The 72,089-nt window shown below is 40.9% G+C and overlaps 1 protein-coding gene across 1 annotated transcript; it reads left to right on the top strand.

Annotated features, from left to right (window-relative positions):
* The first annotated feature begins 21,889 nt into the window (after positions 1-21,889).
* DCN (decorin) lies at positions 21,890-65,619 on the top strand. Its single transcript, XM_050935755.1, has 8 exons — positions 21,890-22,075; positions 25,632-25,869; positions 44,125-44,237; positions 53,239-53,452; positions 53,688-53,801; positions 55,060-55,153; positions 61,487-61,625; positions 64,048-65,619. Exons 2-8 carry the CDS (start codon positions 25,668-25,670, stop codon positions 64,240-64,242), a joined length of 1,071 nt encoding a protein of 356 aa, XP_050791712.1. The 5' UTR covers positions 21,890-22,075; positions 25,632-25,667; the 3' UTR covers positions 64,243-65,619.
* The last annotated feature ends 6,470 nt before the right edge of the window (positions 65,620-72,089 follow it).

Below are 72,089 nucleotides of genomic sequence, written 5' to 3'. Positions count from 1 at the left end.
TGAGTCTCATACTAAACCCACCAGTCTCACCCACTCTCCAGAGCCTGACACCTTGAAGAGTCCTCCATTTGGCCCCAAGAAGATAAGGGATGGTGCCGTGGAGGCAGCTGACCCCATTTCCCTTCCACTTGAAGTAAAGCTGACCCAGGCTTAGAGTGACCTCTTTGCATGTGGATCTTATCCCATAGCATGACTCTTGACCAAGTATGTATATAAAGTCTCAGTTCAGGAAAGCATCCCTCTTCCTTGAGTCACAGCACATGCTTGAAGTTACACATGTATAAATGCCTTTCAGCAGTATGGGTGGAGATAAGCACACACTTCAGTGTTTTTGGAACTGGAGCCATAGTTAATGTGCCAAATTCTACTCTTAGTTAAATTGTGCAACCCCATTGAAGACAACGGGCTTGCACTGGTGCAATTGAGAATAGAATTTGGCATAGTCCCTTTAAAGCTAGATCAAATTATTGCTGTTGGCCTACCTTTTGTGCTGTCTGGAATCTGTATGTGAGGTTTTTTTCCTCTCTATCCCATATACTACACTAGTTCCATGAATGGAACTTTTGCTAGCATAAATAGAAGCTCCCACACACAGAACATAAGCAATACAGTTCAGCAATAAGGCTCCAAGAAGAGAATTGTGTCCATACTATATAAAATACACATTTATATATACAGATAGATATATATCTACCACTCTCCTATCTCTATTCTCCTACTTTGCCTGTTTAAACTCTTCCAAGATTTCACAAAAGAAACGAGTACCATTATACAAGGCAATAAGCCTAAACTAGTCCAGATGTTATCAGTTCATTACGAAAAGACTGAATGAACTGTAATAATGATTAAAGAGATTTGTATGGCTTATATTAGATACAAAAGATAGGCTTTCCCCTGGATTTCTAACAGGTGTTAGAAATCGAATGCATGGAACTACAAGATAAATGAGTGTTGAGAATGTGTTGCATTTCTATTAGATATGAGCCCAGATTCAAACTGTAGAATCAAGCATTACTAAACTTGTAAGAGTTCCAAATCCAAATCTTGGTCAGAACTTTGCAGGTATCCTCTATTTCTGTAACAGGCCAAATCAAAACCCTGATTATGACCTTTGCTACTCAGGATAACATCTAAGTCTTGTGAAGAAAGGGACATGTCTTAAACTAATGAATGCTCAGTTCCTAATGTGTTCAATACAAGAGTTGTAGAAATCCATTGGCAGGGCATTTCCTTTGTTAATCAGTCTGTACTTCTGATAAATAACTAAATATCAGAAAGGCCTATTACAGTGATGAATTGCAAAATGAAGTCAGTATGGACATCCATGGGAAGAATTAGGGTAAAGTGGGATAGAACTGGAGGCTTCCACAATGAACTCCTTATCTCTGGCTCTCATAACTAATTCAATGCACCTAATGCATCTCTGGTAACAGAATTACATTGGGGATGTATTTGGCTGCGTGTAGGCAACAGGAAAAATGAAAGTCTATGTTGCAATCCCTTTTGTGTACTGGCCACTTAAAGACACATTCATTAGTACTGATAGTTGTAAAACAGGATTCTTGTTTTGAATTGGATTAACCATTATTGACGATGATCACAATTACTTGTGTGATGAATCTGAATCAGAGGCAGTGCAAGTCCAATGGGGAATATTTTTGTCCACCCACACAACACATATTAAAAAGTCGAATAGGGGGCCCCCTTAAGCTACTTGGGGCCCTAAGCAATTGCTTAGTCTGTTTATGCCCAGTGCTGGCACTGACTCTGATAAGCAATGAATGAACATTGCATGAATGAATCATCCCATCGACTCCTGTCCCACTTACCTATGACTTTCTAGGGTGGAAGAGCAGACCCAGTCCCCTTCACCCATCAATACAGGCAGGAAGCAGTAACTCTTTAAAAGGGACAGACCCAGGAAAGGGCCTCTTTCTCTCTCTGGGAGGACAGCAGTGGAGCAGGGTATGCTGTAGTCGAGCCATGTGGCAAGCAGGAAGGTGAGTAGGGAAGATGGAACTGAAGAGCCACAGGAGGGGCCACTTCATGGCAAGCTGGGAGCTGAGAGGGGAAGCTGACATAGATGTGAGGCATGCAGAGCAGGAAGCCAACCAAAGGAGCAGAAGCTGAAAAGTCATGTGCAGAGCAGGCTGTGACCGGCAGACTCTGCAACAGGGTTCAAGCCTCTACAGAACTTGTGGGAAGGAGCAGAGACTGAGCAGGGGCCCAGCAGCCGCATGGCTCCTACAGAGGGAGTGGAAGGGGACTCTCCGGATACTTCTACACTGCATCTGAGACCAAGTCTCAAAGTTTGGGTTCATAGACGTGTTTTAGTGAGGTTTGCACTGGTTCTCTAAAAAGAAGTGATGTAGATGTTGTGACTCTAGCTGAAGCTTGAGCTCTCAAGTCTGGGGGGTGGCGGAAAGGTGAACTGTGAGCATGAGCCGTAACGTCTACACGGCTATTTTTACCTCACTAGTGCAAGCGCCACTAGCCCAAATCTATGGACCCCGGCTGGGAGGCTCATCTCCAGAGGCAGTGCACACATACTATCAGGGACACAGCCCGTGGCTAACCCAGCCTTTAAAGGGGCATGAGATTGAAGACTGCTATTGCAAAGAAAGCACCTGCACTCTGGAGATTAGCCTGGGAAGTGCTCTGACTGGACATTGGACTCAAGAGGAGGGGTTACTGTCCTTGCAGAGATTATTCACAACCAGGGACTGTTGGGTGGCCTTCCAGCCTAGCTGTTACTACAGTAGAAGCAGACTGCAAGCAGGAGCCCTTCAAGAAGGACTGCCCTAACAGTTGAGGAATAACACAGAGGTCAGGTTGGATTGAAGAGTATATCCCAGGCACTAATCAGTAAAGTTGCCAATTTTGGTTGGATGTAATCCTGGAGGTTTTATCACCTGACGTAATCTTTAATTAAAGATTAATCTTTAATTCCTGGGGACTCCAGGACAATCCTGGAATGTTGGCAACCCTACTAATCAGTAGAGGAACTGCTCTGTTTTACCATGAATTGTAACTAGTTAAGCCAGTGGTTCCCAAACTTGTTCTGCAGCTTGTTCGGCCCGTGCCACTCCCAGCATCTCCCATTGGCCTGGACCAGTGAACCATGGCCAGTGGGAGCTGTGATCGGCCGAACCTGTGGACAGGGCAGGTAAACAAACTGGCCCAGCCTGCCAGGGGCTTTCCCTACACAAGCGGTGGAACAAGTTTGGGAACCACTGTCTTAAGCCACTGTACCTGGGGTACTTATAACCTTCCCCTTCTTGATAGACCTAGTGACAATGCCCTCTCTTTGGCCATGTGTCTGAGCACTTCTTGGATACATGAGCACAAAAGCCTCTATGGTGTAGCAGTTGTAGCACCTTCAGCACTTGCCTGCCAACTGTGATCTGCCTGGCACAGTTCTGAGGTCTTTAAAAGTTCTGACTTATCACAGCACTGAGAAACTGTAATAATTACACCTGAAAGAAATATATAGATTACGTCAATTCAGTATTATGGCACACTTCTGTTTGAAAAATAGCAGCTGTGGAAGGTCAAAGTTGCCTAAAGAAGGTTCCAACCTCTTCTGTGAAGGGAACGGAAAAAGTGTCCCTTGAGCAGTGCATCTATCCCAGGGGAAATCATCAGTACAAGTAACAGGAAGACACCCTACTTAGAGTAAAACCAGGATTTCATAATTATTAAAAGTATAGGACACTTTGTCCTTAATTTAGATTCATGATCCAAAAGCCAAAGAATATAAATAAGTGATTAAGTTTCTCTATGTTAGGGAATAACACCAAAGGGATCGATACAACATGGTACTGCAGATGAAATAATAAATTATATTTTAGTTTTATTCTCATTAACTGATGCCAGTAGGAGTTTGCTCATTCTTTGCAGTGGAAGTCCCAGGAGGTACTATTTTCAGCTTTCCCTAGACAAAATGCCTTCAAGAGCTTCCTGTGTAACATTGTAACTACATCCCTGACTACTGGCTGTCCTAAATGGCACAACGGAACTCTAGTTAAAAACTTCAGGATTTGGCCCTGAGACATTATTTAGTAAAAAGGAAAATTAAGAACTGAAGCCAGAGATTGGTCACTGTATCTGACAAAAAGTGTTTTATCGTTGTTTTTTATTTAAAGACGGTCTTTCCTGGATAATATTTATGGTGTATTTAATCTTCAGCTATATCCAGAAGGTGTATCAAGAATTATGAACATATGTGATGACCAGTATGTTGAATAATATTTACAATGTCATAACCAATATGTTGTCTAATATTTATGATCTTCTTATAGTGTGTAATTTAATTCAGAAAAAAGGAAGTAGTAATTTTTCCCCTAAGATTTTAGAGATTGCTTGTTCATGATTCATATCCACAGTCCCTAACAGCTGTAAAAAAAAAATTGAAAATGTAAGGTTCTTTTGAGAATACAACCAGCACCTGTCCATGCTTATGTATGTGAGAAAGTAAGGAGGACTTTACACTCTAAGTAAAAAAATGTTTAAACTGGAAAGAGTTCCAAGTTACCTCTACGGCTGGATGAATACTAGGAAAAAATTATCTGCAAGCAAGAATTGTAAATCATGTTAGTTTTGGTTTTGTTCAACCACCTTGTAACGTTTGTGCATGTGAAGGCTGTTTCCATGTGAACATTTCGGAAATGTGTATATTCGCACTGTTACTTGTCTCCGCAGTTGGAAGCAATTCAAATAATGAATACATAAATAAACCTCACCATTACTTTGGGTACAATTCATGAACAGAAATACAGACTAAACTGACAGAAATTATTTGCTACTAAGAAGTCATTCAGCCCTATTTATTACTATTATTTTCCTGGCAATATTTCCATCAATACCATTTTCCTTTCTTGAGCACAGCCTAAGAGGCCAGTAGAATAATCTTTCATAAAGATCATTTGGATGGAACATAAAACTAAGTATTTTGATCACTTGTGGTCATTAAAACGCCTATGGCATGTTACTTATTATTTGTAGTATTATAATGCCTAGAGGCCCCAACTGACATGGAGCCCTTGTTTTGCTAACACTGAATAAATATATCATAACAGACAGTCCCAGCTTCAAATATGTTACGATCCATAACACCATCGATTTCAGCTAATGGATAATGCTGGCACAAAAAAAAAATGACCATGAATAAACTTAGGGGTGGAAATTTGAAGAAGGTTCCTAACCATCAGAAGAGTGAGATTCTGGAAAAGCCTCCCAATAGAAGTAGTGGGGGCAAACAAAACTAGCTTTAAGATGGAGCTAGATAGGTTATGAACAGGTGTATATGATAGGGTTACCTGTGATATCAGGGGACTTGACTCAATGACCCAAGAGACCTCTTACAGTTTTATGTCCTATCTTCCTATGTCCCTGCTGATTCTAGTTTTAGATTGCCTAAAAGTGTTCTTGAATATATGAACATATTCTGCTTGATTTTAACAAGTATAGCAAGTATATAGTGAAAAAGGAATGTTGCAAAGGAATTAGTGGGTATACTGTTTGGCTAATGCACTATGTGACAAAGTTCCTCCTTTGCCTTGGTGGATCCTGCGCTTATTGGCAGATTTGCTCACCTCAGAGATCTTCCCCTCTGGTGGAACCTGCAGTCTGGGTCAACTCTTCCTGTGTCTGATCAGGAGTTGGGAGGTTTGGGGGAACCTGGGCCCGCCCTCTACTCCAGGTTCCAGCCCAAGGCCCTGTGGATCACAGCTGCCTATAGTGCCTCCTGCAACAGCTGCATGACAGCTACAACTCCCTGGGCTACTTCCTCATGGCCTCCTCCAAACACCTTCTTTATCCTCACCACAGGAGCTTCCTCCTGGTGTCTTATAATGCTTGTACTCCTCAGTCCTCCTGCAGTACACCCTCTTACTCTCACTCTCACTCTCAGCTCCTTGCGCCTCTTGCTCTTGCTCTTGCTCACACACGAATCTCACTGAGTAACTGGGAGGATTTTAACTAGTTCCAGTCAGCCCTTGATTGGCTGCAGGTGTTCTAATCTGATGACACTAAACTGGGAGGAGAGGTAGATACACTGGAGGGTAGCGATAGGATACAGAGGGCCATAGACAAGTTAAAGGATTGGGCCAAAAGAAACCTGATGAGGTTCAACAAGGACAAGTACAGAGTCCTTCACTTAGAACAGAAGAATCTCATTCATTGTTACAGACTAGGGACCGAATGGCTAGGAAGCAGTTCTGCAGAAAAGGACCTAGGGGTTACAGTGGACGAGAAGCTGGATATGAGTCAACAGTGTGCCCTTGTTGCCAAGAAGGCTAACAGCATTTTGCCCTGTATAAATAAGGGCATTGCCAGCAGATTGAGGGATGTGATCATTCCCCTCTATTCAACATTGATGAGGCCTCATCTGAAGTACTGTGTCCAGTTTTGGACCCCACACTACAAGAAGGATGTGGAAAAATTGGAAAGAGTCCAGCAGAAGGCAACAAAAATGATTAGGGAGCTGGAGCACATGACTTATGAGGAGAGACTGAGAGAACTGGGATTATTTAGTCTGCAGAAGAGAAGAATGAGGGCAGATTTAATAGCTGCTTTCAACTACCTGAAGGGGGGTTCCAAACAGGATGGATCTAGACTGTCCTCAGTGGTACCAGATGCAGAACAAGGAGTAATGGTCTCAAGTTGCAGTGGGGGAGGTTTAGGTTGGATATTAGGAAAAACTTTTTCACTAGGAGGGTGGTGAAGCACTGGAACGGGTTACCTAGGGAAATGGTGGGATCTCTTTCCTTAGAGGTTTTTAAGATCAGGCTTGACAAAGCCCTGGCTGGGATGATTTAGTTGGGAACTGGTCCTGCTTTTAGCAAGGAGTTGGACTATATGACCTCCTGAGGTCCCTTCCAACCCTGATATTCTATGATTCTATGATCTCCATAACTCCCCCCAACCATTTATTGGGCCAGTAACCCTGTCAAAGAAGGAAATTGGATTGGTTTGGCATGATTTGTTCTTGACAAATTCCTGTTGCCTATTACCTATAATTTTTGACCCACCAAGCTGTTAACATTACATAGCACATGTGCTTTCGGTACAAGGTCGCATGTTGCCTCTTATATTGAGGGCCTGCAGGTTTGGTGTGAGAGATTACACATGCAGGGCCGGGCAACAGAATTAGCTTGCAGGCAGCCAGGGTAAGCCACAATCTTTCAGTTTCTTCAACCTTCATAAAATGTGGGAATGGTTTCAAACAGCAGCACCCTCCTTTCCCATACCAAGCAGCCATTGAGTTGACCATTTAAAAGGAGGGGCTGTACTGGCCTAGAGCATCCAAAGTCTTCAGGGCAAATTAATCATTAAACACACTTGCTTTTAAATCATGCATTACATTTACAAAGGTACACTCACCAGAGGTGCCTTCTCCGGCTTCATGGTCCATGAGCCAGCCTTGGGAGGACTGGGAGGGTATTGGCTCCACGGTGATAAACAGTTCCTGGCTGTCAAGGAGAATGGTTTCTATGCTTGCATGCTGTGCACTATCCTCCTCCTCCTCCACTTTCTCATCTTCATCATCCTCAAAAGCCTCATCCCTGTTGCATGAGACTCCCCCTTTGCAGGTGTCCATAGACAGGGGTAGCGTAGTAGTAGCCCCTCCCCCCCAGAATTGCATGCAGCTCATTATAGAAGCAGCATGTCTGGGGCTCTGACCTGGAGCAGCCATTTGCCTCTTTGGTTTTTTGGTAGGCTTGCCTGAGATCCTTAATTTTCATGCGGCACTGCTACAAGTCCCTGTTGTAGCCTCTGTCCATCATGCCCTTAGAGATTTTTTCTACTATTTTGGTATTTTGTCTTTTGAAAGGAAGTTCTGATAGTATAGATTTGTCTCACCAAACAGAGATCAGATCCAGTACCTCTCGTTTGGTCCATGATGGACCTCTTTTGCAATTCTAGAAATGCATGGTCTCCTGTGCTGATCAGCTCACCACACTGGTCAAACAGGAAATGAAATTCTAAAGTTTGCGGGGCTTTTCCTGTCTACCTGGCCAGTGCATCTGAATTGAGAGTGCTGTCCAGAGCTGTCACAATGGAGCATTCGGGGATAGCTTTCAGAGACTAATACCATTGAATTGCATCCACACTACCCCAAATTCGACCTGGCAATGTTGATTTCAGCACTAATCTCCTCGTCGGGGAAGAGTACAGAAATGGATTTTAAGAGCCCTTTAAGTCAACAAATTGGCTTCGTCGTGTGGACAGGTGCAGGGTTAAATCGATCTAATGCTGGTAAATTCAACCTAAACTTGTAGTGTAGACCACGGCTAAATGTTCTTTAACCTGTTTTTTCTCTATTTTGGCTTGTGTTTCTTCCCCCTTGTTAATATTAATTGTATTAAACAACCGGTCATGATTAACTTTTTTAGTGAAGACGGAAACAAAATAGATACTAAAAACCCTTGCTTTTTTGATGTCATCTGTTATTAGCTCTCTTCCCTGCTAAGTGTAAGACATACACTTTCATTCTTCTTTTTCTTGCATCTAATGTCTTTATAAAATCTCTTCTTATTTCTTTTTATGCCCCTTGCTAGGTGTAACTCATTTTGGGCCTTAGCCTTTCTGACTTTGTTCCTACATGCTTAAGCTATTCTTTTGTACTCATTATTCACAATTAGTCCATGTTTCCACTTTTTGTAAGATTCCTTTTAGGTTTTCAGGTAGTTAAAGAGATCCTGATGAAGTCATATTGGTCTATTATCATTCTTTCTATCTTTCCTTTGTGTCGGGATAGTTTGTTATTGTGTCTTTAATACCTGAGAAACTGCCTGCTTTCCCCTTACATTTTCTCCACATTGGACCTTACCTATATGTTGTCTGAGTTAGTCAAAGTGTGCTTATTTGAAGTCCTATGTCTTCATTCTGCTGCTCTTACGCCTTCCTTTCCTTAGAGTCATTAAATCTGTCATCTTATGATCACTTTCACCCAAATGGCCCCAGCCTTCAAATTTGCAAATAATTCCTCCAACTTAGTCTAAAATGACTGTCCCCATGTTACTTCCTCCACTTTCTGAATAAGAAAGTTGTCCCCAACACATTCCAAGAACTTACTGGACATTTTGTGGTTTGCTGCATTACTCTTCCAACAGATGTGTGGGTAAAGTTCCTCATTACTATCAGGTCTTGTGTTTTGGATATTTCTCTTATTCATTCTAGAAATGCCCCATCCACCTTGTCCTCTTGATTTGGTGGTCTATAATAGACCCCCCCACCATAACATCACGCCTAATTTTTCCTCCTTTTGTCTATACCCAAAGATTTTCATCTGGTCTGTCTCTCACCTCTTTCTTGATCTCATAACAAGTGCATTTATTCTTGGCTTAAAATGCAACACCTTCTCCCTTTTATCCCCTTGGCTTTTCTTCCTAAACAAGCTATACCCTAATATTGCAATTATTAGATTTATCCCACCAAGTCTCTTTGATGCCAATTAATTTAGTTTATGTATTAATACTTTCAGTTCTTGCTGTTTATTCCTCATAGTCCATGCATTTGTGTATAGGCATCTAAGATGTTGAGCAGATTCCCCCACAGTTACCCTTTTCTTGCTCTGATGATATTATTGTAACTCCCATTCATCATTAAGCTCACCAGCTAGCACCATGTCATGATTTAGCAATGGCATCCCAGTGTGAGAAGATAAGAGACAATTGTTCTAGTTAATGGACATGACATTCAGTTTATATGCCACAAGCATTACCAAACTCATCACATCAAAAATCATGTCAGGTTCAAGGTTGGCCTTGCAACACTTTGTGTCTATATCTTGAACCACATCTTCTCTGAGATCACCCACCTATAAAACACACATGTGCATCAGACTATGTTAGCACTAGCTAGTATGTTGTGTTTATCCTGAGTGCATAAAGAGATTATTATACTGAATGTCTGTCAGCCAGTGCTCACTGGAACAACAATGTATCTTTTGTAAATTGGTGACTAGTTAATAGCCCAGATGTGACTAATAGGGCTGAGGTTCTCCCACATACTGCATTCTCATGGAAAAGTTCTGTAGAATTTAATAAGAATCCAAACTTCTTGGTTTCATAGAAATTACTCTAAAAACCTTGAGAAGATAAAACAATGAATTATATAGTGAAAGTCAATGAGTAACCCAAGCAAGACAGTGTCCAGTGATAACAAAAGACACTACAAATAAAGTATTGTTTTGTTCAGAATCTAATTAACAGTAGGAACTATCATGGAAGATTAGTGAGGTTCAAAGGTCAGGTTTTTTTATTTGACTGAATAACAGCAGCCACTACACTAGCTAGAACAAAAAAACATATAAAGGTATCAGTTCTTGTGCTTCAGGACATAAAGAGATTGTTGCCTATAGTGAAGAAGTAAAGTTCTCCCAATGGTAGAATAATAAATAACGAGTTGCATTATGGAAGGGGTTCAATTTGCCATGGAGTATCTGGCACTGACCATTTTTCAAGAAAGGTAACCAGACTGGAGGACCAAGGGTAAGTTTGATTATAGTAATTCCCAGAATCTAACTCCAGGGAAGATTTTTATGGTCCAGTGACTAATTATAAATTATTTTGTAACTATACCAGTGATCTAATTTTCTCTCATAGTAACTAAAATCCCACAACAATGGAACCCTAAGGCAGACAGATTGAGTTTTTAATTCTCTGATTCTATCCTGAAAGCAAAGCTAAATTTCAAGAATATTGTTATGTCTTGCTATTCTTTCCTGGTTTGCCACTTTCAGTTCCTTGTGTTTGTACTCCTGCATTCTTGAAGCAGCTTAAATTCCTATAGGAGTCAGTACAACTTTTAATTCAGAGAATGATGCTACATAAAGTGGAGAACTGCCAAGACCTCACCAGGGGAAAGGATTGGGCCCAGACTAGGAAGGAATCTAGTCTGTGAAAGAAGCTTATTGGAATGTCTTTGAGGGTGGGATATTATCTGTAATCAGTTTCTTAATATATTAGGCTTAGACTTGTGTGTTTTGTTTGTTCTTGCTGTTATTACTTGAAACCACTTAAATCCTACCTTTTATACTTAATAAAATCACTTTTGTTTATTAATAAACCCAGAGTAAGTGATTAATACCTGGGGAGCAAACAGCTGTGTATATCTCTCTATTAGTGATATAGAGGGTGAACAATTCACGAATTTACCCTGTACAAGCTTTATACAGAGTAAAACAGATATATTTGGGGTTTGGATCCCATTGGGAGCTGGGTGTCTGAGTGCAGGAGACAGGTAACCTCCTGAGCTGTTTTTAGTTAAAGTCTGCAGTTTTGGGGGCGTGGCCCAGACTCTGGGTCTGTGTTGCCGCACTAGCATGTCTGGCTCAACAAGACAGGGCTCTGAAGTCCCAAACTGGCAGGGAAAACAGGCTCATAGATAATTTCAGCACATCAGGTGACAGTCCCAAGGGGGTCTCTGTGACCAGCCTGCCACAAGCCCCTTAACTCCCAATACCAGGGGAGAGCATTAGGTTCCCAGCAATTATCTGGGGACCTATAGTGGACGGCTGGGGGATGGGGTGATGGCAGCCCTGCACCAGGTGGAAATGATTAAGGATGGACTGATGATTTGCACTGTATGAGTTACTACTGGACCATTTTCAGCTGAGTTAAGTTAATAAAAGTTGTGACCTAATTAAACCACATCCCTTGCATCCTGTCTCTCTTTCCATTTGTCCGGAATGATGAGTGCAGACTGCCTCAGAGCTAGTGTAACAACATTTCTAGCTTTGTCTGTGAGATGGACACCTTTCACGTGTTTGGAAGCAAAAACACTAATCTGTGACTTTTCTTTTCTTTTCTTTTCTTTTTTAAATGAAAAACAAAGAAAACCACTGACAATTGGATCTTGAGACTTGGACACATGGCCATGGCCATTTGTCATCGTGTTAAATGTTCTTCACCCTGTTCCTGCTGTCTGTCTCTCCTCCATCCTGTTTGAATCAGCTCCAGTGGGAGATGCTTCTCCCAAGTTCTGCTTTCAGTAGGGCAATTTGCACAGTGCCTGGTGTCTGTTCAAGGCCTGCATAGTGGTTTCAGCAATTGTTAAAACAATTTAAAATGAGAAAAAAATCAGGGGGAGAAGAGATTGATCAGGGTCACAGATGTGAACAGCTGCTTTAAAAAAATTGGAGGAGAGAGGGAGAAGAGTTTAAAATATGTAGAACTTTGGAGTTCTGTAGATATGTTCACAATCACAGAAAAAGTTTTCTAGGTTTTGACTTGTATTTTTGTTTATATTGTAGCCTGGAAGTTAGATGCTATTTAGTTCAGAGATTCCCCGTAATGTCTGCATTGACTGTACCTACAGGATAGATGCTGTTTTATTTGCAGATAGTCCACTGTGCAGACATTAAACTTACTCTGGATCCTAGAGATGTTAAATTGTCCTTTTACCAAGAAATGGCAACCTGTGTCCTACTAAACACTGCACTACAGCAGGTACCATAGGGCCTGACTCTCAGTTATATGAAGGGTCATTTTCACACTCTGGCAATGTAAATGTGCCTTAAATTACATTTATCTGCAAGAGCACTGTAAAGGTTTAAGTGTATAAGGAAAAAAATCCAGCTCTCTTCTATGAGTATGAAATAAAACTCGAGCAGCAGGCCTGTGTCAGCTGACTAGGGTTCACAGGGCTCATGCTGTGAGGCTGTAAAATGGCAGTGTTGACATCCAGGCTCAGGTTAGAGCCTGGGCTCTGGAATCCTCCTGCCTCACAGGGAGCCAGATCTTGGGCTCCAGCCTGAGCCTAGACATCTACACTATAATTTTATAGCCCCAAGCCCCATAAACCTAAGTCAGCAGACACCTGCCAGCCGCAGGTGTTTTATTGCAGTGTAGACCTATCCTAGAAGGCCTTAATCCAGAAAAACAGTTGTGGCCATGCTTAGCTTTAAATAAGTGTGTAATCACATCAAAGTCATCAGGGTTGCTTATACACATATACTTAAATTCATGTTACAGACCATTCTGAGATCAGGACCTATATGTTGTATACTTCCTGGGCCTGATCCAAAGCCCATTGAGTCAATGGATAGAGTCCCATTGATCTCAATGGGCTTTGAATCAGGCTTCATAATCATGAACTGACCATTGTCATGGAGAGAGATGATTAGAGAGTTTTCTTTGACTAGTTCTCAACCCCTTACCCAGAGCAAGTAGCTTCTTTATATTGTTTCTTTTTGAAATAGAAACTCTCAATGTATATGTTTCATTTTAAGAGGAGAATACAACTGGTAGGGCTATCAAAATGTATGAAATGTTTCCATCCAGTTTGTTGGAGACAATGAGATGTTTTATATATATAATTTAAAACTTAGAGGAAAGTTCGATTAGTCTGGGATGATTTGTATGGATTGTTTTGTGAAAGTATATCTGAGCATATTTAATAAAAGAAAATGGAACTACAATATAAACTTAGGTTTGTAATTAATGGCCAGGGGCTGTTAAAAATGAAAATTCACATTCTTGGATTTCAGGTCTAAATATTTTTTTAAAAAAAATTGCAAATATTTTTCAAAGGAAAAATAGGATCATATTACTGCTTTGTTAAAAATAGTTTGTACAATATTTACTGCAGTTTTAGGATAGATTGAATAGTTGTCTTGGAATTGTTTGGCCTACTTTGGAAAAAGAAATGTGAATTTTATTCCCTTTTCTCCAAAAGAAATGACCCTGCCTGGTTAAATATTGTTGTACATACAGAGATCTGCCATCTTACATTTTAAAAATCAGGACTTAGGTTTTGTATGTGAGGAGAGACAAGCAGTGTAGTGGGTGCTAGTCGAGACAACCGGAAATGTTGTGGAAACCTAAAGATCCCTGTGGTTGTAAACTTTGAGTGCTGCCAGCTGGCAATTGTAAAGAAAGGAACCAGCTTACTATAAGATGTAACTTAGTTTAACATGACATTTCAAGTTACTTAGATTTTTTCTTTTTTAGATTACATTTTGTGAACATTAAGCTTTTGGAAGGTACAGAATTGAGAGCCCTGGAGACTGAAGCTTTCTATTTACTCAGAAAGCTGATACAACATGAGCAGCAGCACAGCAAGTTGCTGACCCATTAGTGTGCCTCTGTCTAGACCTGCAGGACTAACATCTCAAGGTAACACGTTAGATTAGTCCCTGTGCTTATTTAATTCTTGGCCTCGCTGATCAGAGTGTCTGTTTTTCCCTATTCAGAAGGGGTTTTTTTTTGCAATGCAGACACATGGCCACTAGAAACTGGGCTGAGACTACTCAACTCATTTTCATGTAGGATACACAACAGCTATCCGATATAAAAAACTTTTGATCTCCATTCTCCACCACCCTGTGATGTATCTCATTGCACAAATTAGAAGCAAAATGTTGTATGTCTATTCCATTCCCAAAGCCCTGAGGCTTTCAGTCCCCCAACTTTTGGAGGTCGGTATGAGTTTACTGATACACAGGCTATGATGCAATTGGCAGGGTTCCTGTGGAGCCCCCAGCCAGAACTTAACTTTCCATGGTGGTAATACTCACCTCAGATGCAATTACTCCTCACATTTGAGAGATGCAAGTTACAAAATCCTAGGCTCAGAAGCCCCTGGTTTTCATTTGAGCCTCAATGCACAATTTTGTTCCAACAAAAATTGCATTTGTGTCATCAGTGTATGATTCAGAATTTTTTTTTTCAATCAGCTCTGGTACCATAAAGAAGTCAAATAACCAGAATGAAAGCAGTAGGTTCAGTGATGGCATTGCTTACACTACCAAAGAACCTGCAGTTCAAAGGACTCGGTATAGGTGGACTCCCGGAAATCATTAATTTCCCCACTAGACTGCAACATGCACACATTACATCCTAATATCTACCCACACAAGAACCCTATTGTAGGGGCACACTAGCTGGGCTCTTTGATTCAAAAGGACAGGGACTTAACTCAAACATAATTAGCTTCTGATGAACCAAGAAGTTTCCTATGACTAAAACTAAGGTCAAGGACTTGACCTATTGGTACAGCAGTTCACAGTTTTCATAATCTTGTACAAAGTTCTTAAGCAATGCGTAGCTGCACAGGATATGTGGCTCATTTTTGGACACTGGTTCATAAACCCTGACTAATAGAGGACATGCAAGGCACATTGCTTCAACAATAGTATGAAATGGTGTAACAGTCTGACAGAAGGTATCTACAAAGCAGAGTTCGGATGATCAGGGATGTTTGGTTCAGGATCTTAATGTCACCAAAATTAAAAATAAAAGCTTTACTTTTAATCTGAACTTCCTTCCCTCCCTCACTCAGCAAGACCTGTTTGCCTCCAAAACCAGACCCTGAAATAAATGGCCAAAATCTCATGAAAACAGAGATTCTCCTGAGATTCTGCTCCTTTTGCCTGACTCTGACCTCTCATTCTCTCTCCAATTCAGGCTTCTCAGACCTTCCTCCCAACCTTTTCTTCCTGGTTCCCATTCACCACCGCTGTTTCCTGATAAGATGTTTCTCAGGCTTCTAGTCACAGTCTGCCTGCTTTTCTCCACCCCACAGTGTCTTTTTGGGACAGAATCTACTATCCCTGACCCCTGCCAATAGGGGTTTTCTGAGGTGTTGACATTCACATGTGAGTCAACTCAGAGCAACCACATTCCCTTTGTCAGTAGCCCAGCTCATGGGAAACAGGGTACTACCTGATCCCATATACAAGCAGCTGTTTGCTTTCACATATGGATTCCTAGCTAACTGGAGAGTAAAGTGCTCTTTTGCTTGTCTCACACATACTTCTGCACCCTCTGTCTCCTGCCACCATATCTAGTAATAAAGAGAAACCTTGCTATTTGTGGATTGCTTGTTAGTCAAGGGTAGTTATACTTATCCACCCATGTTTTTTGAGAATCTGGATAGGTAAGGGTGCTCTTAAAATGTGCAGTTGGGAGTTAAGTTATATTCTGGTAGAGGTATAAGGAGTGCATACTTAAGTTCTCTCCTATGGGCCCAATACTAAAATCAGGGAATTAGCAATCACAATGAGTTGTGAAACTGTAACAGCTTCTCCTCAATCAATGATGGCTGAAAAACAATCTGGCTCAGGCCACATTGGAAAGGGATGTATGTGCCAAATACTCCAGGACCAGATCATGCCCTCTCATGAGAAAGAGCTCCATCTTCTGTCAGGAGCAATTCCAAAAGAGGCTCCTCCCTGAGAAGGCCAGAGATGATTTTTTTACCCCTCTGGCCCATCCAGTCTCCACATGCTCCATCCACTCAGACCCCAGACTTAGGGAGCACATTTTTTTTGTTTGTTTTTTTGATCGGGGGTGAGGTCATAGGGCTAAACGAAGGGAACCTGATGGGGATACCGAGCAGAGAACCCTAGACAGCACCCACTGCTCCTCGAAGGTGTCAACGGAGCCAACGGACACCGCCCAGAGGAACTCTGCCCGGATGCATGAATGGCCGGAGGAGTGGAAATAGGCCCCACAGTCACAGGAAATCCCTTTGGCCAACCTTCTCTCCCTGGTTTTGTAGATGGCTAGTTTGGCCAGGGCCAAGAGGAGGTTGACAAGGAGATCCCGCAACTTTGTGGGGCCACAGATGGGGAGTGCATAGATGAATAGGGAGGGGAAAAGTGCAACCAAAAATGCAAGAAGAGATCCAAGAGGAGCCAGAACAGGGGCTGCAATCTGGTGCACTCTAAATAAATGTGAGCCAGGGTCTCCTTCACGCCGCAAAAGGGGCAGGTGTTGAGGACAGGGGTAAACTGCGCCAAGTAGACGCCCGTGCTCACGCCCCCATGTAGGAGCCGCCAACTGACATTCCCGGCTGGCCTCAGGACCAGGGCAGAGTATAAGCTGGCCCACCGGGGCTTCTCACCCTCGAGAGGTGGCAGAAGATCCCGCCACTTTGTATCGGGCGGGACGCGAGGGTGGGGTAGTGAAGAGTGTGGCGCATGAGCGTGTACAGATGTCTCCTTGGCGCGATCTGGAACAGAACCGGCTGCAGATCATGCAGCCGGCTCGCAGTGAAAGGGCGAGGGGGCCGATTGGGTCCATGGGGCAGGGGCCCAATAAAGAGATCCATGGGGCCTGGGGTGGAGGGTGGACGGGGCGTGCCCTCTCGCAGGACCGGTCCCAAGCAGCAGACAGTAAAGCGGCCTTCATCTCCTGAAGTACGCACCAGGAAGTAGGAGGTCTGGAGAGCCCCATACGCTGAGTGAGCGTCAGAGGATCCAGCCAGTCTCCCCGGTCGTAGTCCAGGAGGTCTCCGACCCTGGTGACTCCCGCCAAGACCAGCCTCTGGTGCACCGCGGGGGACTTCGCCACATCACACGAAGCTGGGGTTGTGCAGCAGGGGCTCTGCGAGGAGATCAGCCCCCACGGTGGCCGCCACGGACCTGGTCATTGAAAAGACCTTCCAGGTCTGGAGGAGGTCTTGGTAGAAGACCGGCAGCCCAGAGAGGTCTCGCAGAAGACCTCTCGGATGGAGGTAAAAGAGTTGCCGGTCGTATCGGAGCCCTCGGAAGCGGTGGAGGAAGGCGTACGCCAATACGCTCCACGCCGGACTACATGCACCATACAGGAGCCTCTGCAGGGCCTGGAGGCGGAAGACACAGACCTGAGTGTGTAGGCACTTCAGGCCCTGCCCCCACCTCCTCCAGGGGCAGGTGAAGGACCCCTGCAGAGACCAAGTGTACTCCTGGCCAAAAGAACTCCAGAATCGCCATCCGGAGGTTGGCCAGGAAACCCGGGGCCGAGACCAAGGTGTTGAGCTGGTACCAGAGCATGGATAGGACTATTTGATGGAGCACCAGTGCCCTCCCTCAAAGGAGAGGCACTGAAGTAGTCCCATCCATTTCCAGAGCCACTCCGTCACCTGCCCTCTAAACCGTGCCAGTTCTCCGGCGGAGACGGATGTGTGGCAGAAAGGTAAATGCTGAGATAGAGCAGTGGACCCGTGCTCCACCGGATGGCCTGAAGCGCAGGTGGGAGGGAGCTCCCTTGCCACCTGTCCCCGACCACCAGGCCAGAGCTCTTGACTCAATTGACCTGGGCGGAGGAGGCTGCCGAGTAGATGGCCTGGCAAGCCTCCACCCGCACCAAGTCGCCCGGGTCCTGGACCACGAGAAGCATATCGTTAGAGTACGGGAGCACATGTTGCAGGGTATGGGGACATGCCTGGAGTTACAGGGAAATACCACAGAGAAGGCAGAGTCCCTGTTCCTCAGAGGAGGAGGAAGTCTCGGTCATAGTTTGGGAGGAACAAGGCATTAATTTCATTCAACTTTATTCAAAGTGCTCTCCATGGCTGCAGACAATACATAACCCTAGTGTTGGCTAATGACAAAATGGGAGACCTCAGCCATATGTGACTTGTACAACTGTCACAGACTTCAGAAATACAACTCTGAGATGACAGAACAGATGAAGAAGGAACCCTTTACATCCAGAATATCTAACAATTGCAATTCTCTGTCTTCAACTACCTTGTCATGCCATGCCTGGACAAATACAGAACCACATTTATTCCATAGATGCTTCATTGACCGTAGTTAAGAGTTAAGTGCTTTTTACACTGTTTGTAAGAAATATTTATAAAAAGTTGTAGAACAGACAAGAGGAATAGGCACATAGCTAAACCAAGAGGCAGAGGGGAAGTGAAGATCTATTCAGAGGTTTGACCACGTACCTTGAAAACCATGGGGCATCCCGCTGGAACTAACTGATAATGGGAGAGAATATGAAATAAGCACCAAAAGACATAATGCCCTGTTGTTCCTGCAATAGATATATAAAAAATATTTCCTTTCTATTGCCTATTCATTCTGAACCCTTCTCTATTACTCATAACCATTTCTTTGTCTTTTTAGATGATGTGAAATAATTTTGTTATAAGAAAAATAACACTAAGGAATATTTGGCTAGAACCTTTTGGAAGTCAGTACTTAATATCTGAAAGTCTAGCCTCACAGCAGAACAAACTTAGCCATCTAGGTCTTTGTTTGGAGCACTGACTCTTGTAAAAAACATTTATTCCAATCATGACAAAAATGCTAAACAGTGATTAACAGATTGGGGGAGCTCACAAATTCTGGTGGCTGTAGGTCACCATGTGTATTGATGTAAGGCAGTGACTTGACATTGTATCAATTTGCGTGATAGGACATGACACGGGGAAGAGAACAGTGATATGGAAAAACAGATATCAGAAAGGAGTCCATGTCCCCAAGTAGGCCCACAGCAAGCCAAGGAAAAGTGTGTGGTTGCACATCAGGGTACATCTACACAGCACATTAGTGAGGTGTGTGCAGGGCATGAGTATCTACATATTGCTGTGGAAATCAGGCTGTGTCAATACACAAGTGAAAGGTTCCAGTTGGAGGAAGGCAGCAGGTAAAGGCTCCAGAAGTAAGGAGCTCCTGGACACTTTTCCTACTGCCTCTCCCCCGCCAGAGCCTTTCCTTACTACTGCAGTCTTTCCCTATCATGGTGAAAGGCTCTGGCAGCAGGGAGGAACCGGGACACTATCCAGCTAAAAATATCACTCTGCTTGGAGATAGAGAGCCGTGTAGGTTCCTACCCTAATGGTTCACATGTGTCTTTCTCTACTTGCATATGCCATGTCACACCATCTACACTGCAGTTTATATCCCTGCTGTGGGAGGTGTTTGTAATCTATACGAAGCCATAAGGAGCGTGCCGAGTAGATGTACTCTTAGTGTGGAGCTGTATAATGGAGTGACTGTTGCATTCCCAACTATCCTCCACACTATGGAGTTCTAGGAGGGGAGAGGAAACTGGCATAGAGTCCAGGGAAAATTGAATGATTGACTAGGAAAGAGGATGCCAGCATCAGGATTTCCATTTATTCCTGGATGGAAGGAGAAACTGGAAGTGGTAAGCTCTCCCATCTTTTCCTCTTTGTGCTTCCTGGAGGGAACCAGCTGGGTCAGATCTTTCTGCAGAAGAAAGGAGGCTGATAGGATACTCCCACCTTGCATAATTGTTTCTTTAACTGTGCCAGTATTACTCCACCTAAGGAGGCTTGGAACCCTACAAACTCTCCAGCCAGATAACAACTGGTCCTGCTACTTCAACTCTAATCTCCATTTCTCCAGCCATGCAGGAGGAGGCAGCATGTTGCAGTGATCTCAGTTCCCCCAAAGCCTGGAGAGGAAAAGAAAGGATGGGACACTGCTCCTTCACATCCCCCACTTTCCAATAACAAGGAGAAAAAGCTATAACTAATTTAGTACCGTTCACCCCTCTTATAGTTATCAGCACAATGGTTTTAGTGGGGGAGGATTTAAGTTCACCCTGGGGCAAAATTTCAAGATGACAAGTTCAATTGTCCCACTGTTGACCTGCTGTCCGTCAAAATTCTGCTTTGAAATGTTGTAACCAGCTGATGCAGGTGGACAGAGATTTGACTAGTTGAAATTATTAAAATGCAGCCAAGATTTTGGTGAATCTAACAGTGACACCTCTGAACAGGATAGGGCTGCTTTATAAAACATAAAAAGTTGAGAGCAAAACTAATCATGCTTATCAAAATGTTACAACTAAATCATTACCAGTTATTGTGCCCTGTGGTTAATACAAAGAAAGAATTTGACTCCCTAAAATTCCTTCACTGACTCAGATTCAGAAAGGGGATAAATGATCCATGCTTTGCGAGTGAAATATGTAAAAGTAGAATATTTTAACATCAAAATATCTGATTACTGCTACTGACTGCAGCAAAAAAAATCTATAAAGGTGAATTGTTCCCCTGTGCTTTTTTCTACCAAGAGAATGCAATGAGAAGATTTTAACATCTTCTTTTTCAATCAGGCCAAGAGACTGATCTTCAAGTGTTTATTGTGATTCTACAAATTCAAACTTCTTTTCAACATCTTTTCACATTTCACAGACTTTGATTTCAGATTTGCACCTGGTCACAGCCTAAGGGAAAACAGAGAGGGTACAAGTCAAAACACAGACATAAACCTGCAGTATTTAGACAGGACAGCCAACAGTATAGTAAATTTACACATGCTTATGTTGCTTTTAGGTTATTAAATAAATATCAGTTATTATATTTGGGCTCCCTTTGGTATATGGAGTTTTAAAAACAGTGCAGAACTGGATTTCAGCAACTGATGATATTTACACCAAATAAAGCTGCAGATTACTAAATCAATTTATAAATCTAAATAGAGAGCTAGACACATCATTAGTCACATTTGCGTTCTATTAAAGCTCCACTGTAGTACCAAAAATGAGTTTAAGCTAATTTCCTTTCTGGTGAAAATGTACTTTTAAATCTGTTTATATGAAACATTTCTGACCACAAATGTTAAAATCATTCCACTAATTAAAACAAAAAGCAACAGGCTTTTCATATACAATCAGGAATACACGGCAATTTTTTTAAAATGTATGGAATTATATTCTTTAGCTAAACTACTTGGTTCATGCAATGGTTTTAACATTTGCAGAGGCAGGTTAGCATTTGTATAACTAGTTTAACTTAAGGCTATTCAAACTTTTTCTCTGTTGCTAATCTACATTTTGACTAACTCCAAGATTAATTTTTCCTTGAGTTATACAGACTATAAACAAGAAAAATAGCCAAACTATTTTTTCCAGTAAAGTCAATGATTCAGATAAGCATGGTTAAAACAGAAGAAAAAAACCCAAAACTCTGGTAAATATATGTTTTAGGGAAGTTAAGAAAATAAGTAAGATGAATTACAATCGAGCTTCTGTGTTGTTCTGTACAAGCAGTTTGGGATCCTTAACAGATGAAAAAGAAATAAAGCAAATGAGAAAAAAAAGGGGGCTGATAAAGATTTTGGCTACAATACAGGAGACATATCATTACCATATGATCTAATGTGGGTGTCAGCCTGGATTGTGTTCATTGAGGGAAACCTTATTTTTTAACTGTGCTGTGGAATAGAAGCAGGAGGGTTTTTCCACCAAGTGACAGTCACTGAGCGGTAACCTACCCCCTCCTCCTTTCCACACCTGCAAGTCCTTTGCCGGGGCTGAATATTTAGTTTAATTACATCTCAGCTTTGAGAGCTCCTCCTGCAAATCCCTGGATTAAAAAGGTATGGTTTTCAATCATTGTCCTGAACTATGCTTCAGACTAATAAAACTTCAGTCAAGTCTAGGGCAAAAATGGTTGCATTTTACTGGGAGAAGCAAGAAAAATCCTCCTAAATGTTTAGCAATGTTAATGTTGTACCCTGAACTTGTGTTGTTTAGAACATGAGAAGCAGAATATGTTCTCAAGGACGGAGTACATTTCCTACTGTTCATTTGATTGTTGCTGTCTTTTGTTTTGATGTGTAGAAGTAAAGCTATATTCCTTTTTTCTTACTGTGAACTTTGGCAGCAGTATATTCTGTGTGTGTAGTCATATATTTAGAGTATATGATATAGTGTGTGGGGGGGGGCAAGTGTATGAGTAGTTACATTTCTGGTTAAAAAGACAGGGTGAAATTTTGCAGTTTCTTTCCATGCATTTTAAATTTTAGTCAGAATATTTTCATCTTCAAAACAATGTGATGTACAGTTATACAGACTTGATGAATGTCCTTATAAAAATAGAAAGTGATATCTTAACATATATAAACAATGGACTACACCTTTTAGAGAAGGTTGCTCTGAAAGAATGAGTTCAAAAACAAAATTCCTACAGAGCTGGAAGTCCTGTTAGTGGACATTCAGGGTCTCTTTAAAATCCCAACTACTGTGTTTTCACACCTATTGTTTAGTATACAGAATATGTAAGACACGTGGTCCAGGGATTTTTTTTTTGATTGTACATTTCATTCAAGTAAAATTTTGTGATATTATAAGGAACTCTTCTGACAGAAAGTGGTCATTTTTCCATTAGTTTTAATGCAGGGTAACAAGACAGCTACTAATACAGTGGTTTCTGGTGACGTGAAATGATGTAGCTTTTGTGGAAAAGTCTTCCTCATTGTGTACATATAATTAATGCAAATGTAAAGAGTTTGTGCTCTAACCCCAAATACCACATCACAAACCATTATGAATTCAATTCAATCTATCTTTCAATCTTCCTTTCTAACGAAGTGTGAACATTTATTAACAGGACAATTTTATTTTATATGATTTTTAAATGGTGGTTGTTTTGTTTTTATATATATGTTCCTATCTTCCGATTATTTTTCATTAATACGATTTTCCCCCACTGAATCCTTAATGCAATATTTATTATCTAAGCCCCATAACATCCATCATGAGCTAACCCTGCAGTTCTCACTCACACAAGACTCCCATTGAACTCATTAGGAGTCTTGGCTGTGTAGTGATTACAGGATAAGGCCCTATGACAGTATTTAGCTGATATATAGGTCATCAGTACGTATTAGTGTGCATGAGTAAAATATGAAACATGCCTCTGTGTTGTTTGTCTCACAATTTATTTCCAGTAGAGGATCCTGACTCTGCTTTCTTTGAAACTAATGGATGTTTTACCTCTGGGATCAATGGGAACAGGATCAAAATATTAATGAGTCAAAAACAGTTTACTTTATACCCAGAAGAACCTCTTTAAAACAGCCATAGAATGTCAGTATCATGGCATTTCTCTTGTGTATCTGATTCTCATGGCATATCAGAATTAATGGAAATGCAGAAAATTTGTTTTTGCTCTGCTAATATTTCTGTTTTTTACAATACAACATGCTATGATAAATGGCAATAAATTAGGACTTTAATTCCTTATGCCAAGGTATAGAATATTTTTGGAAACTGTACTGTCATTTTACTACCCTCCACTCCAAAATTATAAATGTGCTGAATTAGAAGGAGTAGTACTCAGAAAATGGTCATGGATTAATGCCATTTTGTTATATTTTTCTTACTTCTCTCATACTTATAATTGTGCAGGCTCACCACACATAGTACTCCTTATTACTGGAATACCTGCTATGGCGATAAATCGGATTACTAGTGATGGCATGCTACAGAATCTACAGGAAAGGAAAATGCTTCTAATTAAAAGCCGTATTGCAATATACCTAATCACACAGAATAATACCTTTCTCCAGGTGAACCCTAAGTCCCACTGAAGACAAAGGGATTATTTACAGAGTAAAATGTCCTCATTCATATTTGATAGTATCACAATGTGGTCATAGAATGGCTAAATTAGAGAGGCCTTAATTATATTTTTAACATATTAGCATATTTTGTATGGCAGACTTGTCATCTGCTTAAGAAAAAGGGTAAAATGTTTTGTGTTGTTGCATTCTGGGAGTTACTCTATGCAAATTATGTAACAGAGGCATAGAGCTAGATACATTCAAATCCATCTTGCCTTAGACTATCATCAGCTTTCTAATAGTACCGTAATTTTGAAGTTCTAATATTCTGAAGAGAGGCCTCAATATACAGGGCCTGGTTTCTAGTTAATTGATTTCAGAAATGAATTTTTGTATTGCTGAGTTACTGATTTAAACAATTAAATGAACACTTATTTTTGTATATAGTTATAACTGTACCTGGGACTACATTTACTAATGTAAGAAAAGGCTCCTAATGTGTCAACAAAAATTCCCTTCTTCCTCATTAGAAGGCTATCACTAGTAACAGTTGAGTTCTTAGATCCCTAGGTCCCATGAGGGATTTTTCAAGATAACTTTCTCTGTATATTGCATATGATGAAAAGAGAAACTATTCTGGGGTTAACTAATTTGTAATCACCTACCATAAAATATGAAAATTACTCTTAATATATTTCCCTCAACGCTGAACAATGCATGCCATATAGTCTAGAACTTGCAGAAATTAACTTAGGGCCCAGTCCTAAAACACATACTTATGTAGCCTTCCTCATTGACTCCAGTGGGACTACTCACATGAACAAAGTTGCTCCTATGGAAAAAAAAGTTTGCAGGATCAGGCCTCTAAGTCTCATTAGAAAATGTACTGACAAAAAATAAGCATGAGTTCAAATGCTTACACAGTGAAAAGCTAAAGTTTTTTTTACACTATATAGTTATAAAATAACGTACCCTAAGCCAAATAATTGGAAAGGAGGCCAAGAAGAAACCAACATGAAATGAAGCTTCATAATATTCTTTAAACTGGGAAATAAGTACAACTTAAGCAGCTAAAAGTTTTTTGCCCAATCTCTAGATCTTGTTTCATTTCCCAGTCAGCCTCGGTGGGCTATAATTTAAAACACAGGCTGGCTCTTAAAAAAAAATTACGAGACATGAAATATGCATTATGGTGGATTTGAGAATCTCAGGTTCATCCCCAAAGGAACAAACTCATAGCTAACAACTGGTAGTGAAAGAATACATGCAAACTGCTATGGTGGCTAAGTACTGACAAATGGAAAACGTGGCTTATTGTGTTGACTGTTTTGTTTAATAATGTTGACAGTGCTTCCTGTTCCTAATAAATACAAACAGATGTAGTTACAGTTACCCTAATCCTCCTCTGTAAAAAGTGATTTTGACAAGTATTTAACATTCTCCAACCCATGTAATATAAGAGGCCTATCTGTAATGAACAGTCACACATTTATGTAATTGGTAGACATGCTGTGTATCTCCTTAGGAAAGGAGCTTTGCAGAAATGACAGAATGCTACCATTCTTTAAACCTTTGATTTGACTCCTAGGTTCACTGGTTCTGTTCTGAGTAGATGAAGTAAACCATGAAGGTGGCTGTCTTCTTCCTCCTGCTTCTGCCAGTATGCTGGGCCAAACCATTCCACCAAAAAGGCTTATTTGAGTTTATGCTAGAAGATGAAGGATCTGCTGATCTTCCGACAGTCAGTCCTGACATATACCTACCCGGAGCAGTATGTCCATTCCGCTGTCAGTGCCATCTTCGGGTTGTTCAGTGTTCAGATTTAGGTAAGCTGTGAAGCAGCTTCACAGAGAATCTGTCTATGCTTGTTTTATAGCTGTTTGCAGTTACTTTAGATGGATGGCATAACTAGTGAGTCCTGCCACACTATAATTTGGTTGTTGTTGAAGATTTGCTTTATACAAAAAAGCCTTGCTAAGGTTGTTGTTAACTAGAATGAACTGTATGAAGAGATCTATAAAGTCTAGGCAAACTGGGGATTTGTGGTGATTACCAGTGAAAGGTTTGTGTTGTATATATGTTTTCTTGCAAAACCACAACCTCTGCAAGCAAAATCACTTTTCAAGGCTCTATAATTTATGTATCTCACATGAATCCAATGGGGTTAGATGGTAGAGATGGGAACATCTTAAAAGGCTCTAAATTTTATAGGCCAGATTTTGCTATCCTTACTCACACAGAGAAACCATCCTATTTATGTTTATATGCAATAGGTGTAGGTATATTAGAATACTTTTGTCTGTTGGCTTTATTGTGTGGATGGCTGGGTGGTGTTGGTGGCTTGTGACATACAGGAGGTCAGACTAGATGATCTGGTTGTGTGTTCTGGCCTTATACTTAATGATTCTATGATGATTCAATGATTTCAATGGGAACATTTGTGTAGTAAAGATTTTACTCAATATGTCTGAAACCAGACCCTTAATTAGACTGGAGGTAGTTACTTGGACAAAAAAGTTCAAACATTTCAAAATATGAAAAAAATTTTAGAGCCATTTATAAAACATTCAAAATTATTCAGGTCCAGATTGTGATACCTTACTTACAATAAGTGGCACCTTTAATGGCACTATTTATGGAGTAACTTCAATGGGACTACACATAGCTTATTATTCAATGTGAGTAACGGTATCACAATTTGGCCCTCAAAGGAAATGAAAAGTTGTTTTCTCCAAGACAATTGATTAGTCTATTGAGTTGATAATGATTTGATCAAATTCAATAAAGTAATAAGAAACACTTTCAAAACAACCAACAACTCAGCTATTTCAATGCATTGATATGTTTTTATTGCTTTTCTATACTGCAGCTTTGTTCTTTATAATTATCAATCATTTGTAGTATGGCGGTGCACAAAGTCACCACTCAGGATTGGGGCCTCATTGTGTTGGGCATTGCACAAAGGTCAAAGAAAAGACAGTCCCTTCCCTGGAGAGGTTTGTGAATTATTGAGCATGTCACATAATTATGAAACAGTGACAGTTTGGCAAAAAAACAGTAAAGAGAAAAATTCTCCAGCCTAAGTTGCAGATGTGAACATAGACTAACAATCATCAGCATGTGCACCTCTCAGAGTACTGATCCCAGCAGAAAAGTCCTAGCACCAAGACAATAGTATAAGAAGCATTTGCTAATTTGGATGCTTCACGTGCCATGAAGACCTAAGGTTTCTCTACAGTTGTAAAACTGGTTAATATGAAGTTTGAATTTAGGGAATTTTGGGAGCTGTGATCTCCCTCCACCTCTTCCTGCTCCATCTTACAAGGAGCCCAGGGATCTGAAGGAGATTGGAGTCATTCACTCATAGGACCATGTCTGCACTTGTTCTGATTTCTTACTGTCCCCTCAGCTTACTCCCTGGTGATGCGGCTTCAACAGACCTGTGGCACCAGGACTCCCCTGAAACACAGCTGCTCCTGCATCCTGTTTTTCTCCCACTCAATCCTAGCAGATTCCATGCTATTAAGGCGTCTCAGTGGGAAAGGCAATATAGTCTCTGGACACATTTCTTTTCCCAGATAATCTCAGCAGGACTGATGGCAGAAGATGTGCATCCCATCCCAGCTTGCAGCCCACAGTGTAGATCCTGGAAAGGGTGAGACTGTGCTCTTGAGGTGGCTGACCCAAAATACACAGCAACTTAGCTGAGAGGGAGGAGATATGCTCACAGATGGATCCTTCTATGTGCAGAACATGGAGACAAAATCTGTCCCATTTTAGAGTTTAGACATTTAAGGATACACATCTCAAATAACGGAAGCATATCCACATCCAAGGCTGGAAACATACCAGTGTCCAGTAAGTGCTGGCACAGCTGATGGGTAGCTGCAAAGGAGCTGTATGCAGCTCTCCAATCCTATTATTAGATTTCCTCCATCTCTGTCCCAAGTGTATTTTACAGCAGTCTCTCAGCCTCATCTTATAACAGCCCTTTAGGGTAGGGGAATCACTAAGCTTCATGTGCACTGGCCATATCCTCTCCAGCTCCCTATGCTGCGGGAAAGAGTAAGGTGCCACAGTATCTGGGAAGCCTTAGTTAGCATACAACTGGAGTCGCCCATACTGGGAATCTGCCCTCAGCTGCTCATTTATCTGGCCTCTAATCTGTTCTCAGTCAACCAAGCCAATCAGCAGCTGCCAGATGAATTGGGTTCATGCAAACATTGAATGGAATTGAGGTCAGAGAAATAACACATTGAAAAATCCACACTGAAACAATAAAACCCAGCAATGAAAAATCCACCTCCACCCTAATCACTGTCAAAGAGCTTATATAACTCTAGGCTTTTTACCTAGTCAAATAAATTACATTATCATCACATTTAATCATCTTCTCCAAAGGGAGTTTATATAGAATGGCCACAAACAGTAACAGGATCTTTGGAAGAATATATTAAGAATTAACCAGTTCCAACCTTGCCCACAGGGAAAGAGAATGTCTGGATCACATATACAACTAAATATTTGTCATGAAAGGAGAGCCATTAGAGAGCTCCAGACTTGATTCATCCAGAGCTGGTGCAGACCAGTGCACAAGCAGCCCTGCTGAGGAATGTCTGCCCAGTATGGGAGTCACAGAGGGACAAAGCACTCACAATTCTTGCTCCACCAGGAGGTCCAAAATTTGCTGTGGGGAGAGCAGCAGTAGGTGCTTGGGGATGAACTAGTCGAACTGATTTGCTGGACAGCCTCCATTGGAAGGCTCCTGTGGAACCTTGGGCAGAATTTAACTCTTCCCCCTCCCTCCTCACTGACAGAACTTCTGAGGATTAGCAAAGTAAATACTTCTGCAGAGGATGAATCTGCACCTGCTGGGACAAGCCTTACAACTTGCAAACCTCTGCCACAACAGGGGTTAAACAATCCCACCATCTGGATTAGAATATTGTTTTACACCTAAGGAGCATTTATAGGGGAACTATCTGAGCTTGATTTATACCATATGGCATCCAGAGACCAACTCTGTCCTTTTTCCCAGTACACTTTGTGTCTACAGCTGGGCACATTTAAAAGAAAAACATCCAAATTAAATAAATAAATACAACAAAAACAGGCATGGTGTTCCAATAACAGTCATGTCAGCTGTATTGTTGTATTTAAAAAAAAAAAAACCCAGTCATGCCCTCCTAAAGAGATCCCCAGGAACTGATTTGTTCTGCCTCAGAGACAAAAGATGAACTGTAAGCTGTAAGGAAGTAGCTAACTTTCCAAACTCAAAAATGGAGATGAGAAATGGACATCCATTTGTGACAAATGGCACATCAAGAGTGCAGCCCAATTATCAATTACCCAAATGCAACATGCCCCAGGGCTTTGAGCAGACAAGACCATTTTGATATCTCATTATACAGGCTCTATACCTCCAGAACCTGCCTTCTCTTGTCAAATAGCAACCATAGCATTGCATGTTATAATCATCTTTGTCTCAATGTGTTGCATTCTATAAAACCTAGTCAGCCTTTTCCCAGAGAATGGAGTCACCTTTGCAATTAGCATTTAATCAGTGAGAGAGAATTACAATAGGGCCTGCTCTTGACCAGGGCCTGCTCTTTAGGTATCAGTGTGTGTGTGTGTATGTCTCTATAGGTATAGGCAACACATGCCTTCATCTATCCTTCTCTCCACCTGGCCACTGACTAATACAAGATCTGACAAGAGGGCCATTTAGAGTCTCACTCCCCAGAAGCTGCTGCAAGAGGAGTTCCTCCTAGTGCTTTCTAGTAGGCAAAGTGGTGCACATGCTTATATTGCCCTCTCAGCAGGTACAGTATGGTCCACTAGCCCTTTCATAGGAGGACAGGGCCATGGCCCTGCATCATCTCTGCCCATGTCTTGTGCCCAGGTGATACATGGACAGAGCAGTTCTTGCATCCTGAGAAGTACAGGAAATACACTTGTTCCCAGCTGCCGCACAGGGCACAAAGTTGCTCCTTGAGCCCTCTCTCAGGCACACCAATGGAGAAAATCTGGCCCTGAAATGAATAAGATGTACAATGAATGAATGCATAGTCAGTGGTTAAAGCACAGGAACGCCTGCAAATCAGATCTGCATTCTACTTCCAGCTCAGGTTGTAGTGTTTCCTTGTATGCATCACTTAACCTTCCTGGGCCTCAGTTTCCCCATTTGTAAAGTGGAGATAATACCTGCCTCAAAAAGGTTTATGTTGCAAGGCTTAATTCCTCAGTGTGTCAAAGACTCTCTGAGCTCACTGGATGAAAAGCTCACAAAAGTATAATTAGTGTTGTATTTAAACACACACACACACACACACACAACTTGATCCAGTTTCTCTCATAGAAATGTATTAACTCTTTGACCTTCCATTCTGTACCATGGAGCCCTGACACAAATTAATTTGTCTGCTTGTTTCAAGTCTTCCAGCAATACCTAAAAGTCCATTCTATACTCATGTCTCAATGTGGGAATATTTACTCTGCTACAAAGGCTTCCAGCTGCATTGGCATGGATCTTGACTCAAACGTCTGTTTTCACTATACAGTTTGTCATGAGGAATGATATCACCTTCCTCGGTGTTGAGCCGGAATCTGCTGTAATGGGAGAAATATTCAAATACTCTTTAGGTGCCTCAAATCAAACAACTGCCACATTTACAGAATATTTCTAACTTGAAAAAAGTTGTTTCCAAAGTCCAGATTTAGTTTGACTAGTTTAGGAGAAAATAAATAGGGTCATTTTCTGACATGTATATTTAGATTGAAAATCTCTACCTCTGTGCTTGAATTTTGACCTTCATTTCAGTAAAGGACTATTTCAAGACAAATACATAACCTGAATTTTTCACTGGGCTTTTAAATGGCATGCACACAAAAGTATATGCATACATATTCAGATAATGAGATTTTTTAAAAAATTATAGCCATTTTATTTGTCTTCTAGCTTTTGAATCTTTAGCATATGCTTCCTTCCTGTTTTCAAGATTTCTTCTGGCAACAATAAGAGCTAGAAACTTACTCCTATTTTAAAATAAAAGCTGAAATTCTCATGCAATCCCCTGATTCCAGAAGCCAGGGTTTTAAGAAAAATAACAAATATGGAGAGATTCACAATAAGATATACAGCACTCCCAAGTAGTGATTTAATTGCTATCTAAATAGGTCTTTGGAACAGACCACCAATGGTAGTGGTGGATTCCTCATCTCCTGAGGTCTTCCTGTCAAGACTAGATGCCCTTTTGGAAGATATGTTTTTGTCAAACAAAAGTTATTGGGGCTCAATACAGGGATAAATGGATGAAATTTAATGGCCTGTAACATATTGGAGTTCAGACTAGATGAGCTAATGGTCCAGTTTCCTTCCTCTCCACCTGCAACTTTAAACTCTATGGATCTATGAATATGGTCTTGCAGAGATCTGTTGAACAATTGCAGAGAGATTCAGTGGATGATGAGAATTCACTGGAAAAATGTGATCATTTCATGATATTTGTACAGCATGACTGAGGCACCACCAACTTATCAGCACATATCTTGCAGTAAATATACCATGGATTATATTATTTGTGGTGGTACTTATTGTAGATCTCTATGATCTAACAGTTTTTATGCATGTCTTGGTGTTGAATAAACAGAACACAAAACTCAGAACATTCAAAAAGTTTCTGAAGTCTAGAATCCATGAAATTCTAAAACTTCCTTGAAAATTGTCAAGAAAAATTGCTAGTACTGGGCAAAAGTAAATTATGTCCACGCTGCAGTAAACATTATTATCAGCAATGTCAATGTAGTTACAGAGTAGGTCTCGTATATCATACATACTTGATTTGCTAATGTTCCGTTTGCTAATGTACTCTGGAGTCAGGTAGTAATGTTTGTTGTCAGAAGTGGGTTGGACTGCAATAAAGTTCTCTAGACCCGCTGTTGCTCTATATGTCAGTTACTTTATTCAGAGGTCCGATATGCTCATGCCCATCAAGTGTTCCCAGGGAAGTGGCTCAAAAGAGGGTAAGCAGGTAGTAGAGAACAGCTGTCTGTGTTTCATTACATCTGGTTTTGCCTTTTTCTGTAACAAAGTTCTCCAATAGTACAATGTCTGATTAGGCAGTTTTACCAATAAATACTTTACTGTACACTCCATTTTTTTTTAATTTATCATTTTCTGTGCTTGATGAGCTTGGCCTTGCAAACAGTGTCAAGAAATGACAAAATCGCAGCTCTCTCCAATTGCATCATATTTAAAGGTTTGTCCATTCAGTGCACTGTATGTAACAGAACATGAGACCAGATTAGACGGAGTTGTTCTGCCTTGATTGGCTAGACAGGGAGGAGAGAAATTAAAACACAGAATCTGGAGTACAAGGAAATCATTGTCTCATTTCAAGACAAATCATGGAGACTACATCACAGAGGCCCAATCCTGAGTCTTTTAGAGACTGAGGCAGAATCCTACATGCATGCACTGAATGGAGAAGGCACCTGGGAGAAAACTGTGTAGCGGACTGTTTACTGTTAATTTGGATCAGTTTGGGTTGCTTTGATTTGCTAATGAACTCAAATGAGTGGATGCTGTCAGTTTCATTCCAATAAGAAGCAGAGCCTCATGGCCTATAAGTAAAATGGGAAATTAACCAAAAGACACGGAGTGTGAAAACTGAAAGCTCTTAACAGAAAGAGAACCATTGGTATTTACATGCTATATAGCTATAGGCTGCTTCCATATAATCTCTAAATGTATGTGTGTGTGTGTGTGTGTGTGTGTATGTGTGTGTGTGTGTGTGTATCAGGGCCGGCTTCAGGCACCAGCCCAGAAAGCAGGTGCTTGGGGCAGACAACGGAGAGGGGCAGCAAGTCCAGCTCTTCGGTGGCAATTAGACAGCAGGTCCCTCACTCCCTCTTAGATAGAAGGACGAACCACTAAATTGCTGCCAAAGACTGAAACGTGGCGGTAGAGCTGATCGGGATTGCGGCTTTTTGTGTGTGTGTGTGTGTGTGTGTGTGTGTGTGTGTGCTGCTTGGGGCAGCAAAAACCTTGAAGCCAGTCCTGGTATGTATTATAGCACTTACCACTAGACAATCTGAGAGCCAACTTTTGCAACTCCCTGAGTTGTGGGAGTCAAGAATAACCTCACTTTTCACATTAAATGTGTTTGACTGTTGTCATTGTAATGATAGCCGAGAATATAGACATTAAACACTGGAGCAGAAAGCTTAGCAAAGTATTTTTTTCCTAAGAGTTAAATTTTATTCATGGTCCCCACTATTCTGGGACTGAATTTCAAGGCCTTGGAAATTAATAACTTTCAGTCCCTCAATTTCTGGAACAACTTCTGGAGAGTTCACAGAGGTGCCATGGAGGAGTGTTACATGGATTTGTGCCACCTCAGGTTCCTCACAGCTGCCTGTAGATAAACTAGGTCCTTTGAGGATTAGCTCTGGCTAAAAGGAGGGGCATAACAAGCAGCATGATAGTGGACTAAGCAGAGGACTGAGCTTTGTTAGCTATGATGCCAACTTTATTAGCTCAATCAAGTCATCTAGCTTTTTCTGCCTTAGTTCCCCCCCAACCTAAAATGGGGATAATCAGATTTACTCATCTCCTAGGGGGGTTGTGATGATTATTCATAATCAGTTAATGTTTGTGAAGTGGTAAGATGTAGCACCACAGAGGGACAATAAAAGAAAGAAAGATGAGAATGTTGCCAGCAAAAGAGACAAAGCCAACAGAAAGGCAGCAAAGAGAAACTGATCACAGCACATAAGAGAGAGAAAGGGGTGGGTAATATAAAATGATGTGACTAGGAAAGGAAAGGAGAGGAGATGCTGCTTTTCAAAGGAAGATGATGAGAGAGAGGAGAATAAAAAAAGAAACCCAACAGAAAGAAAGAAAGAAAGAAAGAAAGAAAGAAAGGTCTGGAGATGTATGAAACAGGACAGAGATAAGAAGGGAGAGAGGATAAGGAAATGGAAAATAGGAATAACCAAGAAACAACTTTCTGGTTACTGAGTTACATTTCCCAGAACCTCTGTAGCTACAGAGTCCCAAGAGGATCATGCCAATGTAAGGATGATCCTCCAGCAGCAGAGAACACCACATCTTAGGGAAATGACTCATCAATGGATATTGTGCACATTTTCTCTGATATATATTATATATCAGAGAAAACAACAACAGCTAATCTGGAGATCTATCATTAAAAATAGCTTAAAAAAAAAAGCGCAACAACATGCACAAAACCCTTCAGCAGAAAATGAGAGGTTCCTAGTGGCCACTTACATCCTCACTTTATTTGGAAAACTGTCTTTTGACATTTAGGAAAGTGTTGGTAAATATGCCAATATTCCAGCACAGCAGTTTGCTTCCATTTTTCTTGCATTAGAATGGGCTGGTGATACCCAAGGGATCCTTCCTATTTTATGAACAATGGCCAAGTTAAGTTTGGGAGCCCCTAAAAACCTTACCAATGACATCCCACAACAGCCCCTACCCCATCATAAAACTGGTCCTGTGCAGAGGAGCATGATCATAGCAGACAAAAGTCACTTTGATAGAAAGCAGAGAAGAACTTAAAAATGTTAATTCATGCCTGCTAGCTCTGGCAGAGCCTGTAGTAAAAGTTGCAAAACAGTTTACAGCAATCTGTTTCCAGATGCCTAAAACAAGAGCTAAGAAAAGATTGGGAAATATTGTCCCAGCTATTCATTCAAATTTTAATTTCAGTTTGGCAGTGCTCACATCCCAAACACTGGAGTGCTCATGCTTTACTAAATGTAAACACTTGTGAGAAAGGTATTTTTACCTTTGACAAATGAATATTCTCAGAAATGACATCAACTGTATAAACAGTTGTCAAACTCAAAGGCACACTGTCCTACTTAGTTACAGGAATCCTGGGATATTTTTTCCTGAGTGGATGATTTAGATCACTAGCTACCACCAACCACAATGAAGAGGGGAGGGGAGGGGAAGGGATAGCTCAGTGGTTTGAACATCGGGCCTGCTAAACCCAGAGTTGTGAATTTAATCCTTGAGGGGGCCCACTTAGGGATCTGGGGCAAAATCAGTACTTGGTCCTGCTAGTGAAGGCAGGGGGCTGGACTTGATGACCTTTCAAGGTCCCTTCCAGTTCTAGGAGATAGGATATCTCCATTTTTTTATGTAAGTCATCAGCTTTTGCACATTTAATATGTCTTATGATATTTGACTTTTCACTTAAATCCCTAGCTTCTGGAAACACATGATTTAATGAAATCTAAGATTCTCATGTAAAGTAAATTTCTAGCTTTCTTGGCTCTGGAGAAAACTTGAAAAACATGACCCAAGTGAGACCCTACAGAATCAAAAGACAAGAAAAATACCTCAAACTTTTTTTTTTGGCAGTCTTATGATTTTTAATTTTAAGCAAATTTCATGATCCTGACTCATGTTTTTTGAATACTGCAGCTGGCAATACTGGAAGTGTGACTACTCTAATTACAATTAAATATACATTCTGAAATGCATACCATGTTGGTTAGTTAACTATCAGAGAAAAAGGTCAGAATGTGTCATGCCCTCATACAGGTGCATGAAGGTGAGAAAGAGCACTCCAGGAGAGATCCCTTCATTCAGAGCCTGTGCAAGCACCTGTATCAATTTTTATCACTGCAGTATCTGAGAACTTTATATTTGACTGTGACATATGCAGTTTCACCTTTGTCATTGTCTGTGTTGGGAAGTAGCAATGTATAAATAAATGCAGTATGACAAAAAAAGAAGAGAATGCTATTTACAGCTGCTTTAGCAGAAGGTGACATTTAGTCTGTTGCACATGTTTTTTCCATGGGGAGGCTCAGAGCCTCTATTCTTATCTTAAAAAACAAATCAGAAAACAATGATTTGGGCAAAAATAAAGCCAAAGTGGATCTTCATGGACCAAAAGTCTCACAAACTGAAAAATGAACACACTTGAAAAAGATTTTCAGGTCACCTTTACAAAGAAGTTGCTGGTAATACTCTAATATTCTCAAGGGCACTTCAGCTTTTTGCATGTAAAACAAAACAAAACCAATAGATAATCTTTAAAATAAAATAAATAACCCTTCCACACACAATTAGACTCTGAAGTCACTTCAGCACCTCTGCAGATGTTACCCAATAGTACAAGTGACTTAGTAGCAGAAAGTGACATTTTTACAGAGGAAAAGTATGGGAGGGGAGTTTTGGATATTCCTCAGAATGATTTCTCATTTCATGTATTAGAGGGGTAGCTGTGTTAGTCTGGATCTGTACAAGCAGCAAAGAGTCCTGTGGCACCTTATAAACTAACAGACGTATTGGATCATCAGCTTTCGTGGGTGAATACCCACTTTGTTGGATGCAATAATTTCATGTATCACAGGAAGCAAATAATAAATTGCCATACAGTACAGAACATATTTTCAGTACACTTTGAAATGCATACTTTGAGAATTCAAAAATCATGAAGCAGACTTCCACCCCCAAAAAAGCAATCCCCAAGTCCAACTATTTCCCCCAAGTTAGGCATTCCATTCCCCTTCTCCTTGCTCCATTCCCCATCTCAAATGCTTAGGTCCTCCAGACTCCATTTACTGCATCATTAAGGGGAGGTGAGGTGCTGGTTAGCTCAGTGGTGCAGTCTTCCATATTCTCTCCCTTTTGTTGCCGGGGCACTTCCTGGCTCTGCATGTTCTCAAAGCACAGAGTTGCCTGCACGGGAAATACAAGCAGCTGCTGCAGAGACCTACTCAATCAGGAGAGCAGCCTCTGATGACCACAGCTAGGAATCACAAGTGGCTCAGCCCAAATACCTCAGCTGTCTACAATCTAGAGCAACATTTAAAAGAACCTTAAATGATGACTGTTGTGACAGTATTGTGACACTGACACCTAAGCCACAACATTCATCTCTGTATTTGGATTTTGGCCTCTGCTAGAGTTTGCTGTAGAGAGTTTATTCAGGGATTTGGTTCAGGCTCATCTCTGTTTGCTATAGTGCATACATACAATATAAAACACATCATGTACCATATTGCTCAGTTACAGTTGTAATAGAACTTTATGATTTTTACTGCTTAGGGTTGCCAGTTTTGGTTGGATGTATTCTTGGAGATTTCATTACATGACAATCTTTAATTCATGATGATGCCAGGACAATAATATGTGGAGAGGTACCTATCTCATAGAAGTGGCAAGGACTGAATCCAAACCCCTGCCTTTGCTAGCAGGACCAAGTACTGATTTTTGCCCAGATCCCTAAGTGGCCCCCTCAAGGATTGAACTTGCAATCCTGGGTTTAGCAGGCCAGTGCTCAAACCACTGAGATATCTCCCCCATGCCATAACATATATGAAACAGACTTTTGATGTTATTGTAAATTTCTCTATTTGAAAGAAAAGCATAGGAAACATTTACAAATTCATGTTTATATTGCTAGTGCCAAAATTACAAACAGATGTTTGATGATTGTACCAAGGTTTGCATCACACGTGTCACTTATGATTCATTTTAATTAATCCAAAAAGATTTCTCATTTCTCATTCATACATGAAGCTTGAAGATGTAGATCACCGATATTTGAAACTTGAAGTATTCAGTCTGTAAATACACCTTGAGGTCTAGTCTCTAGCAAGTAACCCCTTCAGTGGTAATACAAGCATACCTACTGAGCACGTTCCCTGGCATTGGATAATATTACAGTTGTATGGTTTCTAGTGTGCCATACCTCCCTACATTAACTGCTTAAATCGCACACACAATTTTATTTAAAAATATATAGAAGTCCTTTATTGGCAATTATAAGGTACCAATATTACTAGGAATACAAAATGATTTAACCATTTTCATATTTGTGTAAAAACCTGATAAGTTCTTTGTTTTACAGTAAACCCCTCTTATGACAAAATTGTTTCAACTGAAAAGTGCTATTTTAGCATATGTTCATAGTCATCAGAATTGTCACTACCATGCCTCTGTCTGAAGGCAAATTTGTATCTGAACCAGATAACATGGTTAATTCACTGAAACCCTCATCCTGCACCCTTGAAATCAATAGGACTTTTGCCATTGACTTTAATGGGAGTGGGATCCAGCTCTATGTTAGGGGTAATGTTTTTAGCAGTGAAACGTGGAGAAGCTTATGCTGTATTGGGCAGTTCCATGCCCTGAACACAGATGGAAGAGTATATGAGGCCAGTTTGATTCTTGCCAGTGTGACAGGGAGTGCTCACCTCCTCAGTGCCTCTTGTTGCTGGGGTGTGATGCTGTAATCTTCTTTCACTTGCTGCTCACATCCTCTGTAGGTTGCTGACCTTGCTAGGCACATCTTCAGTGGCTCAGCCCTCTGCCTACATCACATAGTCAAATGGATGAACCCCTTGTAGGTTATTGAAGTCCAGAACAAAAATCTTTCAAACCCTAGCTCAAGCTAGACTCAGCCCCTCCTTCCTGAAGGTGCCTTCTCTCTTCAACCCCTCCTCAGCGCCTTTAAATCCAGCTCTCTGATCAGACTTCTAAAGGAGCCACTTAGGCTACTTCACTACTTCCAGTGGGGGAACCCAGGCCTATCCACTACTCCAAGTCCCAACCCACAGACCCTATATACAGCAGCCACATACTACTGCCTCTACAACAACAGCCACATACCACTGCTGCTATTTTCTGGGCCTTTTCCCACAGAGCCCCATCCCTTTCACCCACTAATTTAAGGTTACATGTCTTAGGTTCTCTCATTCCCAGGGCCAGTAAATCAGCCCATCACACACTTCAGGGCCAGGCACCCTTCCTTGCTTCTCTGCTCCCAGCCAGGGACTGACATGCACAGCCCCTACAACTCCTTTTATCTGAGTCTATTAGGCTATGATTGGCTGCTTCTATGCAGTCTCTCTAGACAAGCCTGGAGGGCTCAACTTAACTGCTCTTTTCCTGGGGTGGTGCGTGGAAGGGGCCCTCAAAGAGCCAGTTACACCCTATCACAGCCAGTCATCTTGTTCTCAGGACTTAGCACTCATAGCTCATCTCAAGCAGGATGGTTCTGTTGTACAAAAGATTTTGGATATTAATATAATTAAAAATCCATTGATTACATGTTTGTTATGCTTAGTTTTGATAAATATCAGAGTCAAAATATTTAAACTTGGTTGCCTAATATTAGGCAACTTTCAGATGGATTTAAGGGCCTAAAGGTAAAAACCCCAAATCTGAAAACTTTGGATCAGATGTTTTATGTTTCAGGTTGGCAATGATCAAACAATGTCTTGATATATAATGCAGGATCTCTATAAATAGTATACTTAAAAGAAGCCCCGGCTTAACAAAAATAGGTGCCCAAAATTAGGCCCCTAAATCCATATTTAGAAACCTAAATAACTAGCCTGATTTCCACAGTTGCTGAGCACCCAATAGCTGCCATGGAGGTTAGTGGGACTTGCTAGGTGCTCAACAGTTTTGAGAATCAGGCCACTCATGTCCCTAAATATGGGTTTGAGAACCCAATGTCAGGCATCTATTTTTGAAAATCTTGCCTAAAGTTTGTAATTAGTCCTGTGTGGAACATTCATGATAGTACAAGGATGATTTACAGCTTTGTGACCCCCCCTCCATGATCTGGGGCATGCTGGATTTGTGAGAGTAAGTGACATTTTGGTTCATAGGGGCTGAAAGTGAAACACCCCTACCCTGTTTGTTAAGAAGTAAAAGTTACACAAAAAGTTACTTTTAACTGGAACATCCACAGGATCAGGGATTCCCACTTCTTGTTGGCTACAATGGTCATCATTAACAGTGCATATTTATCCACAATTACATAAGAATGGCATAACCACAGTTTATTTTCCTAGGCTAAAAATAGGGAAAACTTCTTGTTTTAAGTTGAATGAAATAACTGTGCTACCTCAGATACCACCATTTGTGGTACCTATTGTCTTTACAATGGTGGCCACTCTATTTGAATATTCATAGCTCATGGTCCATGCACATTGGGACTGAAATTTGTGAATACATCAAACCCACACCAGTGCTGATGTGGAAATTCTGCACAGCCTTAATTCAAGAGTTAAAAGAGGAACATAGAACACATGAGCTCTTCAATTATCTGAAACTCAAAAAAGAGTCCTACAAAAAGTGGAAACTAGGTCTAATTACAAAGGATGTCTATAAACAAAGAATACAAGTATGAAGGCACAAAATAAGAAAGGCCAAGGCACAAAATGAGATTAAACTAGCTAGAGACACAAAGGGTAATAAGAACACATTCTACATATACATTAGATATTATCCCCCACCCCTTTCCGATTTTTCACACTTGCTGTCTGGTCACCCTAATAACCTTCTCATAAACAAACTAGGGAAATACAACCTAGAAGGAGCTACTATAAGGTGGGTGCATATTAGTTCCCAGAAAGTAGTTATCAGTGGTTCACAATCAAGCTGGAAGGGCATATTGAGTGAGGTCCCATGGGGATCAGTTCTTGTTCTGGTTCTATTCACTATCTTCATCAATGATTTAGATAATGGCATAGAGAGTACACTTATAATGATTGCAGACAATAGCAAACTTGGAGGGGTTGCAAGTGCTTTGGAGGATAGGATTAAAATGCAAAATGATCTGGACAAACTGGAGAAAAGGTCTGAAGAAAACTGGATGAAATTCAATAGGACAAATTCAAAGTACTCCACTTAGGAAGAAACAATCATTTGCACACATAAAAAATGGGACATGACTTCCCAGGAAGGAGTACTGCAGAAAGGGATCTGGGGGTCATAGTGGATCACAAGCAAAATACGAGTCAACAGTTTGACACTGTTGCAAGAACAGCAAACAAACAGGAGTGTTGTAAGCAAGACATAAGAAGTAATTCTTCCGCTTTACTCCACACTGATAAGTCCTCAACTGGAGTACTGTGTCCAGTTCTGGGTGCCACATTTCAGGAAAGACGTGGACAAATTGGGGAAAGTCTAGAGAAAAGCAACATACATGATTAAAGATCTAAAACAGAGGTGGGCAAACTATGGCCTGCAGGCCACATCTGGCCTGTTGGATCATCCTACCCAGCCCCTGTGCTCCCAGATAGGTAGGCTGTGCCCGGCCCCTCCCCCACAGCCTCAGCATGGGTGGCATTGCTGGCTCTGGCCAGGCAGTGGGTTCCTGCTGCTCTGAGCAGTGTGGTAAGGCGGGAGGTTGGATAAGGGGAAGTGGTCCCGGGGGTAGTCAGGTAGCAGGGGTGGATAGGGGCTGGATAGGGGGTGGAATCTCGGGGGTAGTTAGGGGTGGGGGTGTGGATAGAGATCGGGGCAGTCAGGGGCAGAGAGCAGGGGGTGGTTGGATAGGGGGTGGAGTCCTGGGGGGATTGGGATGGGAGTTCCGGGAGGAGGTGGTCAGGGGACAAGGAGCAGCGGGGGTGGGATGGTTTAGGGTTCGGGGGGGGGTCAGGTGATGGGGAATGGAGGGGTTGGATAGGGCATGGGAGCCCTGGGGGGCCCATCAGGGGATGAGGGTGTGGACAGGGGTCGGGGCAATCAGGGGACAGGGAGCAGGGGGGGTTAGATAGGGGGTGGGGTTCTGGAAGGGTTGGGGCGGGGTTTCCAGGAGCGGGTGGTCAGGGGACAAGGAGCAGGGGGGGTTGCATGGTTTGGGGGTTCTTAGGGGGGCAGGAAGTGGGAGGGGGCAGATAGGGGGCAGGGGGCGAGGCTGTCTGGGGAGGCATAGCCTTCCTTATCCAACCCTCCATATAGTTTGGCAACCCCAATGTGGCCCTCAGGCCAAAAAGTTTGCTCACCCCGGTCTAAAACATGACCTGGAGGGAAGATTGAAAAAAATGGGCTTGTTTAGTCTGGAGAAGAAAAGACTGAGAGAGGACATGATAGCAGTTTTCAAGTACATAAGATTGTTACAAAGAGGGAGAAAAAATATTTGCCTTAACCTCTGAGAAAGAAGAAATGTACTTAAATTACAGCAAGGATAGTTGAGGTTGGACATTAGGAAAAACTTTGTAACTGTCAAAGTTATTAAGCACTGGAATAAATTGCCCAGGGAAATTGAGGAATCTCCATCAGTGGAGATTTTTAAAAGCAGGTTAGACAAACCCCTGTCAGAGCTGGTCTAGATATGAGTGCAAGTCCCTTCCAGTGCTACGATTCTATGAGGTTGTACATTGTAGGATTCAGGTGTGCAGGGCACTCTAGTCTACTCTACCCACATATGCCCTGCACCACCATCTATACTGCTATTTATGCCCATGCTAGCTGGGCGTGCAATGTGTGTACTCTACACATCAACACAAGTGTAGATTTACCCTGTATTGGAATAAAGTCTCCACAATGGTTACATAAATTATCTCTCTCTCCTTGGTTTCAGGCCACTCATTATCCAAAGTTTGGCAGGTGGTGCTGGAAATGCATGCAGTTAGCAAACAGAAACATTTTAAAATAACAGTGATTGTTATAAAGCTCAATTAAATATATTACCAAAGGGATGCCTCTTCTGATAGTTTGCCACATCAAAGTAATCTCTCTCTCTCTCAAAAGAGGCATTCCTTCATACATAAAAAACCCAAGACTTTTCACGTGAAACTGGATTTCAGAATAGAAACACAGGCTCCAAACCTGCAAACATTTATGCATATGACTAACTTTAAGCGCGTGCTTACGTGTTTACAGGACAGGGCTTAATGTTGCACAGTATTTTTTTTATGTTAAAAGAAAAAACATGAAAATCAGCTTGCAAACAACATAATAACCAGAATTTATCACCATATCAGAGACATACCAACAGAGTGACCTTTCAGAGACAGCTCAGGACTGGGTCAAACTAAAAACAGCCATTTAAGAAGTTCAAATCCTTATTGAGAAGATTTCACATATATTTTATATTAGTTTACAGTATTACTAATAGAATATTTGTTCTAAACAAGTCCACAGTTCTACTTGTTAGTTGTGCATACATAGACATTATTAGTATTTATAAATTATCTCTGCCCTCTCTTGTACGATATTATGCATTTTGTTAAAACCAGATAATAGTTAGGAAAGAAAATAGGTAACTTTTATATCTGTTGTGAGGTTTTCATCAGACTAAGTCATAGTATAAAAGGAAAATTGGGTAAATCTTGTAATATTAAACACTAAGTAATTTTATTTCCATTACTTCATCGGAGCTACAAATCAGCTATTCAGAAAATGGTCCCAAAGAGAGTCTTTAATTTAAATTGTCTGATGTTCTTTTGGCATTCCTGCATTCTGACATTTTGGCATACTGAAACCAAGAGATCTGTTCTCCATAAAATTTGGATGTAGCTTCAATTTAAAGAAAAATTTCCTTTTTTGTTTTGTTTTTTTAAGGTGGAGTTGAGATATTGTCAACTTTACTGCAGGTTTGTTTAGTCATTCTCAGCTTCAATAGCCTCGATATTTTGTTTGTATATAGGAGTCATAGAGGTAAAAATGCAAACTAGCAGCTTCTGAAATTAAGTTCTTATTTTTTCACCCATTAAAATCTAGGGTAGTGTTTGCCTTTTACTTGAAAGGGGGCAGGATTGGGCCCATCTAACATTTATTGGAGATTTCATTTACTTGAAGTAACTGTAATTAAGCATAGTTTTACCTCTAAAAATCTAGCATAATCTCAGTGTTAGGAATGGTTTCTGTTCATAGAAGCCATGTATACAGTGAAAATAACAAACAGAAATCTAGGGCCTGATCCAGCTAACCTGATTCTTCAAGCAATTTACTAAAGCCAGGGCAATTCATTGGATTAGAAAGGGTTTGTGAAATTTGAGTCCCTTACACTGTATAGAATTATAGCTTTGAAAAATTCTTTTAAAATGGTGGAGTGGGAATGCGAATAAATGTATTTTGACATTACATGACAAAATTAAAAGCATGGCCCCTTTTGACTGGATGGGAACAGAAAAACTCTAGGAAAAAATCTGCTTAAAGCTGCCTATGAAAATGAATCCTAGAGAGGGTTGGTTTACTGAAAAATTAAATGTTGCCAAGAAAAATCTTGGCCCTTCTTCAAAGCTGGTTAATGCTTTTAGAGCTGATTGCTTCTCCTCTTCTCCCTCCACAGGCCTGGATAAAGTGCCAAGGGATCTTCCCTCAGACACAACTCTGCTCGATTTACAGAACAACAAAATCACTGAAATAAAGGATGGGGATTTCAAGAACTTAAAGGATCTCCATGTAAGTGAATAATGAATTGACGGTTGGTGAAAATGGGAGGAGGAGATGATACATTTTAGAGCTGTAATTTAGAGAAAGAAACTTGAGACATGTTAACGCTGTATCTTATATACTTCACACTTATACTGTGTAATCAAGCAGCAATACCCACTTTGCTTCCCATTCAATAGTTAGGAAATGCTGCTGCTGAGATCATATTCTGTTCCTGATCACATCATTGCCCATCTTTGAATAACTGGACTGACTCCTCCTTCTCCACTACAGGAGGGATAGCTCAGTGGTTTGAGCATTGGCCTGTTAAATCCAAGGTTGTAAATTCAATACCTGAGGAGATAATCTGGGGCAAAAATCCATCTGGGGATTGGCCCTGCTTTGAGCAGGGGGTTGGACTAGATGATCTCCTGAGTTCCCTTCCAACCCTGATATTCTATGAAGCTCGAGTTTCTTGTCATCAGCTTCAAGAACCTTTGTAACTCTTTCTCCACCTGTTGTTCTTCATCCCTTCTGCTTTGCTAAGAATGCCAGCCATGATGCCTTATTTGTCCACTTCCCCATCTATGCCATCTCCATTTGTCCGCATCACCATCTATGGGACTGCTTATATTCCTCACAAAACATGTGCTTATGTGCTTTGCTGGATCAGGGCCTTAGTGAAGTGATCTACAAGACCCCCTCTGTCTTGTCATTAAAGTTCTTTCTTACTACTTCTTTATTACACTTCTGCCATGATGCCTACATAAATAAACTAATGAAGATATCCATTTAATAAAGAGAAAAAAATCACTCGATAAAATCTTGGCCCCAATGACATCAATAGGGTCAGGATTTCACCGACCATCTTTGTTAAATATTATGCTGTGCATTAATCCCCGGTGAATAATTCTGTCATCTTATTTCAGAGGGGTAGTCGTGTTAATCTGTATCAGCAAAAATAATGAGGAATATCAACCGAGAGAAAATTACTTTTTGTAGTGACCCAGCCATTCCCAGTCTTTATTCAGGCCTAATTTGATGGTGTCAAGTTTTCAAATTAATTCCAGCTCTGCAGTTCTGGGTCACTACAAAAAGTAATTTTCCCTCTGTTGATACTCACACCTTCTTGTCAACTGTTGGGAATGGGCCACATCCACCCTGCTTGAATTGGCCTCATTAGCACTGACCCCTCACTTGGTAAGGCAACTCCCATCTTTTCATGTGCTGTCTATTTATACCTGCCTACTGAATTTTTCATTCCATGCATCTGATGAAGTGGGTTTTAGCCCACGAACGCTTATGCCCAAATAAATTTATTAGTCTCTAAGGTGACACAGGGACTCCTCGTTGTTTCTATCAACTTATTGATGTCCCATGTTTTTTTGTAAAACCATCTTTATTTCTTGTTTCCCCCTTGTTCCTGCATGTCTAATTTAATTTGTAAACTCTTCAAGGAAAGGTTATGTCTTCCCTTTAATTCTGAGAGCCCCCAAAACACATTTGGGCACCAAAAGAAAAGAAATGCATAAAACTAATACTAAAAATTACCTTAAATTGAGTTATTTTTATGTTCACAATTAGCTATTAATATAAAAGGGAGAGAACTTTGTTATCCTTGCTGGAAAAAAAAAACCATACTAGTTATATACTGTGCCCTCTTGAGTAGTCAGCATCATTACGCCCAGTAGGCATTGCTCCTCACCTTTGCTGGGCCATTTAGATTTTCTAGTTATAGATTTTCACCTGCTACAATTAAATATTTCTAAAGGTCTTATTAAAAAACACACTTATCTACCTGGTGAAGTGTATCTCAGAGATTATGGTGATGACATACCACTGTACAGCTTGTGGATCATCAATAAGTTATATAGCACAGTTATTTCTCTAACTGTTATTCCTGGGAAATACTGATATTTGACTGGCTCTTGTCTCACACTTTATAATGTGGTATTCAAATGGTGTTGGTACACTTCATTTACTATATAGTAAGGACCCATATACACTACAGTCACAAACTACATTGTTCCAAGTCCTAAGCAAAGCCACAATCCCATGCAGACTACTGCATGAGGCAACCACCTCTATTTAGATGGCAAGTTGTTTGCGGCAGGGCTGTCTCCTTTTCTGATTGTACAGTTCCTAAAACAATGGGGCACTGTTCTCAGTTGGCTGCTCCAGAGGTGCCAACTCTTGCAATTTTATCACAAGTCTAGGAATATTTGTTGTTTTTCTTAAAGCCTCAGCTCCTGGAGAGATGGGATTAGGTGAGAATCTCAGCATTCATCCAAAAAAAGGTTGTGAAGAAAAGTTTGAAAATGTGACCCGAGTGTGACCTAAAGACTTAAAACACAGAAGTTAGATAAATACAACTCTAATATTATTAATTTTTTAAAAACTTCATGATGTTGAAGCCATATCTCATGATTTTTTTGGTGCCTAAATCATGAGTTTAGTATGCTTGGAGTTGACAACATTGCAGCTAGGCACTACCATAATTCAATAATCTAATAAATTGCTTATGAAATTAAAGAACTTTCATCAATTAAAAAAACCTACTTTTACTTTTAAGTCCCCTAAGAATGTGTTAGAGATTTAACATCAGATAAGGATACCATCATCGGCTGGCAAAAACAGCCCTGAATAATATTATATTATCATTTATTATGGCTGATTATAATTTGAAGAACTTTTTACAATCCACTCCTAATTTTAGTGAATAACAACGAAAGTCTCTGAGGTAGTAGTTTCTACATTGTTGTTGCATCATATGTGTGCAGTTTGCTGGTCCATATTTTGAAATCTTAACCACTGCCTTCTTGCTCTGGAGCTGCAAACTCTTAAAATAAAAATCCTAGCCCTGTTGACATCAGTGGCAAAACTCCTATTGATTTCTATGGGGCCAACATTTCATCCTGTATCTATCCCATTCAGATGGTGATTTTTGCTCAATGCGCTGACCTGAGATATATTTACAAATGAGAATAATGCTCTTTTTGTTCTGTTTTTGTACCCACCTAGCACAATGGTAGTGCCAATAAAGAATAATAAAATAAAATAATAATAATAAATTCATCTTTCCATAACATTGCTAATAGATAGGATAGCTGAGTCATTCTCTTTGTTGTACTTCTGTGCTTAGTCAGAACAAATTAACTTTGCTATAAAAGTTGGAGGGACTGATTCTCATTTATACTTAAGCTCCTTTACATCACTTTGCATGGTGCCATGTTCCGGAGTGGTAACCATGTTAGTCTGTATCCACAAAAACAACGAGGAGTCCGGTGGCACCTTAAAGACTACCAGATTTATTTGGGCATACGCTTTCGTGGGTAAAAAAACCCACTTCTGCAGATGCATCTGAAGCTTATGCCCAAATAAATCTTAATCTTTCAGGTGCCACTGGACTCCTCGTTGTTGTTACCCCACTGTGGCAGTGTCCAGGGACCCTAAAGTGAGCAGAAATGTAATTTACACTATCACCCATAAAACAAAGAAAATGGAAGTTTAAAATACAAAAACTTTATGGGATTGCTTGTTCTCAATGGTTGAAGTCAGAATCCAGCAAAACTCCAATGAAGTCATGGGAGCTGCTACAGGTTTACATGTCAGTTCAATTGAAAGCACATACTCCGTTTTGACTCATTTTAGGTTTGCTTTCTTTTTCTTGTTTCAGTGGAAAGGGTCATTATGAATGATTCATTTAGCTGCAACTACATTTAGAGAAACATCATACAGATGTTGAAAATATTGTGGTTTTTTTGATCCAGTATCAGACATTGCAACTCACGACATCCATATCACCATTGATAATAGCATTGCTTCCTATTGAAGTCTGCTGTTGGACAAGAAATCAATCTGTTTGTAGCTGAGCATTAGAAAGAAGAAACAATGAGAAACTTTACATATTATAAATAAAGCTGGATTGTCACCATCCAGCCTCCATTTTGTTTTCATGTAAAATTTGCAAATAACACAGACTCAGTAATTGTTGACCTTATTATCCTATTTGCTCCTGAAAATCCCCATACATAAAGTGAAGGCAGGATAAGAATTTGGCCCTAAGATAATAATGCACTCAAAAAGGTGCCTGTTTGTTATCCACTCCTGAAGTAATGTTACCTCCTTTCCTAGTTAGTAATCTGTGCCTGCAGTGAAAGACAACTATCTCCTGCACATACCATGGCCCACTAAAAGGGAAAAGAGACTTCTACAAGGAAGATGGTGATGGAAGCACACTTTCTATGACATATATAGAGAACTGTTATAAATTGTCAGCCACAGTTAAGTAGCCTTTGAGGAAAGATAATTCTATCTTGGAAGTGTCTATGATACCAAGGTTTAGTTGTTCCTCTTTATTTTCTCCTCTCCTCCTGACTCGTTTCTGCACTATTGAAGGTCTGTGCTTAGGTATCTCAATGTCCATGCCAAGCCACTGTTCAAACTGGGCATTATGGGAAAGTAATGGTATGCACCAACTTTTTCTCTAACTTGTGTGTGTACGTTTAATATTTATCTTTCTTTCAGACCAGTAAGAGAAAGTGAGTCTCACAGAGATCTCACATAACCATCAATACCTCAAACTTGTTCAAGCATTGCACTAATCTGTTACCTTTCTTTTTCCTTCCAAGTGGCTCCATGCTAGGCTAGAGTAGACCAGGGTCAGAAATTTTCAGCACCTTATCACGAAACCTGAAGCGTACCCATCTCCCTTCTAGCATTTTTGATTCTCCACAAAACAGCAGAGTGCATTTGTGATTGTTTTTGAGCTAAATGAATATAATCCCCCATCGTGAGGTTGATTCTTTTTCAGGCTAGTTGGCCCATGTGGTGTGTGTTTGGATATCATCTCCCTCCCCATTAGCGCTGCCTGCAGATGTTTTCCCTCGGCTTTTCTCCTTCAGTTCATGTTTTCACTGACCCCTAAACTATCACTAGGTTGTCAGGGTTTTTTCTGAACTTTTGTTACAAGTAAACCATATGAGCCACATTCAGAGAAAAGTCAACATTACCACTCCAAGACTAATTACTTCTTTTTCTCTGAGTACCATATATAATAGAGTTATTGTGACATGGAGAAGAACATGTGATTATGGCATTGCCAGGTGCTATACAGGTATCTTAATCTCAGACATTGTTGCTCTGAGGCATGCCAAAGCTTGTGTTGTAGATTCTGTGCTGCACTACATAGTAAAAAATAATGTATGTTAAATGCCAAAGGTAGGGGTCTTCAACTGGGGTGCTGACCCGGCTGTCAGGGGGAGGTGACCACCCAACTTTTCCCTTCCCTTATTGTTAAATGGGGAGTACTAGCTAGTCTTTAAATCATGATTTGAGGACTCCAGTAAAACAGCCAGGGGTTATGAGTCTATTACAGGAGTAGGGGAGTGAGGTTCTGTGGCCTGCAATGTGAAGGAGATCAGTCTACCTGATCTCAATGGTCTCTTCTGGCCTTACAGTGTATGAGTCTATGAGATGAGGGGCAGAGTCATGGTAGAGAAAAGGTTAAGAACTACTGGCATATGGAATATACCTTCCACAACACCCATCTTCTTTCCCATAAAGTAAATCTTTGTAAAAAGGGCCTTTTTATAACTAGCCTGATTTGAAAACTGATAAGATTTTGTGAAAGTTTGCAGAAATTTCCCAAATAGAACATTGCCATACTCAGCACATAATTTTCATAAGCAGAACACAGTTCGGCCGAAGCAATTTTGACTAGAGCCATTACTAACAGTTCTGCTCTTAAGGGCTCTACAGATTATGCTAATATCAACTAGATAGATAAGATCTGGGATAGAGTTACTCAATATTATAGTAAAACCTGTGCCTGTCTAATTCTGGCCAAAACTACCTCCAACACACTAACAGGGAATTTTAAAGAAGCTGATAAGGATATAATTTCAGTAAAGGGCAGCAAACGTAAAACAAATTAAAAGAAATATTTGAATTTTTTAGTTAATGCATGTTACTCACTAATGTAAGGTAGGACTTTGGATAAACTTTTCAAAAAGCACCTAGGGTACATCTCCACTGTACCCTTCTTGCAGTGACAGGTAGTGTACATCAGTGGTCTCCAAACTTTTTTGATCACACAACCCTCTCAGTAAAAATTTTTTGAGCATGCACGCAGGGCAGGCTCTACCATTTTTGCTGCCCCAAGCAAAAATAATTTTAAAAAAAGCTGCTCGGAGTCCCGCCTGAACTGCAGAAGCAAAAAAAAAAAGGCCCCTGAACTGCCGAAGTGGCGCTGCTCCGGCGGCGCTCCTCCTGCTGTGCACCCTGAAGGATCCTCTTGCGCACACCCTGGGGAGCGCACACCCTACTTTGAAGACCACTGGTGTGCATCACCGCATAGCCCCCCTTGCATGGATTTAAACAGCAATGTTGACTGTAAGGCACAGCTTCAATAAGTACAGCAAAGACATGCCTGACTGGATTGGGTATATACTCAAATACATACCCTACGTGGCTCTCTACTTGCCCAAGCTCTGCCTCCTTGTCTACACTATTTTTAGCAGTGTAGTCTCCTGCTGCCTCCTCACTGCTGGAGCCTTTCCCCTCCTCAGGAAAAGATTCCCCCAATAGGGAAAGGCTCTGCCAGATGGGAGGCAACTGGAAAGGATTCTAACAGCTCCCCGCAGCTGGCGCCTTTCCCCGCCACAGGGAAATGCTCTGGCAGTAGGATGTCAGCTGGGAAAAGATTCATCAGTGGGGAGCTGCTGAAGCCATTCCCTGCTTCCTCCTCTCTGCTGAAGTCTTTCACTGGCATGTACTACACACCACAGCATGTACTCAGCCTGCTCTTCACTGCAGTATGTAGACACACGTACCAGTGGGTGTGTAGTGTAAATGTAGTTTTAGTGTGCCTTCGGAGCCTAATTTCCACTGAATGTCAATGGGACTTAGGTGCCTACGTCACTTAGGTACTTATACAAATATCACCATTGGTAAAAATCAACAAAAAATATACATTACTCGCAATAACCCTTGTGGTTACTCTGGTTACATGGCATGATGGCATGCATCTGACGAAGTGGATATTCACCCACAAAAGCTTATGCTCCAATATGTCTGTTAGTCTATAAGGTGCCACAGGACTCTTTGTTTCTGGTTATATTAAAAATGATAAAGGGCATTAAATCATCATGATTCAGGGCATAACACTCACCACTAGCTGATGTCAAGAAGTGTTGTTCCCCTTTGTGCTAATATTGTGTGATTAGCTGTATTATGCTGGGGATGGGATTTACAGCGTCCTCCAAAAATTGTGACATTGGTTATTTTCAGAGGAAGTTCTTTGCATTAGACAGAACATTGGCCTGTTCTACTTGCAGTTCTTATGACTTATCAGTGTCAAGAGAGTAAGTAAGAATTATGACCATATCTTCGATATGACCATTAAAATTATTTTGGGAAAGGATTATTGTCAGTGAACTTGTCTGTTGAACTATGAGTGACCTCCTCCCAACAATCTGGTTGCTGCTGGCTAGTACACAAAATTAAAAGCAGATATAAACAGCTATGTGTGTATGTTGTGGAGCCATCTGTAAAATAGACTACTCGATTTATTTAGGGTGAATTGAAAGGGGAATACATTAGGTAAAAATATACAGTACACATACATATACACACTGTTCAAAACTATCATTCCACTTTTCTCCTCTCACCTTTCCATTTTTACTCAAAAGAAGTTACTGCCACAGACACTTATGTCCTTTCGGGCACTTATTTATTGCCTAACTGATTGATGAAAGATTCAAACATTCAGCTTTTCCCCATTAGATATACTGGTAACTGACAGAAGTTTAATTATGGAAGGATTAAGAATTGGTGAGAAATATATTGGAATGGGACCAAAATATGTGGGCTATCAAAACATGTGGAGTGAAGGCATCTTTTTTTTTTCCATTCCTACAAATAATATGGTGCAGTAAGTGAACAAGAATGCCCTAGAACTGTGCTCTGGTAATAAATATAAAAATAATGATACTTTACATGTACATAGCACTTTCTATCCAGTACTCTCAAGGCGTTGTACAACCATAAATTCACTTAGCTTCATAACACTCTGTGAGGTGCATAAATAAATGGGTGGAAAGATGGAAGGAACCTCATGTGGATTCACTGTAACATATAACACTTCTTATCTTAAATTTATTACAGTCCTCATATTAATGATTGGCATAGGATCTTCTTGTCTATTTATTACATTACTGTTTGTTAAACAATAACAGTGCGATCAGTGCTGTAAGGGTTACAAATTAGAACATGATCCCTGAACTATTGGATTTACAGACCAAAATGTTGATCTTGCAATTGTTACTAAAGTGAGTTGTCCTTACTTATGTGAGTAATCCCATTGACGTTAAGGGCCACCCTATGTGATTTGAGTCAGACAAAAAACTAACAAGTACAGACTGGAAGACCCAAAGGATAGGTATAAAGTCATATGTATTAGTCGGCTAGATTGTGCCCTTTCCTTATGCAGTCATCACAGATTTTCTTCCTTGGAGAGACCGGGTAGAATGTGAGGAGAATTGGCTGGCTGCATGGTGGTAGGAGCAAAATACTGCAACCCAAAATATGTATTGCAAATTACTCCCCTCTCCTATTCCCATCCCCATCACACCCAGGGAGCTCTAAATGACACAATTTGGCCTATTGTTATTATTACTATAGAGACTGAGGTGATGATGCAGTTATGTTTATATGAGTTGCCTCTTCTCCACTGGTGTCAAATGAAAGGATTATATTTTGTCCTTGGAGATAGACATGATTCTTATAGACACCAATGGGAGCTACACATGCACAAAGATTTGGCCATAAGTAGTTGTATAGGTATTTTTGTAGTTATTTATCTTTTACTAATATGTTTTGTTCTGATTTTTTGAAATTCTTCATTGCATTTCAACACAGCTAACACAGTGAATCAGTGGGTTTTTTTTAATTCTTCAGTCTTAATGCAACTTCACCCTAAATTTATGCCCACAGTGGATGTAACAAAATCTCCTGCTTTATTATTTTACAGGCATTGATCCTTGTGAACAACAAGATAAGCAAGATCAGCCCTGCAGCCTTTGCTCCACTGAAGAAACTGGAGAGACTTTACCTTTCCAAGAATAACCTGAAGGAACTTCCAGAAAACATGCCTAAAAGCCTTCAGGAGCTCCGTGCCCATGAGAACGAGATCACTAAGCTGAGGAAAGTTGTCTTTAATGGACTGAATAGTATGATTGTCGTAGGTATGCATCATAAGAGATTTTTGCTAAAGTAACTTGATGCAGTATATATTTTCTAGATATTACTCTTAACCCACTGTACCTGAAATAATTTTGACATGGGTAAGCCAAGAAGTGTCTTGATAGTCTACAGCAATTGGCCAAATTATCCATGATTCACTGAAGGAAAAACTGCTCTTTTGTTTAATACTTATAAATGTAAACTACCGGACAGTTCACAAACATGTTTTGTTTGCAGAACTGGGCACCAACCCACTCAAGAGCTCAGGAGTTGAAAATGGAGCCTTTCAAGGGATGAAGAAGCTCTCCTATATCCGTATTTCAGATACCAACATTACTAGTATCCCTAGAGGTAAGAACAGCTATGAGATTTTAAAAGATTCAGGCATGTGAAATACACTGATCGGTAAGACTTCAAGGCCATGGTCAAATTTCACCGGAAGACAATCAGAGCCTTTTGAGTTAAATCTGGGCACTTCCAAATCTTGACTGGGCTAGTACAAGAGTTGTTCAATTTGATATTCCTTTAATGGAGCTCTGCATGAGTTTCAGTTACAAAGGTAAACCAGTTTATTTTGGCTTTCTTCCAGCTCAGAGAGAAAGTGGGAAAACTGTTTGTGGGCCTGATTCTGATTGAAATTGCACTTGTGTAAATCAGAAGTAACTCCGTTGAACTCAGTGGCATTAGATTGGTGTAAAACCAATATAAATGAAATGAGGATCAGCCCCCGTGACTGTGAGTGAATGTAATCTTCAGGGTCAAAGAAACATTCATCTGCAAAATGAAAACTTTTGCAATTTTTTGAATAATTCATTGTATATTATAATAAAAGATCTCTAATGTAACCTATGCAAAAAGGATTAAAAATATACAGAACGGTTCCAAACTGCAGGAAATGATGGTAGCTATATTAATGTTTTGTCCAGTAAACTGTTGCAAAAATGCACACAATTTCAGAAAGTTAATACCAGAAGTTTTTTATTGTTCTCCCTCTCACTTTCGTTATGGCTGTTCTTCTGTACAGAGTGCCTAAAATAGTCAAAGTATTGTGTTCTGTAATAAATGGGATTTGCAGACTAAGATTCATATTTCAATATGCTCTATACAAAAGTAAAAAGAACAACAGTATTTTTCATTTTCAGATTAATTCTTTTGCCACTGTTGTTAACTATCAAAGACATCTGGGTCCAGATTTAACACCTGCATGTGTAAATGTGTGCAGGCTGAAATTCGCCTCTGTGCAGAGTCCCCTTTAAGCTGTTTTGAAGATTGATGTAGGATTTAGTCGGTGAATGCAGGCCCCCAAGACAGGGTTAGCAGTTCACTTTGAGTGAAGTGTATTTGAAAATCCTCTGTTTTCAAGTTCTCCTCATTGTAAAAGTTCTTCTTTAATGTTTCAAACAAATACTTTTCAAAGTGCAAGTTGCAAGATTCCTGATTCTTCTCTGATGTGTTCATGCTCCAAAATCAATGGGCCTGAGCTCACTTATGCTAAGGCCCTTTCACACCACTCTAGCAATATAAAAGACACGTAATAGAATTGAGAATCAGGCCCATTTTTTATGTTTGAGTTATATTGAAAACTTTTTTGGGATACCTTCTATTTCAGGCCTTCCTCCATCACTTACGGAGCTTCATCTTGACGGCAACAAGATCACCAAAATTGATTCTGAAAGTCTATCTGGACTCGCCAACTTGGCTAAGTAATAACATTTTCACATAACTTACAAGTATTATGTAAAAACAATAGCTGCAATACCACAATAGGAACAAATCACTCTGTAGTTAAGAAAGGTGATAATCTTTTAGCATGAGATGTGCCAACCCATTTAGCAGGAAAAGTTAGAGCTTGTGTTCATGGTATGGCAATGCCCATTAAGGGAGTGAGATTTCTAAAGCACAATCAGGGCCAGTGCAACCATTTAGGTGACCTAGGTGGTTGCCTACTGTGCTAAGATTTAGGGGATGGCATTTTCTTTGGCAGCGACTGCGGCGGCCAGATCTTCGGCCGCCCCGGTCTTCGCTGGCATTTAGGTGGAGGGAGCTGGGGCAGGGAAGCGCGGGGAGGGCCGCCTGCAGCAAGGAAGGGGGGGATGGCAAGCAGAGGATCTCTCCGCCCCAGCTCACCCCTGCCTCATCTCCTCCAAGAGCACACCGTGGCTGCTTCACTTCTCCCACGTCCCAGGCTTGCGGTGCCTAAGCTGATTGGCGCCGCAAGCCTAGGAGGCGGGAGAAGTGAAGCAGCCACGGTCTGCTTGGGGAGGAGGCAGAGCAGGGATGAGCTGCTTCACTTCTCCCAATTCCCAGGCTTGTGGCACCAATCAGCTTAAGCGCCGCAAGCCTGGGAGGCAGGAGAAGTGAAAAAGTGACAGCGTGCTCGGGGGGGGAGGTGGAGCAGGGGTGAGCTGGGGCAGGGGGGTGCCTTAGGGTGGAGGGTGGAGAGTTGCCGCAGGGGAGGTGCCTCAGGGTAGAGGAGGAGAGCTGCTGCGGGGGGGGGGGCACCTCAGGGTGGGGGCTCGGGGAAAGGGGAGGGCGCAAGGTGGACATTTCACCTAGGGCATGAAACATCCTTGCACCGGCCCTAAGCACAATAATGTGTTGTGTGTTAATTGGCTCATATGGACCCTGTTGGTGCGCACTCAAAGTTCCCTAGTATACTTTAACTTAGTGCTGTTTGAAAGAGTACCAAGTCAGAGCGCAATCGGGAACCATTAGTATGCACCAGCAAGGTCGACATGGGCGAATTAATATGGAACACGTGAGTGAACTTTAGAAATCACATGGCCATGATGTATATTACCCACCATGTAGACAAGGCTTAGTGAGAACACAGGGACTTTGCCACTGAGCAACTCAAACAACTTTTTTCAAATCTAAGGAATTTTCCAGGCAAAAATATTGTTACCCTGGAATGAATGTTGAACAGACCTAGCAAAAACCTGTTTTGGAAAATGCTGTCAAATTTTGAGGATTAAAAAAAAGGAAACTTTAGAAATTTAGGAACGCCAATGTTTATGATATGCTGTGCAAAGCTGTCCAGTAGGGACTATTGCTATGATTCAGCAAAGCACTTACACCTGTACATCAATGTAGGATGAGAGAAATAGACAGGGACACATAGGAATTACCATTCTGGATCAAACCCATTGTCTATCAAGGCCAGTATCCTGTCTCTAACAGTGGCCAGCAGCAGATGCTTCAGAGGGAGGTGTAAGAAGAATCTGACAGTAGGTAGATGTGGCAAAATGCATGTCAGGACAATGACTCAGTGAACTGTTTGAAAATATCATGTGCAAGATTTTGAATAAGCATTGTGCATATGATTCTCACTGCATTGTGTACTCATATACATCAGTACAGACTGCATGCAAAGTATGTGTAAAATACTGTACTTATGGTTTAGTAACACTTTACATCAACTCTTCACTCACTTCACTGGTGTAAATGACTATACAAAGCCATGAGCATCAGGCCCTGTGACTCTCATACTGATGCAGACTACAGGGTTTGTGAGGTAAATCTTACACTACTCTGGATCAACAGCACAATGCAAAAGAATCATACTCTGTGCAGGAAGGTGTGTTTTCTTCTTCTGAATAATGGTATTTTGGGGTTCCTTTAGATGCAGGAAAATGTAGGGTGATATCTAGTACTTCAGTCGAGGATGCTAATAAACCAATAGAATTATTCATGGGTTACCTCTCAGTAACCATCCCATCAGAGAGTAATATGGACCCAGTAATGTGTTACTTATCAAACAGGGGCTTTAGAATTTATAAGATTATGATACTTTATATTGCTTTACGAAGACAAATATTTAATTTATCAAGGCCTTTTTTGTCATTGAGATAACTTATATGTCTATCATTCATCTGATTGACTGAATGAAGGCAGAGAGGAGAGACAGTTGGAAAACGTACTAGAAGCTAAGAGGAGCTGAATTTGTCCCTCTATTTACATTAATTTGGCTTGGAATTAAATGCACTGAAGTAAATATAACTGGTTGAAATGAAGGTTCTTGGATATTTTAAATGTGGATAGTTCCTTTATTCTTTCTTGGAGTCAGTCTCTTGGAAATCTTTTGGGAGCTTGTAAAATCCAAACAGAACATTTCAGTAATGAAAATGTTCAGTCCTCCGCTGTATGTCTCATTTTGTCACCGTGTATTATCACAGATACACCTTCACCCAGAGAGCCATACACTTATTGGAAGACTCCTGAATTTTTTGTAAGCGTATGAGAAAAATACAACTACTTATGAATTAAGGACCAAAAAGCAATACTTTTAACTGCAACCATTTAGTCTAAAGTTAGTGGTTTGTGTAACAACCTTCATAGAAATTAAGGAAAAAAACCCTTCCAAAACCACCAAAACAAAAATCCTAATATTTTACTTTGAAGTGTGGGTCTTGGCATTCTGCTTTCTTCCCCACCACCATTGAACTTTCCAAATATTTCCAACCAAATCTAGTCCAGAAGAGGAACTACACGTTCCAAATTCCTCATTCTGAAGAACTACCATTTTACCTCCTTTTCACCCATTTGCTTCTGATGGGTATGATTATGGTTTTGGCCAAAGAAAGAAGTGGAGAAGAGGCCACCACCACTTCTTTAATCAGACAGCCGGAGCTCTTGTAGAGGGTAGAGGTCTTCAGAAAGACAATCAGTTTTTTTCTGTGGCTCTAGATTAAAGCTACTGGCTTGGGAAGAGGGTGGTGCCAGATTCATACTACAGTATGCTGCAGGATTATCAAACCATGAAGCTCAATCAATCTGGTTTTAAATTTAGATTAATCATGGATTAGATTAGTGGGGATTGGGCAGAGAGAGGAAGGCTGAAGAAAGAGGAGGGAAAGCTAGGGCCATTGGGAAAGCATCCCCACGGATATGTTGAATAAAATACAAGAGCCAAAAAAACAACCAGAAAAAATATTGAGCTACTTTTATTTAAGTGCCTAAATAAAACTGTAGGTACTTTATTGTAGCCACCCAGTTAGGCTAGAATTTGATTTCACGTCTGCTGGAACATGTCATGGTTAAACAGTTTAATAGCTTCCTTAAGTTGCAGTTAACATTTCAGACACAGGCCAGTTTAGTGTATGTCTGTGTTAGGACATTTTGGTATGGCAACTGTTCAGCATGATGACTCTTCTTAGTTCTACTGTTTACGCTGCGGTGAATCTTTGACTACTAGCAGACAAGCAATATTTTTTTAAAGTTTACTTTTAAGTCTCCTAAAACACAGTTCACACAAAGCTACAGCAAAACCCCCCCTCTAACTTGACAAATGATTCTGTAGATTGTATATAGTATGGAGTTCCACAGGAGAGTGCATAGCCTTTAGTACAGTCATGTACCTAATGCATCTCCCATTAAAAGTCAATGAGAAGCCTCCCATTGCATACAGTGGAAGTTGTATCTGGGCCTAAATGCTAATTTTCAGATTTGTGGTGTTTGTGTAGACCATATGACAGCGACATAGGAAAGAGCCAGAAGAGGGGTTAGAGCAGGGAGGGCCAACCTGTGGCTCCAGAGCCACATGCAGCTCTTCAGAAGTTAATATGCGGCTCCTTGTATAGGCACTGACTCCAGGGCTGGAGCTACAGGTGCCAACTTCCCAAAGTGCCAGGGGGGGGAGTTCACTGCTCAACAGGCCCTGCCCCCACTCCACACCTTTCCATCCCCGTCCCCTGAGCCTTCTGTGTCCTTGCTCTCCCTCCCTTCCCCTCAGAGCCTCCTGCATGCCACGAAACAGCTGATCAGGAGGTGTGGGGAGGTGCTGATCAGCGGGGCTGCCGGTGGGCCGGAGGGGCTGGGAGCGGGGAGGGGTGTAGCTGATGGATGGCTGCTAATGTATTATTGTGGCTCTTTGACAATGTACATTGATAAATTCTGGCTCCTTCTCAGGCTCAGGTTGGCCATCCCTGGGTTAGAGACTAAAGAAGCTGAACACATCCTTTTGAATTACAATATAAATGTTCATTTCTATTTTTACATATTGTTTCTTTCTTAGTTTTCACAAGTTATTCAGTGATGAGACTAATACAGCTAAAACATCTGTAAAACATTTACAAATATAAAAAGCTATTATATTAAGAACCATTACCCAACTTCCTCCCCTTCTATCACTACAGAAAAAAAAGAAAGAAGATGAAAACCATACTCTGTTCTAACACTCTAAAATTATTGTATGCCACTTTTTCATCTCTGTCAGTATACAAAAATAAAAGCCAATTCTGCTGTTCCCATGGAATGCTCTTTATCTTAGACACGTCTGCTTAGAAACTTGTATTTGTATCCAAATTATGTTTTAGATATGTGTTCATTAAGATTTTGTACAACGTTTTGCCAAAATGACCGTATTTTTGACAGGTCCCCAAACATCCTGTGTGATACACATTGCCAAAGTTTTCTAAACAATTCCAATACGTTATTTGCTCTTCAGGCCAAGCTAATTACATGAAATGAAATCCTGAAATCTTTACTTAGTTTTTATGCACTGTAATCTTTGGGAACTTTGTTTAAGTAAGAACTTAAGTGAAGTCCTTAGGATCTGACACATTCCAAGTTTCTAGTAAAGGTAAGGGATCTTTTGAACTACATTAAGGTTGATTCTTATAGGAGTAATGTTACTGTCATATCAGTTATTTAGGGCTTAATCCAAAGCCCACTGATGTTAGTGGGAGGCTTCAATAGGCCTTTGCCAGATCTTTAATAGTTTTGTAGAGTTATAATTGTTTTGTTTGTAGTTTAAATATAGTGAGTTGCACTAGTTGTTAGAATTACTCTTTCTTTGCATGTTTATTTTATTAAAGACACTCTGCACAAAGGGTTCTACTCTTGACTGGCATCAATTCTGGGAACTTCTTTATGGCTGTGAAGACTAATCAGATGTGTTCAGTTGTGTTGTGTGGTTACATATTAGTTCCAGAATCTGACTTCTGTACCTGGTATAAACTATACAGCATTGCCATAGCAGATTGTCGTGAAACTGCCTTTCTCTAGTAGTCTTCATCTATACTAAGTTGTACTGTTGCTAGAGGTTCTGATTTACATCTATACAATTCTTGGGCTGTTTCTTGGAGTTGTATAGTTAAGAAGTCCCACAAAAAATATATTTTCCTGAAAATTAAAAAGCAATGCTTTAGTTAAAGGATAAAGCCGTCTGCTCCCTACTGGGTATATTACAACAGTTTATTTTACAGGATTGCATTCCTGTGAAGAACAGACTATTTTAACTTGGATTACCAGATCCTTTAAAGAAAGAAACTCATGAATTTTAGTGATTTCAGACCTGAAGGTCAACAATATGCAAATACACATAGGACCAGATTTTCCAGGCTGGACACAAATTGTGCTAATAAATCCAGAATGTACATAATATTAAAAGGAAGGATGGTTATGTGATTAGAGCCCTTGGCTGCAACTCAGGAGCTCTGGGTTCATACCCTAGCTCTCACACAATTCCTGTGTTTTGCTAGGCAGGTCATTAAATCTTTCTATACTTTAGTTCCCCATATGTAAAATAGATACAAATACATCCTCATCTCCCAGGGATGCTGTCAGGATAAACTGATGCATGTTTGTGAGATGCTCAGATACACATTAATAGGTTACATAAATAGAAAGAGAAATTTATAGTCTGGAGCCTCAATATTCCACCTGTATTGCAAGAAGATCGTAAGGTGAATTTTAAGAAATCAGTTTTAATAGCCTGGTGCCTACTGTAGATGTGAGTGTATACACAAATACATGCTGTAGCAATAGTAAGCAAGTAATTCAGAAATACAGGGTGAAGTGGAAACAAATTGAATTATGCAATGATAATTCTGGTAGCTCAAGTCATGGAATTTTCTGCTTATCCAAATGTATTGTGGCTTTGTGATTCTGTATCCCATTAGCAATCCACAGGGCCATCCTGCCCCATTGTGTGATAAATGTGAAAAAACACGTACTTTGTCAAGAACTGAAATGGCAACCACCTGTGAAAATGTGTTATTTTGCTAATGTTTACCTAGTGTCATTTCCTCTTGCAGATTGGGTCTCAGTTTCAACAGTATCAGTGCTGTTGATAATGGCTCTCTTGCCAATATACCTCATCTAAAAGAACTCCACTTGGATAACAATGAACTTGTCAAAGTGCCTGGTGGGCTGGCTGAACACAAATACATCCAGGTAAAGTATATCTTATGGACTCAGTTGTGCAATAATTGAAAGGGACTGAAAAACAGATCCACTACTATTGATCTTTGAACAATACAGAGTACTGGCCATCCTATCTTTTTCATTTGTGCCCCCAAACTGTGACTTGAGGCAAACCTCATATCCACTGTCTGTTAGTAATTGACTACACCAGGGGTTCTCAAACTTCATTGCGCCACAACCCTCTTCTGACAACAAAAATTACCACACAACCCCAGGAGGGGGGACTGAAGCCTGAACCCGACTGAGCCCTACTGCCTTGGGTGCAGGGGCCAAAGCCCAAGTCTCAGTGCCCCAGGTCCGCAGGCCAAAACCAAATTCCAAGAGCTTCAGCCTCAGGCAGGAAGCCTGTAACCTGAGACCCACCGCCCAGGACTGAAGCCCTGGACCCCAGCAAGTCTAAGACAGCCCTGGCGACTCCCACAGTTTCAGAACCATTGGATTACACCACTGAATATATGTTGATATGTAAAAGAAAGTATAGCATATTTGAGGGTTGACATTTCAATTCTAATTTTGAGTATATGGACGTGGAGGTACATAGTCCCCTTAGTGCGGAGGTCCATAAACCCATAAATGTGTGCACAATGGAGATAATACATTTGATAAATTTATCATGCACATTTTTCTGCTCTTTGCACACTTTTTTGGGATGACCTATATAATAATTGCTTTATAAATAAATAACTCAATTCTGAAAATAATGCTAATAAAAATACAGATACCAAACTAACACCCTCAGGTATTTTGTCCCTCCATATCCAAGTGAGTTATCATTTTGAACCCCAGCTCTGTATATCTTGTACAAGAGAAAAATATCATCAAGCTTGACTAAAGCATATAACATCTGTCATAGGGTGACCAGAGGTCCCTTTTTAAAAGGGACAGTCCTGGTTTTTGGGACTTTTTCCCATTTTTTTCACAGTTATCTGATAACCGTAATCTGTCACAAATAATGGAATTATACATTGCAATCATTGGTGGAAAAATAGTGCCCGTGCTGTAGTCAACCTTAAAATCTTTGTAGTTGCTCTTGGCAAGGAGTTAAAATTATCACAATATTGATGATATTCCCTATACTGAAGCAAAAGACCAAATAGAAAACAGTCTCTGTTCACTTTGAAAAAACAACAAACACACACTCCCTCTCCCCGTCTGTGCCTATCCACTTGTGTAACAAATATGTTGGCCAAAGGAATTATTATGATTACAAATTTTTTACAATCAATAACGTTTATATCACAGTGACATAGTTTTGCTTTAGTTTTTGGGTTGTAGTCTCTTATTCAGCTAGCTACTTAAGCACATGCCTAACTTTAAGCACATGAGCAGTCCCAAATACTTGCTTGAAGTATGACATGTGCTTAAGTACCTTTCTAATTGGGCCATTCGACTAGAAGTGACACAGCTTTATTTGACCAGTCTTGAAAAGTTATTAGCAGGGATCCTACAAATCCATTTGCCACGGAAAAATGTGGAAAAAGCGCAGACTTTGCATTTTTACAGAGAATCTTTAGTTTTTACAATTTTTGAAAAAAAAACATATATAGTAGAAACCCATTTATCCGAGCCTCTATTATGCAGCTCTCTTTATTAACTGAAGAGGGGCTGTCAACCCTGGGCGGCAGGTATCAGGCTGTCAGCCCCGTGTAGCAGGGCTGAATCTCTCCAGATTATCCAAATTTTTGATGACCTGATCTGGCCCCAGTCCCAATCAGGGCCGGTGCTTCCATTTAGGAGCCCTAGGCAGTCACCTAGGGCACTAGGATTTTGAAGGGCAGCATTTTGCCGCCCTTGGTGGCAATTCGATGGCAGGGGGTCCTTCCGCGCTCTGGGTCTTCGGTGGCAATTCTGCGGCGGGTCCTTCACTGGCTCTGGGACCTGCCGCTGAAGTGCCCCGAAGACCGGGAGTGCGGAAGGACCCCCCCTGCTGCAGAATTGCCACCAACAACCAGGAGTGCGGAAGGACTGCTGCCTAGGGCGCCAAAAACCCTGGCGCTGCTCCTGGTCCCAATTAGTTCAGATAAACAGGGTTCCACTCTATCAATAAAACATTGCGTTCAATATATATTGTACCTAGGGAAACTAAAGTTCAGTATTTCATTTCAAGTGTGGAAAAAGGTGTCTTTTTATGTTTTTTTTAATCAGAGATTTTTTCTTTAATCACAGAAAACTAGGATCCTTGGTTATTAGCTATGGCAAAGTTCAGTTACATTTTTAGTAGCTCAAGACAATGAGCATAAAGTATCAAATGCAAATGTATTTAGAGGAGCAGATAGATTACTATGCTGTGATGTACTGTACAATGTTTACTGGTGTTCTGGGATATCCAGATTAGTTCCGTACTTTGGCAGATTAGTCTGATTTCTCACGTATACAATTGTATATATTTCAGGTAGTCTACCTTCATAACAATAAAATTGCTTCTGTTGGCCCCAGCGACTTTTGCCCTCCTGGATACAACACCAAAAAGGCTTCCTATTCAGGTGTGAGTCTTTTCAGCAACCCTGTACAATACTGGGAAATCCAGCCATCTACTTTCCGATGTGTCTATGAACGTTCTGCAATACAGCTTGGAAATTACAAATAGAACCATAGAGATGGGGCTCGGTTGTATTTCAGCTACAAATACCTGTTGTCATAAGCCTGTTTAAAAATTGTTAACAATTAAAGCCAAATACTGGAAACTTCACTGAGTGGATATCAGCCATTGATGTAAAATAAGTGATTCTTTAAAAGTGTATAAGACAAAACACACCATCAAAAGAATTGCCAGCTGTACTCTATTTAGATTTATTTCAGCCATCATTTTGTCATAAAGCTTTTTGTGGTATCTTTCAGTTAGCTGAACACTACAGGCTTTCACATTCCATTGTATATGAGATTCGGGGTAAATATTTGTCAAATCTTTTGATATTAAAAACAAATGATAATGATTGAGGGTTGTTGGGTTTTTTTGGTTTTTTGTTTTTATAGCCACTCATGGAAATTGGTAGAGTAAAAAAGAGATGAGACTCTATTTTTTATTCTTGGGCACAGTTAGCCCCTTTAAACTTAAATCAAGCCCTGGTGGTTTAAAAATATCTGCTATAACATGTTTAAAGCCTAATTCTGAATGTATCTATTTAGCAAAGGCAATATAAATTGTTGCTAATGTCATTATTTTGGTTAAACAAAAAAAAATAAATAAAACAAACTCATATTGTATACATATTTCCTTTTCTAAGTGTTTACAAATCTACCTGAGCAATTCTAGTCAAGGTTAGCAAATAAGAGTTTTGTTGGCCTAAAAAAAATAAATAATTTGCAGTACAAGACATTTGTCATGTATTCCTGTTCTTCACTACTTTTGGATCATGATGACTACCATTATTTGGGGCGAATCCAGCACACCTTAATCACATGAGCAGTCTTATTGTCTTCACTGGGCCTACTTGTGAGAGTGAGGTAATTATGGTTTAGCCTTCTATATTAATCCACTTATAGATAGAAAAACTAAAAACTTCAACCTTCTTCACTGATTCTGTATTGTACACTAGTCGACTCTCTTCACTGTTTTCAGTTTTTAACTATTTTTTTTAAAAGTCAAGTAGACATATGCAGCCTGCCTATCTGAAGAAATGGAGGTATTCATGGGACTTGGAATATCAGCTAATTCATACTTGTGGGAATGAGAATAAATCACTGGCCAGAACCGGGACATCATTCTTGGAAATCCCGTCTTCTTCTAAGAGTAGTTTGAAAGCAATCCATGTATTTGGGTTCTCCAGTTGGTATGAAAGGGTAATAGACATGGCAAAGAAAGGCTGCACATTTCTACTTCCATTGTCTACAAAGTTCTTTTTATACTCATTCCAATTGTCATGTTAAAAGAACCTTCCAAGGCCACTTAATTCTCCAAGTCAATCTTTTCAATTTGTAAAACTTGTATGGCTTTTATATTAAAGAATGCTGTAATACAGGCAAACTCCCAATTCCTCGTCTTTATTATGTAGTTTATGTAATCAAAACAGACAAATTGTCAGAATTATAATCCTGCATAGGTCCACAAAAATAAAAACTTCTATACTCAGTGACAGCTAAAATAAGCACAAATTGTCTCTTATTCCCCAAAGAAATTAGAAAATAAAACAAAACAAAACCCACTTTCCTCTACAGCAGTCTTCTACAAATTTCTTTTCCTGAGAAACAAAATGTTCTTTTTGTAGCTGTCACTACTGTAACTAGCAGAAATGATAAAGACCCATAATATTCATAAAAGATGGGGACAGAAGTTAATTGCATACTTATTTCATGTCTTTTCCGTGCTTTCAGACAAATGATCTCCTTATTTAGTTCTGGGTATCTGGGAGTTTAAGATCAGAATCTTTACTTGGCAGGATGTCAGCCACCAAAGTGTATTTTTTTCTATAGGAGCTTTTGGGATATTTGACATAATTCACTGGGGAGAAGTGGTGCAGAAAACTACAAAAATAGCATTTCAGCAAAAGGATACAAGGATCGTCAACAGCCATAAAGACTCCACATAACTAATATGTACATTGTTTAAATAAATGGCCGCAACTTTTGTTAATGTATTACCTAAACATTTAGATCTGTATATAACCAAAACATTCCATCCCTCCCTACCTGGCAGTAGAACTAGTCCAATCCAGTACCTTTCTTTCATGCTGTGATTGTATGTCTCATTTGGCTGAGATTCTGTTATCTACCACATCTGTGGGATTCAGTCCATACTTCCCCTTTGCATACAAGGAACTGGGTCCTTACAAGATGAATGTATGATCAATGTTAAAGCAAATGTTGTCCCCAAAGACTACATCCCTCGTATGATCCAACCACTGCTAATATAATGTGGCCTCACTGCCTCTCAGACCTGTTCTTTATGTTGGAATATATAACGGCCATGATAATACACCCACATTCTAGTGGGCTCATGCCAAATTAAAGCTGGTCCAAAACGAGACAACACTTGACTAGTGTATCATCAAATACATGAACATCCCCAAACCATTCTACTTCACTGGTCAATGGCCCTACAGTGCCTAGAACAAGCTGAAAATAACCCCCAGCACACTGTGGTTGTCAGCCTGCAATGAGGAAAAATTCTCTCCTGACCCCAAACCATTGGGAAGCCCAGCACTATTGAAGCACTGTTTTTCCATACAAATCAAAACCAGGTTGCCTCACATTAGAGGAAATTAAAAGAAAGAAAAAACATATATTAAACAGGCAGAAATGAGTGAGAGAGATGGGCAAGAGCAGAATGCCTTCTGACTAGGTAGGAAAATATAATCTCCTCTCACCCCCACCTTCCCCCCGGGTTGTGAAAAGGTAAGGTAACCCATAGACAACCTCTGGGATTCAAGCCCACCAGTAAGGGAAGAAAATCCGTAGCTCCATGATGCAGTCACAAAGCATGTCTGCCCTTCCTGGCAACTGTATTCCATGGAGAAGTGGATTATAAGGAAACACTATGATCTTCTCCTTGGGCAGACCTGCACAGTGGAGGACATTTTTAGAGAATCAACAATGGAACTATATGCTTACAATTGCTTTCATTTGCCACTTCAGGCTGGGAGAAACAGCAATACTGAGGGGAAAAAGTTTAGAGCCAGATCTTCAGCTGGTGGAAATCAGTGTAGCTCCATTGAAGTCAAAAGAACTACACCAATCTACACCAGCTGCTTAGTTTGTTCAAAAGTTTTATTATATAAAATCTGGCCACAAAAATCTATACTAACCTCATTGTCCTTGCTAGCCTTTGTTTCACATTCTCTCTCACTCTCTTTCTCTCATTAAAGGAATAGCTATATTGAAAAGCTCCCTAGAATCTTGCAATAAAAAAGTTGTAATAATATGAGTTAGAGATAAAGCAAGCCTTTTGTATTATCAGAATCTAACAATGGTAGTGATTCAGCAAAGCTCATAGGCACACACCTAATTGTGAGCACATGCTGAAGTGCTCTGAAAAATCAAGGCCAATGTTTCCTTCTAACTTTTGCAATCATGGTGCAAATATATATGAATTCATCTCCATTCATAAATTCCTGCATAACAGTTAATGAAAAAATCTATGTAAGAGATTGCAGAGGGAAACCTTCTCCCTTTTCTTCATACTGAATCGGCAGTGAAAGACTAGAAATAAGAAAATTGCTATCGGTTTCTAATGTTCTTGCATCTTCCCAAATGCTTATTTCAGTCTCTGGTGACAATACTGTAAATCTGTTCCATTGCTTCTGTAATTTACTTCCAGTAATTTTTAACTATGCCTCATAGGTTTAGGATTTTCAGAAAATACACACACATTCTTTCTTATCAACACCAAATATCCACAGAGAGTGTTGCACTTTGAATGTCTACCATAGTAAGTGGAGAGTAACTGAAAAGAAAAATAACCAGTTAAAGATACACAGTTTGTAGATCATAAAGCCAAAAATGGCCATTATGATCAGTTGCAGAGCTGACTATTTTCTCTTAAAGTGCACCAGGTCATCTGCAGATGATATAAACTTCCAGACTGATATATAAACAATATCGACAGTTCTAGTCTCGGAGTCTCAGGAAAGGATCAACTCCAAATTCCCTGAAGTCAAATCAAGATACTACACAGACCATGCTGTTCCAATTTCCAGCTTCTGAAGACTTTCTTTAGTTCCCCTTTGATTGTTAGTCTGTGTCCAGAATCTTCCAATCTCAGAGTCTGGCAGCTGATCCTAGTCCCAAACCCTGCATGTTCTGACCTGCCGGTGAACCTTCTCTGTCATAGCCTTCCTGCGTTTATGCTTTGTTTCTTTTCACAGATAATTTTACCTAGTTCAGACGTGCTTATTAGACACAAAGTAACAGAGGGATAAAGAACTAACCCTCTATTTCAGATTAATGTTAACTCTTTACCACTGTAATATCATTAAAACAGCCATGAAAGATTCCCAAAGGGCTCATGACACACAACTATTCCGAGGTGCCATCTACTGACAGTGAGTGTTGCACAATTTTTTTTCTTACTCTACTTCACCTACTGTTAAGCCAGAAAAAAATTTAAAAAATTAAAACAAATAAATAAAAAAAAAAGGGCTGAGCGAAAGGAAAAAAAAGGCAGCAGTGGCACAAATTAACATACTTATTCTGTTCACTCTGTGTTGACACTGTAATCAGAAAGCACAGCTAGGAAACACCCAACACCTTCTCAACACCTATGTTCAGATATTCAAAATGTGACCCTTGAGCTCTATGCTCTTTTTTGTCACTCAGGATTTTTCTCTTTTATAATGTGATTTGCACAAAGAAATTTGCACTGCAATCTATGCTCTGAAAGCAGGGATGAATTATGCTGTCCGTCATTTCACTGAACATTAGCAGCCATATTTATACAATGGTCAATGAGAAATGATTTCAGCCTCTCCTTCCCATTTTAAAGGATGAACAAGTGCATTAGCTGGCTCTAACTTGCTCCCTCCTAGCTATCCAATAATAAGCAAAGAGAAATTAAAGTAGTCACATAACTGAAAGGCCAGCAGAGCATTTAACCAGGGGAAGTGTGGCATTAGGACAGTGTACATTAAGTGCACCCTCTTTATGAACAAACATTTTTACACAGAAGGAGAAGCAAAACTAGTTGAGAAGCATGAGCCATTAAGTTGTGTAATCGTGAATGGAAGACATCCCCATCATCCCACAGGATCAAATGGAACAGAGTCAGAGGACCGTGTGCTACCCCACTGGCTCTGGAGAATGCCAACCACAGTTTTAGAACCTGTTTTAAAAAGGAAAACAAGTAGTTGGTTTCATGCCATGGGACAGATCTTATCCTCTTTCTCGCCCCGCCCCCCCCCCGCCACGGCTTGAGCACTTTATAAGGCCTATTAATGCACAGGAAGGGGTTGAGGAGCAATCTTGGGGTAGGTGCAGTGTAGAACTGCTTATTGTAGCTCTACACTGGTTCCCCTCACAAGCCCCACTCTTCTGTGTCCGAGAGGTTTCAAAGGGTGGTTCTGGAGGACTTTTGTGTGAGGTTATTCAAAGCTGCCTTGTCATTTCTCTTATTCAACATATAAGGCCACTGGGGGTGTAAGGAGGCACCCTGGCTCCCCGCCGCGCCTGAGGGGGACGAGCCAGAGCAGGTGCCTCAGTGGGTGGAGTCAGCACGGCCTGTCCCCGTCCCCCGGAAGTCAAGGGGCGGGACAGGAAGTATAAAAGCCCGGCCCCAGCACTCAGTTGGGCGCAGGCTGCCGGAGAAGACAGACGCTGGTGCCCGAGCTCCCGCCGGGCTGGACTTGCCCCGCGCCCACTACCCAGAGGAGCGCTGGCCTGACCTGCCCCGTGCCCACTACCCAGAGGAGCGCTGGCCTGACCTGCCCCGCGCCCACTACCCGGAGGAGTGCTGCCCGGACCTGCCTTGCGCCCACTACCCAGAGGAGCGCTGGCCTGACCTGCCTCGCGCCCACTACCCAGAGGAACGCTGGCTGGACTTGCCTCAGACCCGGCACCCAGAGGAACGTCGGCCTGACCTGCCGTGTGCCCGATACCCCGAGGAGTGGCCTGAGCTTCCCCACGACCGGTACCTGGAGGAACCTATGGTCTGGGACCCACCAGACGACACCAGCAAGAACCAGGTACCCAGAGAGGGGGAGGTTGGAAGTAGTCCCGGGATAGCCGACCCTGGTTTGGCTCCGGAAGAGCCCGAACCCATGTCAGTGTGTTGCGGCCAGGATCTCCACTGACCGCAGCGGGTCTTGACCGCTGCTAGGGCCCCGGGCTGGAACACAGTGGAGTGGGAGGGCCTGCGTTCCCCCTGCCACCCATAGCCGGGTGGCAGACTCCCCCTCTTCCCGCCTATTGCCACTGCTCTGCCCTGACCCAGAGGGCCAGAGCCAATTAGACTTGTGTTTGGTGTCCTGCCCGATCCAAGGGCTGGGCCCCTTTGACTTTGCCACTGCTCTGCCCTGACCCAGAGGGCCAGAGCTAAATCAGACTTGTGTTTGGTGCCCTGCCCGAACCAAGGGCTGGGCCCCATTGACTTTGCCACTGCTCTGCCCTGACCCAGAGGGCCAGAGCTAAACTAGACTTGTGGTTGGTGCCCCGCCCGAGCCAAGGGCCCGGGCTGATACTGTGTTTGCTCAGCCCCTGCTAGGGGCCTGAGCCTGAACTATTATTGTCCGGCCTGTCCAAGGGCCTGGGCTGATACTATGTTTGCTCAGCCCCGCTAGAGGCCTGAGCCTGAACTATTGCTGCCCGCCCTGTCCAAGGGCCGGGGCTTATAGACTTTGAGAGCCCCGACCCCGGCTAGAGGGCCGGGGCTCTACCCTGTTTACAGACCCTGTACCCCGCTCAACACCTGCCGAGGGCTAAGCCTACCTGGACTGCAGCGCATAAGGAGGCGTCCTGGCTCCCCGCCGCGCCTGAGGGGGACGAGCCCCGACACAACCGGCTTACAGGGGGACATACTCAGATGATAGGAATGTGGTGCTAGTAATATATGGATGCCCCTTAGCTTTATGTCTCAGAATTCAGCAAACCCAGATACTGCACTATTAGCAATTTCTCAGTCCCTAGCCAAGACTAGGACTTGGATGAATGAACCTGAGCTGTCTGAAGTTTATTCAACAGAAGATAGAAGTGATGCAAGTGAACTGGAAGAGGGATTTGGAGGGTTTAGCAAAGGCAATTCCTGCCCCTGTTTATTGTATTGTCATTACAAATATTTTTGCTAATATAATACAACAATAGACGTTATACAGTATCATAAATATTAAAAATATAGTATTACAATAACAAAACCAAGGAGTATATGCAGACAAGAAAAAGGGACATTCAGTTTCTGAAATCCATATTTAGAGCTACACAAAGCAAAACAAAATACCATTGCAAGTGATCAGATTAAACTTTTTAACAGAACTACAAAAAAACCCCTTACTTAGGCTCAAACCTACAAACACTTCTGCATGTGCCTAGCTTCATTGATTTCAATTAGACTATTCAGTGTGTTCAAAATTACTACTGTGCATTCAGAATTGCAGAAACAAACCCACCCATTATTTTCCTTGTCAAAAACTAAATGCAGCTTTTGAAGGGGGAAAAAAAGGCTATATCTTCGCTCAGGCACGATTAAAAGCCTGTTGAAGTCAATGGGAGTTCTTTCATTGACTTATTACTTTGGATCAGGACAGGGCCAAGGTAGGAGAAGAAAGCAGAGAGGAAATGATACCAGTTTTGTCGTGAAATGGGTGAGATCTTATTTGGTTAAAAAAATTGGTCTAGGATACTTTTTTTTTGTCATGAGAAGTTGGTGGAAATGGCAGAAAGCATGATTTTTTCTCCTTTGTACTAATTTTCACATTCTCAAAGAGTGTGCTTTCACAAGTGACAATAAACCAAGCTAAATACTAATGCTTTTGTTCAGCTCTTCCTGCATTATTGATTTCCCATTATTAAAAT

The sequence above is a fragment of the Gopherus flavomarginatus genome, chromosome 1 (genome assembly GCF_025201925.1).
Source record: "Gopherus flavomarginatus isolate rGopFla2 chromosome 1, rGopFla2.mat.asm, whole genome shotgun sequence".
Taxonomy (NCBI): Eukaryota; Metazoa; Chordata; order Testudines; family Testudinidae; genus Gopherus; species Gopherus flavomarginatus.
This window is presented reverse-complemented; position numbering and strand designations above follow the sequence as displayed.

Bases quoted from the DNA above. Each gene is read 5' to 3' on its own strand.
- DCN (XM_050935755.1), top strand. From the start codon at position 25,668: ATGAAGGTGGCTGTCTTCTTCCTCCTGCTTCTGCCAGTATGCTGGGCC. The intron at 25,870-44,124 runs GTAAGCTGTGAA...CTCCCTCCACAG, and splicing joins TGTTCAGTGTTCAGATTTAG to GCCTGGATAAAGTGCCAAGG. The intron at 53,802-55,059 runs GTAAGAACAGCT...CTTCTATTTCAG, and splicing joins CATTACTAGTATCCCTAGAG to GCCTTCCTCCATCACTTACG.